The sequence below is a fragment of the Erigeron canadensis genome, chromosome 5 (genome assembly GCF_010389155.1).
Source record: "Erigeron canadensis isolate Cc75 chromosome 5, C_canadensis_v1, whole genome shotgun sequence".
NCBI lineage: Eukaryota > Viridiplantae > Streptophyta > Magnoliopsida > Asterales > Asteraceae > Erigeron > Erigeron canadensis.
In genome coordinates this window covers 8163346-8235434 of record NC_057765.1, presented here as the reverse complement: position 1 = coordinate 8235434, position 72089 = coordinate 8163346, and the positions used below count along the sequence as shown (strand labels likewise).

The 72089-nt window shown below is 33.1% G+C and overlaps 3 protein-coding genes and 1 pseudogene across 3 annotated transcripts; 1 reads left to right on the top strand and 3 right to left on the bottom strand.

Moving 5' to 3' along the window:
• Positions 1–32242: 32242 nt before the first annotated feature.
• LOC122599943 (sodium transporter HKT1-like) lies at positions 32243–36794 on the top strand. Its single transcript, XM_043772563.1, has 3 exons — positions 32243–33474; positions 35058–35270; positions 36444–36794. Exons 1-3 carry the CDS (start codon positions 32303–32305, stop codon positions 36640–36642), a joined length of 1584 nt encoding a protein of 527 aa, XP_043628498.1. The 5' UTR covers positions 32243–32302; the 3' UTR covers positions 36643–36794.
• A 669-nt stretch (positions 36795–37463) lies between these two features.
• LOC122600444 (phospholipase A2-alpha) lies at positions 37464–44948 on the bottom strand. The gene is made up of 4 exons (XM_043773155.1): positions 44754–44948; positions 44223–44265; positions 43991–44116; positions 37464–37777 (listed from the first exon to the last, which is right to left on the bottom strand). Exons 1-4 carry the CDS (start codon positions 44865–44867, stop codon positions 37602–37604), a joined length of 459 nt encoding a protein of 152 aa, XP_043629090.1. The 5' UTR covers positions 44868–44948; the 3' UTR covers positions 37464–37601.
• An 8096-nt stretch (positions 44949–53044) lies between these two features.
• On the bottom strand, positions 53045–59992 carry LOC122600019. Its single transcript, XM_043772647.1, has 2 exons — positions 59729–59992; positions 53045–53294 (listed from the first exon to the last, which is right to left on the bottom strand). Exons 1-2 carry the CDS (start codon positions 59894–59896, stop codon positions 53244–53246), a joined length of 219 nt encoding a protein of 72 aa, XP_043628582.1. The 5' UTR covers positions 59897–59992; the 3' UTR covers positions 53045–53243.
• A 3382-nt stretch (positions 59993–63374) lies between these two features.
• Positions 63375–68531, bottom strand: LOC122601120 (annotated as a pseudogene).
• Between the last annotated feature and the right edge of the window lie 3558 nt (positions 68532–72089).

Sequence of the window (72089 nt, the reverse complement as noted above, 5' to 3'; positions counted from 1 at the left end):
TCTATAAAATTGTATTGTATTGTATATATATACTAAACGAATCAATCTATTTATTTTTTTATTTTTGACGTTTTCGACTTTTCCGAACAAATTCCATAGATCCAAATGCAAACGGTAAGTTAAAATCAAACATAATTGCATAGAGCGTATCTATTATGAAGAGTTGATCAATAATTTTGTTTTCAAAAATGCTAGGAGAATGACACTATTCAAAACATAATTTTTAATGCATTTATCGATTAAGTTATAGAACTTTGTTAAATTATTTTTTTTTAAGATATTATCGTTATAGTTGTTTTAAACGTTTATAAATATCTACTATCTCTTTCGTTTTTAGTTTTTTTTTAGCGTTTAGTGGGCACCTTTTATACCATCAAGCAGGATACCTAAAATCCATGGAACGGGCCTGAGTGTTTTGATCATAGTGTTGGCTATACTAAGTTAAGTTTGAAATACTGGAAGCAGTATATATATATATATAAAAAAAAAAAAACAATTTAAGATGAGCAAAATACTAGGTTACTTTTGACTAATTTGTGTGCGTGTGGTTGTATCTACAGATAATGTGTCACAAACCTTTTAGTGTTCATGCCTTCTTTACCCATGCGTTTGGCTATTTTATTTTCAGATTTTATATTAAATAAGTTAAAACATTAAGAGTGCGTTTGGTTATAAAAAACATTATAAGTACAACTGGCTTAAAAAAATTCTATAATAAGTAATTTATTGGTAACATATGAATTGTGGAATGACTACGACAAACAGTTCTATCAATATGTCTCGGATAATAATAACAGTGACGAACCTGTAATTATTGTATTTCAACCTGAAAAGTAAAACATTTGGAATCGTAAATCTTCAAAATTATAAGTTTTTTCAAATTAAAAGTATAAATATTTAATATTAATAATTTCGTAAACCTTTGTATTTAATATCTTAGGTGAAAGGGTCTCACAACTTAACATGCATGCCTTTTTGTGTAGCAAATTAAAGTGATTATTTTTTGAATCAATATATATACTAACGTTTCTATTTTTACTTCTAAACTACACGAATATTATTAAATACAACTATATATGTTAGAAATTGAACCATTCGACTACTTCTCAAGAAACATATGTATTTCCCAATATATCTATATCTTTTATATATATATTAAAAAAAAAACCTTTAAATCTAAATTGAAAAAATCAATACCCTCTATAATTTTCCAACATTTAATACTCATCATTAGATCAACCTTGATGACATCATCTTTGACTAAATATTTAGTTTTATACATTTTCAGTCCCTCAACTTTAATTAGTATGAAATTTTTGATAGAATAAATTATTAGGAATAACAAATGCAACATCCAAATAGGCAATTTCATACTTACTCAACGTCACAACTCTTTAGTTTCATGTTTTCTCCTTGAATCTGTTAGGCCAATTAATAGAGGTGCTTATTTTATTTTACAATTCATATATTAATATCATATAATAAGATATACGAGTTGATTTAAAAAAAAAAAAACTAAACTTTTGACACAATAAATATTGAAAGGGAAAAGTGAATATAAGGTTGTCCGACACCTAAGCTTAGCATATAAAAGTTTTAATATTTTTTGATTAATGACTAATGTTTGGGCCCCCATGAATTTTATGGATTAAAAAAATAATTTATGAGTGTTCAACACCTAAGCTTAGGTACCTATCAGTCCTATATTCTCATCCCCCATATTGAAATGATATTTATGTTAGGAGATATGCTGCTTTAAAAAAAATAACATCACGTGTCGGTCAAAGGATGTCTCAATCCTGTTTTATTTTATTGGTATATTATATGAAACCAATATATATATAACAAGGTCCTAAATTCTTTTATGGAAAAGTAAAGACCGTTAGATGAGTTCAAACTTTTAATCACAACCCTTAGATCAGATTAATAATAATGTTACTAAATCTATTGTGAAGTATACACAACATTAGTCCCTTTACTTTATGTATTTAGACAAAGAGTGTATTTAATAAATAAAATTCTAAATCAATTAAATAAGAAATTGTAAAATAATATATCATCATATTTAGACTTATTATTTTTGAATGATCGTGCCATATTTCTTTACTTTACATAAGTAAATTTATTATTGATACAAAGTATTGATATTTAAGGTTATACGTAAATTAGAGATTCTCTTTTATCTGTATTTACAATTTATATCAATAAAATAATAACTAATAAAACAAACTTAAAATAAATAATATCTCTAAAAGCAATATAATCTTTTATCTCTCAATAATTATAAACCAGCTACCTAAATTCTTTTTTATTAAGATACAACCGTCAGATAATAAAGATGAATGGGTTCTGACTATTAGATTAGTTTCCTAACTTACCTTTAATGCAAGTTGAATATGACTTATTTTCTTCCAATCAGTTAATTATAATTATTATTTCGTATCCTACAAAATCTCATTCAATGTTCTTTATATATGACTTTTGAATATATTACAATTCCATAACAATTTTGCTATTACGTTACAAATCATCATTATAATGAACGATCATAGTGCCCGCGCGTTGCGGCGGTTAGAAGGCGAGGGCAACATAAAAGGGAGACGGTGGAGAAATAGGGCGGTGCCGAGGATGATAGAAGGTTGATAAGAGCGTGTAATGATTAGAAAGAATGGGGAAAAGAGAGTATATAAGAGTTTTATGTATAAGTAAGGGTGTAAGGTATTATGGGAATACTGAAAAAATGCTTAATTTCCTAAAATAGATATTCAATATGTTTTATAAGGGAGTATAGATATGGATAAAAAAAAAATTTGTATGTTTTAATTTTGAACAAGAAAATATGATTTAAATATGCATACTCGATTAGTTTTTTAATAATATTTCATACATCTTATATTTCAACTTTACCTTATTAATTTTATACTAATAACAGCGGTTATATATATTCACAAAATATATTTATTCGAATGATATAGGATATATGATCAATTAACTATCTTGCATCTGTTGTATATATTCGATGTTAAAAACGTTAGATAAGAATAATAATTAATGGTGTATGAATTAATTGATTTATATTAATTAGATTATATATTATGATCAAATACTAATTTTTTACTTAACTTTATATTTCAGATCATTAGATCTTTCTTTGGATTTTCAAAACGAGCATAGTACCCGCGCGTTGCGGCGAAATTTTGTTTTAGGAGTGACTATTTGTTAATAGGGTAGATATGGTAATTTAGTGTTGTAGTATGTGGAGAGACATTTTGGGAACCATAAATATGGTGAAAGAAACTTTTGAAAAAAAATATGCTTAATTTCTTAAGACATACTATAAATAAAAATCTAAAATGCTTTATAAAAGAGTAAATAAAAATTAATAATTAGGAAAAAAGGGATAAAGGAGGACATATTGTTCCTGAATTCACATTGGATTATTATTATCTCAACCTGTAAGGGTTATGATATTGATAAAATTCTTTTACTGAATACTCACGTGATCTAGATAGCCTTAAGGATTGAATCCGTGTCTCTCAACTTCATATAAATATATGCAAAAATATCATGTGACTTTAAAAAATAAAAATAAAATGACTTAGTTGAATAATATATAAGTACATCATCAAAATATAATAAAATTTTAAAAAAGTACAATACAATTATTGACTTTAAGCCTTTATAAATTACATGAGTAAAAACTAAGTTGTTACTGCTATCTATTAATAATACAAATATATTATTGTTTTTAAATTTAAATAAAATATTATCTTATCTATTCCAAGATAAGTGTAAGATTCAGATCTTAGTTTGCTCTAAATAAAAGTCACTTTTGATAATAAACGTATTAAATTAACTATACAACCACATTTTCATTTTTTATTTTAACTATAATATACCATAATACTTTTTCACACAATTACATATTAAATGTCTATCATAAAAATAATGGTAAAATTGACATCGAACAAATGTTTATATAATGATGAGATTAACTATTGTAATAGCATTATTAAGGTAAAATAGATAAAATAAGATTTTGACCATTGAATCACGATAATATTGATGCACAACAATTCATAAAAATGGATTGAATTATTAGAAAAGGATTGTTTTATCGGTATTAGTATACCTATTTTAAACGAACCAGAACCATATAATTATTATATATTTTTATAATTGTGTGTCAATTTTATTATGAACATTTTTTTTAGTATTTAATGATTTTGGCATTTTAAACCTTATTGTGAAATTTATGTTGCTTTATTATTGAGTAGATACATATTGTAGTTTGAATTTGGTAACTTGATTTTTGATTTTATATAAAGAATAAAATAATATGTTTTTTGAAAACTTTATTATTACACTAAATAGACATGCTTAATTTATATTTAATTCTATATCATCATTATACAAACATATCCTATGAACTATAGAAAACAAAAGCCATTTTTAAATAATAATAATAACATCATTTTTCAGCAGGTAGTATATATGTGTTTAACTTTAGAACGTAATTATACAAATATATAACGTACATATCCTAATAATCATCTTTGATACAAATATACTATGAATGATGGTAACGTTATAGTTTAAATTTCTGATCTATAACTATTGATTATCTTATTTTGATAAATTAATACATTTATCCCGCGTATTACGCGGAAAAATAACCTAGTTATATTATCAAAAGAATATCAAATATTGAAAATTAAATGGAGAAAAATGTATTTTATATTACACTATCTGTTACCACTAAACTTCGTCTCCACCACCACACCGTCGCCGCCAAGAACACTAGCGCATTGCGCCGATACGCTGCTAGTATGACATGAGCTAAACATGAAACCTACTGTGAAGTCCCTCACTCGATGGTTTAACCCACAAGTGGAGAATAACAAGTCAAGTAATCACTAGAGATGACTAGTATTAAATGTCAAGTAAGCACTAGATTGGACTAGTATTACCATTAATATAAATGCAAGAATATGTATAACGTAATACGTACTTAAGCAATATAAAGATAAACAAATAAGTAAATGGTGAGACACAATGTAATTTTCAAGTGTATTTTATTTATTGATGTTAAATAAAATACAAGGTTGTTGCGGAACAAGATATTACAAAGTAAGTATCTAAACAACCTATGAAATACAAGTGATCTAATCTTTGCTAAATAAACTCTTTGATCGAAATACTTAAAGTTGTGAAGTCTGACTGTTTAGATCGAGAGTATTTGAGCAAAGGCACCAAATTGCAAAAGTATGTCATTTGGACGAGGAAGTGAATTGGTATTTATAGGCAAAAAGAATAAATATAATATTCTTTTTGCCGTACAAATATGGTTACATGCATTTAAGGAAATTACATTAATTCCTTAAAAGCATTGATTAAAGTACAAGAATAAAGTCACATGACAGTGACTTGTCTTCTAATTAACCAACCACCTTTACATGCATGTAAGGCTTTTAACAAAAGACAAATGGATTGTCCGGTTAAAGGCATGTAAAGGCATAAAGTCAATTCCTCGTAATCAGTGTTCAGACTTGTAAGGTCTAGAACACTGACAAGGACTCCAGTCAGGAGATCTGGTAAGTCTTCCAGTGAGCTTCGCTATTTGTCAGACTTAATCTGGAGAGCCACTTTATAGATCATCAGTGTTCCCAGTTTGTACATTTTAATTTCTAGACTTAATCTGGATATGTACTTGTAAAAAAAATAGGAATTGCAACTTATATTTATAGACATCAACTGGAGGAAAGTTACAATTTTATCAACATAAAAATAAATACAAGTACAATATCAGAGTCAGGCCTATTTCTTTTCAGCATGCCCAGCTGGCTCTTCAGTGGCCTTCCTCTTTACACCTGGAGATGAAGACGAAGTAAGAGAAGTCCTTAAGCCCCATCTCCATCAACTCCTTCCTCATCCATTCCTTGCCAATCCTCTTCATAAAGTATTTCACATCCTGGGAGACATCTTTACCCCTGAATGAAAGCCCAATCTCTCTTAACTCTGACCACCCAAAAGCCCTGATTGAGGTGTCCTTTCTTTCATCAGTAAAGTTCCCTTCTCTGAAGAGTTTGACATGGAACTTAGAGAAGTTATCATGATTTTCTGCCAGATAGATCTCAGCACCCATTATTGGTCGGACATCAGCTCTAAATTGTGACAAATGTTCATACTTTTCCTTTGTCTGAGCCCTTTTCACCATTTCATCCACTTCCCTTGACACCTTTCTCTGTTCAGCAACTTGTTGAAATTTTTCTTTATTAACTCTTTCAGTTGTGTTCAAGGGAATGAAGGTACTGAGATCTGCATCTCTGGCAACTTTGGTTTTCTTGACTGGTGCCTTGGGTAAACCTTTGACTTTCTTCCTATATTCATGCTCCAGAGCAGTTGCATTACTCCTTACTTGTTGCTGGAGATTTTTTAGTTCTTCTCTTCTCTGGGCAATAAGATCTAGTATGCTCACCCCATAAATTTCAGAATCATATACTTGTTCATCCTGAGCATACATGGATCGAATATAGACTTCATCCAAGGCATCCAGACACTTCTTCAGTCTGGGATCATCCTTCATCTTCTTGTAAACTTCAATTTGTACACCCAACCTACCAGCGTTGTAAGAACCCAGAGTCCCATGCCTGACCACATCTAACTGGTGAGCAATCAAGTCATCTTTTAAATTTTTCTTGAAGATTTCGATTAAGATGCACACTTGCTCCAGTCTCTTTGCCTTGGCCTCATCAGCAGATACATACTCGTCTGCCTCATTTGTTGGTTCCCCAGATACCACTTTCTTGCTTTTGAGACTTTTCATTATTGTAGTGATATCTTGGAACTCTTCAAAAACTGGCTCACTGGCATCAGGACCAGCAGCCTCTTCCTCAACTTGTCCACTGGCTTTAGTACCAGTGACATCTTCACCAATCACCTTCTTCCAAACCTCTATCTTCTTCCTGAGATCAACCTTCTCAGTTCCAGAACCAGAACCTTCCCCCTTGGAAGCATCTCCAGACTGAAGATGATTCCATACCTGATCCAGTGTATGTCTGTCAGAAGAGTCAAATGTACGACCAAAAACTGGAGCAATGTTGTTTACATTTTTTCTCAACTGCATCACTTCCTTTTCTGATTATCTCAAGATCCTGAGGAAAGTGGCGAGGCAACTGGGCGTCAATCATCTTCATAACTTCAGGCAATAACCCATCTCGGAGATTTCTAAGGAGAGTTTCAGACACCTCCTCAGTGATTTCTTTCAACATGTTTCCCCTGAACTTCCTAACAACTTCATCACTGAGGGTGCTGACCACTGAGTTTTTCTCCAGGGTTGGCCTGCTCTCCAGAGAGCTTATTCTGGTGGTCAGATTCTGAACATCACCAGTCAGACTTGCAAGAGGTTGAGCAACTTCAGTTTGAATGGCAGTCTGAACACTTATTACCACATCCTCCTTGATACCCTGGACTGCAACTTGTACTGATTCAGAATTTCTATTGGTAGCCATGACAAGTTCATCCAGCTTCTTGAAGACTATCTTCTCATTACCAGCAAAAATGTTCATTTCTGACTTAAGATTATTGGAAATGATAGATTTGAAGTCAGAATTAACTTTAGAAGAAGCCTGAAGTGATCTCTCCAGGTCCGCCACCTTATCAAAAAGGCCTTGGACCTCGGTTGAAGAAGAGGAGGAGAGAACACTGGAAGGATTGGTAATTCTGGTGATAGTTGATACTGGCAGCACCCTTGTGATATTTTCAGTTGGTTGGGTGACTGCCAGTGGTTCAGAATGTTGAATTTCTGGAGCAGAGGGTGATTCAAGAATTGTTGTTGTTTGTTCTAGAAGGGGTGTTGGTGTATTCACTGGGGGTGGAGGAGGCATATCAGATAGAATTGACTGGGAGACAGAGTGGATGGTGCGATCAATTTCTTCTTCTCCCAGAAAACTCATGTTCACATCAAAATCATTGTCCTCAGACAGTGGAGAATCAACCATATCCCAATTTGGGTCGGTTCCACCCGCCTGGTCCTCTACTTGTACATTCTCCACCCCAACATTCAAATCAATCTGAGCCACCTGCTCCAGATTCTCTCCTTCAACCTGCCTAGCTTGTTCCCCTTCAACTCCTTCAACAATCAGGGACCCATCAGCAGCCATGATGTCCCCACTTTCAGCAATTGCCACTAGAATGACAAGAGGTGATCCAGATCCTCTTTCTTGTTCACCACTTCCTTCTACTTGGAATGGGGAAGTGGTTACTGGGGCAGTCTCCTGACCCATTTCTCCAGAATCTTGATGAGTAGATTCTGGAAGGGCTGACACAAGAACTCCGTCTCTCCTTAGACGACGAGTTTTATTTCTTGGCCTGGTGGGGTTAGGTAGAATTTCAACAATATTCACACCAGGTTGCTGAAGATCTGGGGCGATCTGGGAAATAGGTTGTACCCTTTCAGCATTAACTTCATCAACAATTTCCTCATCATTATGAGGCTCACCAGCAACCTCCTCATCCGGCGATGATGCAATTGCATCTTCTTGAATTCTGAACTGATAGAGCATCACCGATGGGATGTCGACCTCAGTAGGAGATAAGGTCAACTGGTTGAGGTCCCTCAGGTATTCACATATTGAAAAATGAGTTGTATTTTCATTGTACTCATTCTTCAGGGCCTTTCTGAATATGATGGACAGAAAGCGAATATAAGGAATGAAGGCCTTTCTGCTCTTGACCCTCAGTCTGTCCACCAGATCATTAAAAAAGATCTGGGCAAAGTCCACCCTGTATCCATTCCATAGGCAGTAAGCAATCTGGTGCTGTGTCTGGTTAATCTGATCCAGACCTCCGAACTGCCACCCAAACACTCAACAAGATGAGTGAAGAAATACCTCCATGAGTCTGTCAGCCTGCTCATATATACAGTGCCCTTCCTGAGCAGCTGATCATTCTCGTCCACTATCTCTGTGTGCCCCATCAGCCTGCACACCTCCCTGGTATTGATTCCAGATGGAATCTCTATGGGCATTTCATTCTCATCAAAATAATTCATCCTCAGGGCATCTCTGAGGGAATCAACAGTAATGGTGAAGTGTTTGGTGCCTTGCTTTAAGGTGTAGTGGATGGATTCATCACTTTCCACATACACAACAGCATACCAGAATTCACAAAGGTATTCATAGTATATTTTGCCCGGATTTAGAGTTAGGTTACCATAGAGTGGACTACTTAAGAAGAAGGTGTTCAACCTTCCAATGATAGAAGTGGCGGTGTGATTTGTTGAGAGTTTTGCCATCCAGTGATTCATATTTATGCGGATGGCATCAGCAGAAAGAGATATATGTGATGCCTTCTTGACATTATCGACAGGATTATAGTTTGCAGCAAAAAGATTTTTAGGAGATGGTTTAGGAGCCATTTTAGATATTATGAAAATGAAAGTGAAAGCAGAAATTTGATAAGAGAGATGATGATGATTAGAGAGTAAATGAGAAAGGAAATAAATGAAGGAATTTGAAGATTTGGGAGTAAATGATTTTTCGAGATGAATCTGAAAGTGAAGGTAAATGCGAGTATTTATAGAGGAAAGAGAAAATGGAATTCAAAACGGTAAGTTTGAAAAAGTTCAAAACAGTTTTGATCGGTTTTGACATCCGCATTTAATGTTTCCCATCACACATAAATGTATGACGGTTGACAGCCCACAAAAAATACCCACTAACACTTTTTGTCTTCCCAAGGTAACAAAAACCATCATTTAAATTGAAAGTGTCATGCTACGTAAGCTGAATAGTAACTGTCCAGATGAAAAATTTGTAAGGTTGGCATGCATTATCCTTAAATATTAAAAAGAAATGATTTGACACACAGACTCATTTTAATGCATCTGGAGGTTGACTGGACACTCCAGTTTCACTGGTGGATTAGGCCAGTAGAACATGCATTAATGGTACACTGGAGGGACACTCCAGTAAGTACCCAGATTGACCATTCTGGTAATCCTCAAACACGCATGTCAACTAATATAAACAAATGAGAGGGACACATTTACAAAGCAACAAAAGTTACTTCAAACATGCACATCAACTTATCCAGTATTAATGAGAGGGACACATTTACAAGGTACTAGAAACATTTTTCAAAAAAATTTGTCCAGTGAGAAAATAAATTAATAAATTCCCTCTAAAACTTAGATATATATAAACAAAATGTGGTATGAGTCTTTCCCCCTGGAATTGTGATCCATAAATCTATCAGTGCAAAGATAGTATCACAAAGGCGTTCGATAGCTTTACTGGTATAGATTTATAGATCTGGAGTCAAAGGACCTTCCCAGTGTCACAAAGGCGTTCATAACAAGGTTCCAGATTAAGGGTTCAACATTCCCAACTCACTAACAAGATTTTGAAAAGTTTTCTCATCCAAAGGTTTTGTAAAAATGTCAGCAAGTTATTTATCAGTGGGAATAAAGTGGATCTCAACATCATTCTTCATTACATGATCGCGAATAAAATGATACCTGACATCAATGTGTTTCGTCTTGGAATGCATGACTGGATTGTTTGAGATAGCAATGGCACTGGTATTGTCACAAAAGATAGGAGTCTTTGAATACTTAATACCATAATTAAGCAACTGGTGCTTCATCCAGAGTATCTGAGCACAACAACTGGCTGCAGACACGTATTCTGCTTCAGCAGTGGATAAAGAGACTGAAGTTTGCTTCTTACTGGTCCAGCTCACCAGTTTGCCACCAAGGAAATGACATCCACCAGTAGTGGATTTCCTGTCTATCTTACAACCTGCATGATCTGAATCTGAATAACCCATTAGATCTAAGCCTGAGCCTTTGGGATACCAAAGACCCAAACTGGGAGTACCCTTAAGGTACTTCAAAATGCGCTTTACAACCGCCAGATGAGATTCTTTTGGATTAGACTGATATCTGGCACAAAGACATGTTGCAAACATTATATCTGGTCTACTGGCAGTTAAATACATTAGTGAACCAATCATGCCTCTATAGGCAGTGGTGTTCACTGGCTTCCTATCAGGGTCTGAATCTATTGTTAAAGGTGCAAAAATAGGAGTTGATTTTGAGGGTGAAGAATTCATATCGAATTTTCTTAAAATATCTCTAACATATTTTTCTTGATTAATAAAAATACCATCACTGGTTTGTTTAATCTGGAGTCCAAGAAAAAATGTTAATTCACCCATTAAACTCATTTCAAATTTTGAAGACATGATTTTTGAAAATTTCTTGCACAAAGATTCATCAGTAGAACCAAAAATAATATCATCAACATAAACTTGTACCAACAGAAGATTACCTCTTTCACGAAGAATAAATAAGGTATTGTCAATTGCACCTCTTTTGAAACCATTTTCTGATAAGTGTTTGGTCAGAGTATCATACCAGGCTCGAGGGGCTTGTCTGAGGCCATACAGTGCCTTGTCCAGACGATATACCCAATGTGGATGCTTTTCATCAATGAAGCCTGGAGGTTGCTTGACAAAAACTTCTTCTTCTAATTCTCCATTCAAAAATGCACTTTTTACGTCCATCTGGTAGACCTTGAACTTATGATGAGCAGCAAAGGCTAAAAACATTCTGATGGCTTCTAACCTTGCTACTGGTGCAAATGATTCTTCAAAGTCAAGGTCTGTCTGGACGTACCCTTGTGCCACCAATCTGGCCTTATTTCTGACCACATGACCATCTTCGTCAACTTTATTCCTGAAGACCCATCTGGTTCCAATTGGTTCTTTCTTGCCAACTGGAGGAGGAACCAGATTCCAAACTTTATTTCGTTCGAACTGGTGAAGCTCTTCTTGCATAGCTATCACCCAGCTTGGGTCATTCATTGCCTCGTCAATCTTCTTCGGTTCCATCAGTGATAAGAAGCTGACATATAAACATTGTTCACTAGAGGCACTTCTGGTCTGAACCCCTCTACTGGAGTCACCGATAATCTGGTTGATTGGGTGAGCTTTTGTCCACTTAGAGTATTGACCAGGATTGTTTCTTACAACAATATCAGTGCAAGAATTCAATTGATTTTCTGGAGTAGGATCTTGCCAGACAACTTCAGCATCTTCATCAGAATCTGTAAGATCACGATTTGCATCATGAAATTCTTCATTTAAAGGCATTTCTTGGATTACTGGCTCAAAATCAATTGAATCTGATACTGGAGGAGTAGTACGAACATCTGATCCAATAACAAGTTCAGAGGGTAGTTTGAAACTTATTGAAGGATAAATGAAGTATTACTGGAAGGTTTTTCAAATTGCACTGGTTTCAAGTCAGGATGATTGGAAGCATCTTCAGATGAATCTTTATTGAAGTTGATAGGATCAGATTCACCAAAGATAATTGGACTTTCTGAGGGAGAATTAAGGGTTGGCCTTTTATTGATTGCTTCATTTGACTCATCAAATGTGACATGTATTGACTCCTGGACCTTTTCCAGTCTCTTGTTGTAGACTCTGAAGGCTTTGCGAATGGCTGAATATCCTAAGAAATATCCCTCATCAGCTTTGGCATCAAATTTGCCTAACTGACTGGAGTCGTTCAGGATGTATACTGGACATCCAAAAACGTGAAAATAACCAATATTTGGTTTTCTATTTCTCAATATTTCATAGGATGTCTTCTTGTGTCTCTTCACGTATACTGAGCGATTTTGAGTATGACAAGCGGTTGCAATTGCTTCAGCCCAGTACATTTTAGGAAGACCAGATTCAGCAAGCATACTCCTGGCAGCTTCTATCAGCGTTCTGTTCTTTCTTTCTACAACTCCATTCTGTTCTGGTGTATGTGCTGATGAGAAATTCTGGGAGATGCCAGTGTCAGTGCAGAATTTCTCCAGAGTTGCATTCTGGAATTCTGTTCCATTATCACTTCTTAACTGACACACTTTTCGCTTGTATTTGAGTTCAATTTGCTTGATAAGAGCGATGATTTCAGCAGCAGTTTCATTCTTTGATCTAAGAAATATTACCCAACAATATCTGGAGTATTCATCAACAACTACCAGGGTATATTTCTTACCAGCACGAGTCTGAACATTCACTGGACCAAAGAGGTCCATATGAAGCATATGAAGAGGTTCAGATATGCTAAAATTCTGTTTTGTCTTGAAACTGGTGCGTTTCTGCTTCCCCATCTCACATCCTGGACATGGCCTTTCCTTTTTGAAGGAGACAGAAGGTATCCCATCTGCAAGTTGTTTTCTGGACAACTTGTTGATATTTTTGAAATTTAAATGGGACAACCTTTTATGCCATAGCCAGTTTGTGTCTTCATCAGCCTTGGTATAGAAACACTGCTCTGAAGGAGAGCTTTCCATATCCATTATGTACACATTCCCTTTTCTGGGAGCAATCAATACTACCTTCCAATCCTTATTAAATACGATGCCTTGAGAGATGTTGAATAACACCTGGTAGCCATCATCACACAACTGGCTCACACTTATGAGATTATACTTCAACCCATTTACATAAGCCACTCGTCTGAATTTGACTTGACCATTGTTCAAACAGCATATCCCTCAGTCTTTCCAGAACCATCATTTCCAAAAGTAATGGAGGGTCCGTCTGAAACTTCGAACTCCTCCAGCAGGGTCTTACATCCGGTCATTGTCCTGCCAGCAGCGCTGTCAAGATACCAAATATATTTCTTTCGATCGCCCTGCACATCCACCAGATTATTAGTTTAAAGGTTTGCGAACCCATCGACTGATGGGTTCTCTGGATCCACAAGGATGGATCCCAGCAGGTATCTGGTTGATTTCACTTTCAAAAATAGTGGGTTTCTCAGTAAACACCACTGGAGCTGACAGTTTTGAAACCTTTTTCTTTTGCTTATCAATAGGTGTGCTCGATTTTCTTTCTTGGAAAAAGGTTTTGTATTTTGTTTAGGGCCAGATGAAGGACCCTCAAAATTGTTAATTCTTGCATTACAACTTTGAACTTGACGAGCCAGTAGTTGAAACTGACTCTCCAACCTTAACAAAATATTTTCTTCAGATGACACCATAGCCTTTCCAGTTGACTGTACTTTTGGCTTAGGTGGAGGAACAACATTCTTCTTTTTCTGAACCTGTGGTTCTTTAGAAGATGATTGAGGCAAAGGTTTATTCTGCTTAACCTTCTTGACTGGAGCATTCATCTGTGGAGCTCCAGTCTTAACCTCAGACAATTGAACAGGAGGAATAATACAAGTTTTGGGTGTTGTTGGTTCATCATAGATAGTGCTAGGTTTTAACACTTCAGGCAGTCGGTCAACAACAGGTATTAATGCAGCAGCATTAACATCACCCCCTAGATATGCACGTTTTTGGGAGGGGTACTGGTTACGTGCAGCATCATATGGTTTCTTGGTCTCAAGCCATGACTGGATAACAAGTTTTTCTTTTGATAAAAGATTTTCCAGTTCTTCCTTTTCTTGGACCAGTTGTTCAGTAACCAAAACTTGTGCTTTGAAAGCTAGTTCAATATCTTGCAATTCTTTTAACTTAGATTGTAAGTTTGTCATTTCAGAAAAATCTGTTTCAAAATTATTTGACATTTCTGAACGAACAGTTTCCACAAACATTAAATCAGAGTTTAAAGCTTCAGCAATGTCCAATTTTAACTCAGGATCAGTTTCTTTGTCATAATCTATTACCTTTTTAATGACAATGTCCACCCATCTTCCAGATGTGACATCTTCTTTCACCAGATGCTCTTCATCAGCTAGAGCCATGTAACAACAATCTATTTCCTCTTCATCATCGACTGATGAGTCATCAGAGGGAACCCATTCTTCTTTTGCCACCATGCATTTATTATTATCTTTTCTGCAGACATGAGAGCAATTTGAGCCTTAAGCTTTTTGTATTTTAATCTGTAGCTATCATCAGGCTTGTTATAAGAAGGTGATGGACCAGATTGTGAGACAAACTGATTGGACTTGCACTCTTTCATGAAATGACCTTTTCTGCCACACTTAAAGCATGTCAAATTGGTCTTATCAGTGGAAGAACTGGGTGCATTGTGTCCAGTGGGTCTGTTAGCTCTGGCTTTGAAACGGTTAAACGTTTTAGCCATCATAGCCATTAGATCATCACTGTCAGTTTCATCATATTCTGGAGAGATATTATTCATGACTCCAGAATCCATTAATTCAGACATCATCTTCTTCATAGAAAATACGTTCTCGGAAGACATTAATGTTGCACATGGTGGTTCAGTATGACTAACCACTGGGGAACTACTGGAAGCATGATTAATAGCATCTTTTTCTGCCTCAATTCTCTGGGCTTGATTCTCTTCAGTGAATCTGAAGGCTCCATACAAAGATGACAGAGTATGGGAATGCAAGGTTTTACCTTGTCTCAAGACCACGATCATATGAGACCATTTTGAAGGAAGAATATCACAAAATTTTTCAAGAAGTATGTCCTTGTCCTTCTCTACCCCAAGCCCTCTTAACTGGTTTATGATAGATATAAATCTGGTGTAGGTACCAGTTAATGATTCATTGGGTAGGGCAAAAAATGACTCACACTTCTTATTTAAAGTCACTTTCCTGGTAACAATAGTATCATCACCACCTTCATACTGGTTCACTAGTTCATCCCACATGCTTTTGGCACTTGGATAAAGCACTAGTGTAGGAATTAGAGCTTCAGGAACGGCCCCGAGGATCATGACTTTTAAAGTAGTGTCAATATTGACAAGTCTCCTTTCCTCTTCAGACCAATGTTCCTCTCCCTTTTCCCTCCCAGATCTTGCTCCAGTTGGATCAAGAAGTGGATTGAGAGGACTTCTAGGAATATAGAGTCCTTCATTTAAAATTTTAAGCATATTCCTCTCAATACCAGTAACATGTAATAACATCCTAGCCTTCCACATGCCAAATTCATCACCATTCCCACTGAATTTGGGAACAGGAGTATTCGAGTAGTGCATATGCACGTGTGGAGAAGCAGGAATAGAGGGTGTGGGTGGTGGTGGTGGTGGATTATTGTTAGCATGGTCATTGGTTTGTTCAAATTCATTTATGGGTGTAGGTCCAGCATTGAAAGGGTTTCCTTGTGTATTCTCTGGGTTGGCCATCGAGAGAATGCAGATCTAGGCAAGTATGTTAGCCTTCTGCTCTGATACCAATTGTGAAGTCCCTCACTCGATGGTTTAACCCACAAGTGTAGAATAACAAGTCAAGTAATCACTAGAGATGACTAGTATTAAATGTCAAGTAAGCACTAGATTGGACTAGTATTACGATTAATATAAATGCAAGAATATATATAACGTAATACGTACTTAAGCAATATAAAGATAAACAAATAAGTAAATGGTGAGACACAATGTAATTTTCAAGTGTATTTTATTTATTGATGTTAAATAAAATACAAGGTTGTTGCGGAACAAGATATTACAAAGTAAGTATCTAAACAACCTATGAAATACAAGTGATCTAATCTTTGCTAAATAAACTCTTTGATCGAAATACTTAAAGTTGTGAAGTATGACTGTTTAGATCGAGAGTATTTGAGCAAAGACACCAAATTGAAAAAGTATGTCATTTGGACGAGGAAGTGACTTGGTATTTATAGGCAAAAAGAATAAATATAATATTCTTTTTGCCGTACAAATATGGTTACATGCATTTAAGGAAATTACATTAATTCCTTAAAAGCATTGATTAAAGTACAAGAATAAAGTCACATGACAGTGACTTGTCTTCTAATTAACCAACCACCTTTACATGCGTGTAAGGCTTTTAACAAAAGACAAATGGATTGTCCGGTTAAAGGCATGTAAAGGCATAAAGTCAATTTCTCGTAATCAGTGTTCAGGCTTGTACGATCTAGAACACTGACAAGGACTCCAGACAGAAGATCTGGTAAGTCTTCCAGTGAGCTCCGCTATTTGTCCGACTTCTTTCTTTAGACTTCAGTCTTTTACTTCAGTGAGAATGTTCTTCAGTGGAGAGATCTTGACTGGAGTGAAGTCCAGTGAACAAATCTGGTGGAATCCAGATTTCTATACAAGTAAGTTGTTCACTGGTCTTCACATAATTTCTGGACAAATCTTCAGAGGGCTCCAGTAGTTATGTCTGTAGCGAGTCCAGTAAATCTGGACCTAACACCTACAAGTTAACAAGATATTGTTCTAGTTAATCATGCGAGTATGGTACCCGCGCAATGTTACATGCGAGCATGGTGTAGGTTGATTTAAAGTGATAGTGGAATATTTAAAAAGATAAGTTTTTAAAGTGTTAATTATTAAATAAGGGTTTATTGTGTAAATTAATACATTAAGTGAAAATTTAGTAATTTATAAAAACTCTTTCTATAGTGAGTGTTTATTAAGGGCAATTTAGTACTTTCGTATGTAACATTTGATTAACACTTTCTATTTGCAGGGAGATAAATTTTTTATAAAGGAGTATAGATATAACGTATCATAACTATTTTAATATATATATATATCCATTTCCATGTAATTTGGTTCTTGATTCTGAATGCCAAGTATAGCATAAATCTATTTGGTGCATGCCCATACGATTCCATATCATATTTTAAACACGTTAACATGAAGCTAGAAATTGTTACATGTAGAATTGTAGATAAGATTATTAATTGATAGATTAGATTCATTAATCTTCACACTAATTAATTAATATCAAGTTCAACCATATCTTATAATCGAAAAGGTCACATACAATCATGAGATATGATAGATCCTCATATATACAACTATACATTCAAATCAAAATTCGAATTCAAGATGCAACTACGATTTGACATCAACATAGATAGCTACTTCAGAACATGTTAGAGAAAGACTATTCAAGAAAACTCAATTTACCAAACCTTGCAATCGTTGAAGTTTTGATTTAACAAACCTTGCTTTGATTTGAAATTTCGAGTTGGAGAATCATTAGAAATCAAGAACTCTTTGATATATCATAGAATCGAGTACTATTTAACTTAGTGGAACAGCTTTAGTATTATTCCTAAGAAAGTATGTATTCACATCAGGAGAAACGTTGTTTCATAACATTAAAAGGGCGTTTTTAAATATCTATGTTTCTTTTATATATATATATATATAAATTTCATTACATCACCATGTGGTTTGTTACTTTATCAATTTTTACTCCTCTACTTTTTTTTTATTATTATTACATTGTCCTGTGGTGACATTCTGTATCATTAGAACCCCCTCCCTCTAACTGAAGTTAGTGTGGCTCCGTTAACTGTCTTATGTGCAATGCACATGAGGGTACTTTCGTGTTTACACATCACATCCTCCCTTTATCACTTGTATTCTTCTTCTCCCTACCTCCTCAGGGGGTGTTTGGGTTAGCTTTTATTTTGTTACTTATGCTTATGTTTTATAAGTAGCTTATGGCTTTTTTTAATAAGTTTATAAGCATGTTTGGATTAGCTTTTGGCTTATGAAAAAAAAAGGAAGGAAACTTTAGGCTTTTTTTATAAAAGCTTTGTTTTTTGGCTTCTCAAAAATGGCTTTTATAAGCTAAAAAGCCTAAGCTAAAAAGCTAAAACAATACTTAAAATGGCTTATGTTATGGATTATAAGCAAAAAAGCCATAAGCCTTCTAAAATAAGCAGGCCAAACACCCCCTCAACCTACCCATCTTCTTCATTTGTTTCTTTTTCCATAATCTACCCATCACATAATCAAGCCTATGAAAACAAATCATCATGATTATAAATTAAACAAGCCATTGAATAAAATACTTAAAAAATTAAATCTTTTTTTAACAAATTATATAAAAAAAAAAAACATAACTCTCATATTTGAGTGAAAAATTAGATGACGTCGGGTTAGAAAGTGTGATAATACCCACTTCCATCGTGCATACATAGGCAGAGGTATATGTTTTTCCTCAGATCTAAATCTAATCCATATTCAGAAACACGTGATGGTACTTGTTTAGAGTAACTGTTGCAAGCCTGCGACGGTGGTGGTACCGTGGTTATGTTTTGCCAGCGATGGTGAAGGACCGACGTCTATATAGCTGTCTAGTATTTATTTTGTGAATTATGATAAACTTTTTGTTTTACATTAATATTTTTATTTTCATTTTTATACAGAAGTTAATTTTTATTTAGGGATTCTTTTAACTTTTATGATTTGGATTGATTGATTTTGATAGCGATAAGTGGGTTTTACTGTTGTTGTTGATGTTAATGAATAATGATGATGATTATTAAGACTAAGATGAGAAAGTTTTGTTGAAAATGTGAAAGTTAGATATAGATATAGATGTATGTATATATCAGTATATCGATTAGAGAAATAGAGAATTAGATATGTGGACATAGAAAAAGAAGCAGGTAAAAGAGAAGGAAGAAGAAAGAAGACGAAGGATATGGTGTTTTGGGGGTAAAAGGCCAAAAATAACCTCATGTGATTTGCACATGAGGCAGTTAACAGAGCCACATTAACGTCCGTTAGAGGGAGGGATTTCTAATGAAGCAAAAAGTCACCACATGATGATTTAATAAAAAAAAAAAGTAGAGGGCCAAAAATTGATAAAGTGACAAACAACATGGTGATGTAATGAAATTTTATCTGTATATATTTATACTAGTCCTAATACTCGTACGATGTACAATAGCTATATAAATTGTATCATAAAGAAATTTGAATATGTCTCATACATAATTCTTGAGTATGAAACAAATTACAGTTAAAGTAAATCGATGATCGAAGATAGATTATAATAGACAATAATGATAAATATAATATATGTTTGGGTAAATTGCACAGATAGTACCTGAATGTGTAAATGACTATTTTACCCTAGCCCTTATCTTCTTCGAACATTTTTTTACAGATTCAGTTGCTAAAAACCAAATGCAAAATATAAACTTATCAAAAAAAAACAAATGAAATCGGTGGAGCCATCAGATTTCAAAAAAACAAATTGGTTTTCTTGTGTGGCAGCCGAGTCTTTCTCTTCTAAAACTTCAATCTGATTGGAATTAATCACATGGACCCCCACCCCATCAGATTTCGCTGCCATGGCCACCCCCGATGGCCAGCAGCTCATCTTGAAACGGCGACCGGTGGTGGTGGTTGAGTCGTGGCAGGGGGCGGTTGTATGAAGGAATTTGGGTTTTCAACCGATTTTAATGAAGAAACCGGTGCATGATGCTCATAATTGAACGAATCACCCACAAAAGAAGATGAAGAATAAGATCTAAGATTGTAATTAGATAGATTAATGTAAAAAACATTCGAATCAAGCCCTAGGGTTTTTGGGGCAACACCATCGAAAACCACCTCCACTTTTTTTAGATTTTTTGAAGCTTTAGATCGATTAGAAGGTGACTTTCTAGGCATGATTAGGAACGATTTTTGATGTAGAACATGGATAGATTAACATATTTCCAAAACTGTTATGATTATATATATATAGTGTTATATATTGATGAATATTTGTGATGATTTAAATTTTTGGATAAATCTTTTGTTTGTTTCAAAAGATTTTAAGGCATTAAAAGGGGAAAAATATGAAGAAGAAGGGTAGATGGAGGAAAATACGTTTATACCCTCACATGTAGGTGACACATGACCAGTTTTAACGATCCGTTAGTGTTCGTTAGGCGGAGGTATAATGAGCGTGCAAATTTGACAACTCTAGTATGATTCGCGTAATTAAATTCTTTGAGATACGAAAAGTGAAATTTCGACACCTACTCAGGTATCATCTATGTAATCCCTATATGTTTAGTTTTAGTTTAGATTTACCTTAAATATTTAGAATCACATCAAAGTTGAAACTTGTAAGCATAGTAGATGACGGCAAATAGCCTTGTGATTTAGGATCGTAAACTCAAAATTTTAAATTTTTCATGTTAATAACTTATTATAAGTGATATAAGTACTAAGATTTGAAGAATTAAGAAAGAACTGAGACAATTTATTAATGAGAAACGATTAATCAAATAAGGTTATAATGTATTTTGTATTAATAAGCCAAGAGTTAGAGTTTAATTATAAGTATAATAAAAAAAATTGAATCTATATACAACTTAAAAAAATAATTTAATAAAACAAATAAATTAAAAAAAACACATGTTGATCAAGGATTACGCCACGTGTCGTTCAAGAATTACGCCACGTGTCGTTTTAAAAACATCTTAATCCTGTTTTAATTTATTGGTCGATAGGGACATGTGAGATCCATTCACAAATGAACACATGTAATTTCAAGTATAACTTAATATGTTCATATGTGAACGAATTTGTCCACATATACTATTCACATATGAAAACCAAAATATAATGTAAAGATTCTCATGATACTTCCATTATAAATGGTTCTCACATAAACTTTTTTCCTAAATATCTATATATTTATTAAAAGAGTAGTAATCTAAGCCTTTTCAAGACATCTTCTAAGCTAAACTTATGTTAAAATGTCGCCACATAGGATTTTATCTACACGATATCTCAATTTTTTTAACATTATTTATCTATTAAATATTAAATAAAAAACCCCTCTATCTAGCAATATCTTGTTTAGAAGCCTGGTATTTAAGTTGAAAGGCAACAGGGGTCCTTGTGTCCCATTCTCTAGATTTCTGTCCCTTTGTTTCATCCATATTCTGGGCAGAGAAGAGTACAATAATACACAATCCGATCAGAACTTGCTACATCTGACCAGTCACAGCCTGTGATTGTGGTCTCTTAAGCAGCAGCCAGTGATACTGCAACTGAGAAAAGAGCAGTTGTAGTTGAGGCTCCAGTTACCTCTTTCCAGGGAGAAGATGCCTTGGCAACGGATCCTATAACTGATGAAACCATTGAGGATACTCAAACTGGTCATCAGGAGTCTGAACAACCTGTTCAGCCACCCCCAACATCTATGGATCTTGGCATAAATGAGGGTGAGTTTCAGCTTGAGTCTTCGGATTCATCTGAGACTGAATCTAACCAGGAGATGGCTGATGCAACTGTACTTGATCAGCTCCCTTCTCTCCTTGGTCAACCCCAAGAACCCCAAGTTTCAGTTTCCCCAACTAACTTACAAAGCTCAGATATATCTCCAGTATTCGCCTCTCGCCAACTACTTTCTTCTATGGGTGTGCCTAGAAATAGACACATCCTAACACCACCGTCGCCGTCGTTCACACCTGAGCATTCTCAGCATGAACGACAATTTGAATCTCTTCCCTTCATTTCTACAACCCCTCCTCTTCTATCAAATGATGCTACTGCAACTGGAGAACCAAATATTGTCATACCTCGTCCAGTTGCACCTGTAGCTTTTAGGGCTGGTCCAGTGACTCCTTCTCCTCAGTCACTGGAAAGCCAATTTGTGTCTTTCCAAGCCGATCTCTCGAACCTTCTCACGAGGGTTAAGGAGATTCAAAAGACACTGGACAAAAACACCAAGTCCCTCTCCAGGTACCAAAAGGATCATATGCAGAATGTCAAAGTGGTTGACCTAGGGATAAACAAATTCTCAGCTAATGAGGACTTGGTGTTTGGCAAGCTCAATGAGTTAGTGGAATCCTCCAACCAACTGGCAACATCTTTAAGGGAGGCATTCGTACTGACTCAATCTGGAGTCACATCCTCAATAACCAACCTGCTGAACAATACTGTCAGATCATCAGAGGTTGATATTAAGAATTTGGAAAGGCAGGTGCAAGAGTTATGTAACAAACCTGGCCTAGATGTGACTGAGCTTGGCAGTCAGTTGGCCTCTTTAGTGGGTCTCAAGATTGAAGAAACTTTGGCTGCCAGTGAGAGAAGTTTGATTGAAAAGGTGATGTCTGAGATCACCAAGATTGCAGCGCCCCAGGTTGATCTCACTCCCATAACATCTGAGATCGATCGGTTGAGGTGCAGTCTTGATACATTGGCCAGCAAAGTGTTCGATCACTCAATGGCGATATCAAATCTGACCACTGAAGTTGGTAAAGGTAAAGAGGTTGTGCAGGAAGTGGTTAAGGAAGTCCCTGCAACTGGGCTTTCTCTAGATGATCTCTCCATACTTAAACAAATTTTAAAGAGTCAAGAACAAACAAGTGGAAATGTAATGACTCAGTCACAAGAGATCAATCATCTGTGGAGGACAGTTCGCATGATATGTGGAGTCTTCAAAGAGTGCAAGACAATGCAATCATGGCAGCCTCTAGATCGCTTGCCCTCCAGTCATGCCAATTTTGAAGCTATAAGGCAAGGACTAGATGCTGCCAAGGGGGAAAGGTCTGTTCATGCCCCTCGCACTCTTGTTGAAACTTCAGGTTCAGGGAAGGAGATGGTTGTTGCTACCAGTACTGAGGCTGGTGAGCAGGTGATTGAATCGTTTGATGATGTGGTGAAGGGGAATGTGGATAAGGGAAAGGCCATTGCTACTGATGACTCTATGGAACCTGCCACCGATGCACCCATGTTGGAAACTGGCAATGTTGATCAATTGCCTCCAGTTACTGAAAGCGAGAGTCAGAAACTAGCAAGAGTGGGATATCTGGTCAAAGAAAGGAAGAAACAAATGTAGGCGAATCAATTCGAATCAAGGAAAAATCTTCCAACCCCTCTTGTTGATGTAACTGATGCTCAACTCCTTGGCTTGACACTTGTGGAATACAAGAAAATCAAAGAAGATCCAAGGATTGTCAATGCACTGAAGGAGTTGCTTGAAGTTGAACTGGACAAACACTATCAAGATGATGAGGCTGGACTTGATGCCAAGTGTTTGAATGTATCGGTGGAGAAGGCCAAAGAGATAAGGTCAGAAGGGATTCTCAAAAGAATTGAACAAGTAAAGAAGGTGGTCAGCAAAGTATTGACTCCACTCAAGTCCAAAGGAAGAAAACAAAAAGCTTTATCAAGAGATGCAAATCTGAGGACTTGGGTAGAACCATCTGAACCCACAAATGATGATATTCGAGCTGCTACTCAAAAACTGAACACGAGCAAGATTAAACTGACAAATGAATCAGAGGCTCGCACATATTTGTCTGATGTACAGCGTCTAAGGTACAATAGAGGTAAGATCACTGATGTTAAAGTTTCGATCAAGCCTGGTGCTAAACATTTTGTTGTTGAGGTACAATACTTTGGTGGACCTAAGAGAACAACTGAGAACCCTGATGTCCATCAGTATGGTCATTCAGAGCATGTGGAGATGTTGGGATTGCTGGAAGGGAGGCAGAGGAAGAACAAGGTTGAAAAAGGCAGGGAATATGTATTGCAAAATCTGATCATGTTCAAGGAAAACATTGAAGAGAGATTAGGCCTTGATCTTGAGGACAAACAGCCAATTTCATCAGTTGCCAAAAGAAGGAAAACTGGCAAAGTGCCATCTGTTTAAGTTTTCCTTCTATCTATCTGCTTGTAATTTTATTTACTTTCTTGTAACTTCTTTGTAAAAGTTGTGTATATACAAGTTGCCAGATTGTAACTCACAAGTTAGATATCTGATAAGATCTACAAACAATTAAAACTAAACCCAAGACATTTGATGATCTATAAAAATGTCTTGGAAACTTAATAGGTTTTATCAAACTCGAGTATTTCAAACTTAAACTTGTATAGAAACAAGTTTGAAAATACTTGGCAATATTTCAGGACAATTAGGGGGAATTTGTTAGGTCCAGTTTAAGCTATAAACTGGAGCTCTCCAGCGACATCTGGAGAGCATGAAGAATTGTCCGAAATATTAGAAGTCCAGTTGCATTGTACAGTTAAGTAACTGATGACTTCCTCCAGTTGAGATCTGAAGACTAGAATCTGAAGACCTTCCAGTTGAAGTCGAAGATAACAAATGGAAGACAGAGATTGGCAATGGCGTCGAAGCCCAGTTGACAATCTACCAGATCAATCAACTGGAGAATCCTCCAGTGTAAATGCTCTTACAAAGCTTTACACTGATTACGAGGAGGACCTTTTACACTACATCCTTTTAACCGGACAATAATCTTGTCTATGGATAAAAGTGCAAAGATGTAGAGTGGTTGAATAAAGTAACCTTTTGTCTTACTTTATTTAGCACACACAAAGGATTATTTAACAATACTTTTGTGTGCTGTCAACCATATTTGTACGTCGAAGTTGAGATCCCAATGCTCAATCTTCGACTATAAATAGAGGTCCTTGCACAAGCAGTTTCACAACTTTGCAAATACATACATCCTGCAATATTGGTGAACTTGTGCAATATTCTCTCAATCACAAAAAGGAACATTTCACAACTTTAAGTGTTTCAATTGTTTAGGAGAATTTCCAAGTTTAGATCAATTGTATTTCATGGGTTGTTAGGATATTTACATTCTTGTATTATCTTGGTTCCGCAACAACCTTGTATTTTATTTAAACAATCAATAAATAAAATACACTTGAAAATTACATATTGTCTCACCAATTTATATACTTGTCACTTATATTATTGCATTGTATTTACTTATTTACATTGTCACCTTAATAAGTTAACATCCAGAATACCTGGTACACAACCACTCTAAACTGGTCATATCCAGATTAATTGATTGTGTTGCAAAGTTCACTCACCATTGACATAGAGGTGTCTTCAGCACCCATCTAGCAATAGTTGGGACTTATAGCATCCAATTATTTTCTATTAAATTTCATATCCCGTATAAAAATAATAATATTAGATTCACACTTTGTAGGCAAAGATAGTTACAAATATTATAAATCTTGACTGTATATATATATACTAGCATGGTGTCCGCGCAATGCGGCGGTGCCGACGGCAATGCGGTGATCACGGGTGGCAGCAACAAATGGTGGTGGTGACGACTAATAGTGTAAGTTATTGATGTAAATCTAACTGATTATAATTAGTGTATATATTTCAAGAGTTAAGGTACGTGTATTTATTTCATTAAAAGTATTTTTAGTATATTAGTAAAGGTAATTAAATTAGTAACTAAAGAATAAGGTGATTTAGAAAATAAGTAAGGGGTATTTCTGTCATATCGCATAGAGTAACTTTCAACATTTCCAAAAACAAAAAAAGGCTATTTTCTTATAATATAGTATAGATATATATTAGTGCTCAAGCCCGTTCGTTGGACGGGTACTCTAAAAATATATAAATCTTATAATAATTGTGAAATAAAAAGTGTATGACCAATATCACAACTTAATGGATACGAAAGCTAAAGAATAAACATATGAAAATTAATTCCATGTAAATATTGATTTCAGATTACCTTTTTTTTTCAACTTTAGTTAAATAAAAAGAGAAACAAAAAGTGTATGACCAATATCACAACTTAATCAATACGAAAGGTACAGAAGAAATATATGAAGAATTAACTCTAGATAAATATTGATTCCAGTTTACCTTTTTGTTTTCCAACTTTATTTAATTAAAAAGAGAAACAAAAAATGTAGAGTATATAATTTGAAAAATACATATCAATTCATCAACAAAGACCACCTCGAACGTTTTGGTTTTCTTCGGTTTTTTTCACTCCGAAACACGGAGTTGTAGATGATGGTTAACATGTGTTGGCTTAAGATCTTCAAGATGAACTCTTTGCATGATCGGATGATGGTGTGTGGTTGCTGCTGTCCGGTTCGTCTTTTCCTTTTTTCTTTCGCAGCCCCCATAATGTGTATGTCCACCCCCTATTCGAATGATATTGAATAATGATAAAAGGGTTCTTGACTTCTGACCCTTATCACGTATGAAGTCCAGTTACCAAAAACAAAATAGGCCAAGAATAGGATTGGACCTTCCTTTCCTTTTATTTTGTATGTTGTAATCCGTAAAGAGAGGATTTTTTATAAGATTTTGCCATTCAAGGTCGACCATTTTTTGTTAAATAAATATTAAAAAATAGATGATTAGTAAGGAGGGAGTATTAGGCTAAAGTAGGGGCGTTAGGGTGCTAAATGTACCCTCAACTTTCTCTTTTAGCTATATTATAGGTTTTGCAATAAACCTAAACCTTAGAAAATATATATCAAATCTTTTTAGTTTAACAATTTCATTCAATTTCTTTCTGTCCATTATGAGAAAATTCGTCCAACACCAATGAGTTCTAATCCATCCAACACAATGTTATTTCTTTCCATCGTTTAAATTCAATGACTTAGTTTTATAAAAATAGAAATACTATATACATATACAGATTATTTTTCCCCCCTCATATTTTTTCATTGCTATGATAGAATTAAATTTGTAAGTTTTATTAATGAATCTGAAAAAGATTTATCATTTTTTGGGTTTTTATTTCTTAGTATTAATTGATTCATAATGTGTCTATTTGTGTTTTGAACTCTTGATAATGAAAATGGCTCTTGATTATGAAGATTGAGTTACTATCTTTATGTGAATTGGTTTCTAACTCTTTTGCTTTTTTTTTTCTTTATTTATGATAAAGTTTGAGCTTTTTATGGATGTTCTAGTCATTGATGTTACGGTTATACATGTCCGCTTTTTTTCACGGGTAGTAATTCTTTTAATAAAGACATCCGTTGTGATAATGGTTACTCCTTATTTAAAATGCTGGTCGGAGCAAATATGCAGCCACAAGAGACCGTCTATCTCACTCAAACTAATTCTCATGATCCAGGTAAGAAATCAACATCATTAGGTTTCTAAATAAGTTCAATTAAGTTTATAATCTTTTGTCAACATTAAATGTTTTGAAAAATCCATTCAACATCCACACATCGTGCGGGTAAAAAGCCTAGTATATATATATATATATATATAGGATAGTGGTTGAAAAACGACTTTTATTATGGTGGACTTAATTATTTAAGTCTTGTTGTTAAAAGTTTAGGGACTAATGTGTAAATGGTTCAATTGAGTCTAAAAGGAAAAGAGTCAGTGACTTACAAACAGATGGATTACGATTGAAAAGGAGGCAACGGTTTAGTGTTCTCATAGCAAAGGTTACGATGGTTTGAAGCAACACAACAGTTTAGGAATAATTGTCATTAGAGCATTATAAATAGAAGTTTGTATTTCAGTTTTTAGTGTGTCTTTTCAATGTAACCAACGGTTTATTGGGTTCTAATAGAATCATAATTCTTGTTCAATCTTGTTGTTTTGATCATGTGGATATGGAATATCAACTCTTAACAGTGGTATCAGAGCCTAGGGTTCCAAGATTACAAGAATTTGATTCAATTTCAATCATACTGTTCAAGAAGAAGACACTGTGGTTTTTTCGATCCAGGGAAGAGAGAAAAATCGACCAGACTGGAGAAAGAGCAGTATTCGGGTTGTTCTTATTTGCATATAAGAACACATAAAAGATATGGGAGAAGAATTCGATTTGAACGACAAATTGTTCAACCAGGAGAAAGCAAAGTAAAAACCAGAGGGAAGAAAAAAGAAGCAAAGAGATACGTATTTGTTCTTTTATTTTTTATTTCTTTTACTGCAATAAAAGGGAAACTGATTACTAAGGATAAAACTCAGAAAGACTTTTATTTGGAAAACCATGGGGTCGGTTCAACATAGAAATTAAACAAAAACCAAAGCATTTTTGGTAGTGTTTAACTAATAACGAGTCATAAGATCGAGGAAAAAAAATAATTTGTTTTGAACAACAAAAAATACATATTTGATAAACTTGATTGTGTTAAAGAATGGGTAATTTTTTTGTTGTTCTTGATAAAGGATACAAAGAATCAAATTTTTGTACAGTTTTTCCTGTCAAGTGGGTATACTTTAGAAAAACGGAAAATAAGACAAGGGAAAAGTTTGATTTTTGAAGAAGATCAGTGGTTTTAGAGATTGGGTTAGGATAATTTAAGATCAACAACGGATTAGTGGGATTGAAAAACAACAGCGAGGTAGCGGGTTTGGTTTTCAACAACAGAATTGCGGGATTGATCTAGATCAATAGTGGAGAAGCGGGTTTGATTGTCAATAGCAGAGAAGCATACATAGTTGTCATTAGCAAGAGGCAGATGTGACAATTGTTTGAAGGGAGGATTTAACTTTCAACAACGATGCGGGTTTTGATCAAGCACCCTAGAAATTAAAGAAACCAGAAGAGACGTTTTGAGATAGAATTGTTTACCGATGAACGGGTAACAATGGAGTATTGGAAGGGATTGATTCACAAAGATCAACCAAAAGACGGGATTTCAGGCGAGGAGAAAGCCAAGAGAAAATTGTCGAGTTGAAGAATCCAAAGCAGGGGCATGCAGACTTGCTGTTTAGGGACTTAATGTGTTGAACTTAAACAAGACTTAAACAATTAGGGGGAATATGTTGAACTTAATTGTTTAAGTCTTGCTGTTAAAAGTTTAGGGACTAATGTGTAAATGGGTCAATTGGGCCTAAAAGGAAAAGAGTCAGCGACTTACAAACAGATGGATGACGATTGAAAAGGAGGCAACGGTTTAGTGTTCTCATAGCAAAGGTCACGGTGGTTTGAAGCAACACAACAGTTCATGAATAACCATCATTAGAGAATTATAAATAGAAGTTTGTATTTTAGTTTTTCGTGTGTCTTATTCAATGTAAACAACAGGTTTGTTGTTTATAATATAATCAAATTTCTTGTTCAATCTTATGAGTTCGATCCTGTGAATATGGAATCATCGATTCTTAACATATTATATTAATGATTTTATCATCTCCCGATGTTTACATGAATATAAAATGCATGGCACAATTGGAAAGAGCCTCAAAAGACCGGTAGACTGAAAACGGGGTCATCAACAAAGTCTGATAAAAAAAAGTAAAAAACATTTAAAATCGAGTACCTCAAGTTATGACTACTTCAATGAATCACCTTTACTCTCACAGTTTTATGCCTCTAAAAATATAAGGATCTGCCCTTCTACACTTGAGTCCGTATCAAGAAGTTAATTTGTTGTCTTTGTGGTCAATAAGTAACGAATAAAGTAAGGGTGCACTCATCAACCTTCAACTCTTGACGCAATGATGTTGATTTGACATGTGTTAAGTCAAATGGCACAAAAGAATCTTAAGCCCCTCGTAATGGTGGTCTCGCCGCCTCATATCAGGGGGAAGACATTAGCACACCCTCAAGGTGAATGTGTGAGGATGAGCTGGTCGGGGCCTTGGACAGTGTGTGTATTATGTGCTTAATTAATTCGAGATAATACGATTGTAAGGATGAAACGATAAAGAGTTAGTATTGACAACAGTGTGTCATGAGGTGTGTTACTAGGGGAGGCCTAGAAGGTGTGCGAACCCGATTTCCGGCGGGACATAAATTTTGAGGGGCATAAACTTTTAAAATTATATATATATATATATATATATATTATATAAAATGTATAATATGTTATTCAAAGGAGATTGCTAGTGAATAAGGTATTGATCTGATATTTCCACAAAAGCGTTTGATTCAATGGAGAATACAGTTCGATGAGAGTTCAAGTAGCCAAGAAACTTCATTTACATCCGAAGAGAACTTTAGAGTCAATTATTTCTTATACATTGTTGATCAAGCTCGTTTTCACTTAAGACAATATTTGAGCAATTTAAAGAGTATGAGAAATTGTTTGTTTTTTGTTTCCACATAACTTGAGGGGAATTGAAGATAAAGAGCTTAAGTTGTCATGCCACCTTCTTGAAAATGCACTCAGGTTTGAAGAAAAATTGGATATTGATGCTGATGAACTTTATATGGAATTGAAGTTATTTGACAAGTCACAAATTGATGAACTTCATAACCTTATAGATATTTTAAAGCGTTTGAAAGAGCTTGGTATGTAATTCTAAAATTATGTTCTTATTATGCATATATAATTTTTTTGTTATAATGCTAGTTATCGTTTATAAAAAAAAGTTATTTATATATTTGAATTCGGTTAAAGTTAAGGGCATAATGTTCTTTGCTCGGCCAGGGTGTTAAAATTCTCAAGGCCGCTGTTGTGTGTTAGTAAGAAGATGTGATATAACGTTAACGTGGTGATGAAGAGGAAGTAAGGAATATGTCATATTTGGGAGAGGGTCTTAATGAATAACCATTACTTATACGAGAGAAAGTACCCGCATGTCGTGACGGTGATGGTGGAGGTGATAGGCCATAAAGTGTGATAGCCAAATGCCTTAGTTGTACGGGCTTCACTCTCGGATTTAAAAATTCATCGAAAATATATCGAATGACCTCTCTAAAATACCCATATAACTTTTTTAATTTATCGATGTACGCCGGTTTTTGAGATAAAATTTTTTGAATGAATTATTGGAACAAAATGATTTATGGAGGAGAGAAAAAAAAATGAGTGGTTGAGATTTAAGGAGAGGGAAGAAAATGAGTGATTGACATTTAAGGATATTATATGTATATTAGGTGATGATATTCAAACTAATGAATAAAAGATAGGGGTAATTTAGGCATATCAAGTTCTTAATTTTAAGGAGGTGACAACATGTTGTATAAGGAATATATATATATACTAGCATCGTACCGGCGCGATGCGGCGGTGGTTTGGTGGTGACGTCGGTCGTGGTGGTGACAAACTGTTATTGGTGGTGGATGTAAGTAATTGATTTAATGTAATTGATGTAAAGGGGTAGTGGATATATTTTAGAAAATAAGGGATTGATGATGTAAATTAATTTATCAATGGTAAAATGGTAATTTTACATTTAACACTTTTATGAGAGAGAAAGTGATAATTATTATAAGATAGTATAGATAGGAGGCAAATCAAATTAGAACACCCTTAAAATAAGAATACGGTGTGAACACTTAAAAACTTCATTTTGATGCATTAAAAGTCTATAAAACTAATATAATGTATAACTAATTATCATTATTTAAGTGTTTAACAACACATTGGTCTGTCAAAATCGAAAAAATTATGTTTTTTGTTTTGTGCATCCATCTTGGATGCATATTCATCAAAATGATGCATCTAACAAAAAACGTGATTTTTTTTATTTCGACGGATCAATGTGTTATAAAACACTTAAATAATGATAATAAGTTATGTACTATGTTAGTTTTATCGACTTTTAATGCATCAAAATGATGTTTTTAAATGTTCTCACCGTTATTATTTTAAAAGTGTTCTTACCGTCGTGTGGTTTTTATTACTACAATTATGCAAAATGATCAAGCTATCGTGGTTTTTATTAGTTCACGACAACATACAAGTATACAACTGTTACAGTATAAACTAGTTATATGTGTATATATAATGTATCAAACAGTGTATACATTAAGAGTATCACTTCTTTTGTGTATAAAGCTCCAAACTATGAATCAAATCACTCAGTCTTCCCTCTCAATTCCACATATACATTTTTTTTTGCAACTTCTACGTGCCAAAACTCATGCCACTATTTTCCTATATAGGCAAGAGACTAGAACAACTTTGTAGTTGTTCATGTTTTTGTCGATTCACATGGTTTCATCTTCGTGGAAATCGATTTTCATTAGAATTGTTCTATTTTCTCTTTATTTCGTCATTAGGATTTCTTGTCCTGCATTCATTAGATACAAATTCTAACACTTTCATCCCTAAGAACTTGGACCTATTCTTCATGTCAGTCTCAGCCGCTACCGTTTCTAGCATGTCAACTATAGAAATGGAGGTTTTCTCTAATTCACAACTTGTCATTTTGACAATTCTTATGTTTATTGGTGGTGAGGTTTTCCTTTCAATGATTGCACTCTACATTCGTAAGTTCTTTCTAAAGGTTTCTCCTAAAGATGGTAACAAACTTGATCCTTCTATAAGTTACATCAACAAACAATCTTGCTTTGAAGATAATATGGAGCTAAATTACATAACAATCAGTGACTTAAAAAGTTCAAAAGCTAATAGTTTTTGTTGTGAAACTGTCTCTACATCATCCGATGTCGATATGGAAGATTTGAAGTACAAATCCTTCAAGTTTTTGTGCCTTGTAGTATTCTTGTACCTAGTATTAGTCCAATTTTTGGGTGTGGTCTCAGTTTTGATATACTTAAATGTCATTTCTAGTGCCAAAAATGTACTCAAGCAAAAGGGTCTAAATGCACTCATTTTCTCCATCTTTACCATAGTTTCAACCTTTGCTAATTGTGGCTTTGTTCCAACTAAGGAAAACATGATTCCTTTCATCAAAAATTCTGGTTTGTTGTTAATTCTCATTCCTCAAGTCCTTTTAGGCAACACTTTGTACCCTCCTTTTTTAAGGTTTTCGATATGGGTCATTGGAAAATTCACTAACAAGGCCGAAACTAGCTACTTGTTAAAGAACTCTAAATTAGTTGGTTACCATCATCTTCTTTCTTACATACATTCGTCCCTTCTTGTGATCACGGTCTTAGCTATTATCTTGGTGCAATTTGTTCTGTTTTCGTCCATGGAGTGGAATTCTGTCTCTTTGGAAGGCCTAAATGTCTACCAAAAATTTGTTGGAAGTTTGTTTCAGACAGTGAACACACGACACACCGGTGAATCAATAGTTGACCTCTCCACGGTCAGCGCTGCTGTATTGGTTTTGTTCGTCGTAATGATGTTAGTCTCTCTTTCTCCATTGATAATATTATTAACAACTGCTTTTGATTACAATTGAGGTATCAACTAAACTTTGTTTTTGAGAAAAGGTACAATCATATTAAATTATAAGTACAGTACAACATCTCATAAATTAAAGGTATCATCAGAATCAGGATATAATGTGTTGAAATAACTTCCATTTAAGAATTGATGCACCAAAGCATTATGTAGAAGTTGGTCCCTAGATCTAATTTACACTTCAAAAGGAATACTGGTCAACATAAGCATCATTTTTCGACCAACTAACATGTTTAGATGGAAGTAAATAGTAAAGATCTATACATATATAATAAAGAACTTATTATTATTTTTTTTGTTTTGTTTTGCTAAACAAAGCCCTTAGCGCTTTCGTTAAGGTGCATTAAATAGTTGTACACTTACCATAAAAATCAGGGGCTGAACTTTTGATATAAAAACGTACAACCTTTTTATGCACGTTAAGTAAAGCCCTAAGGGTTTCATTTAGCATTTTCCTTTTTTTTGGAACGACATTTTTTTCTTATTAAATAAACTACAACCAACTAGCAATATGCTAGCGGTCAAAAAGTACAATACAAACAATCTAGAATACAACAATTACACATCTAGATCCTACTCGAGGCTTTAGCTGCGAAGTTTGCAAAAAAGTTGAAAAAACTTGTGCCAATTATAACACTAAAGACACAAGAAAAAACTTCATCAACGAAGGCCGAACCATCAGTTTTTACTTTGTGATGTTTGTTTTATATATTTACTGTAAATAATTTATTTGGCAACTCCCATAATGTGTCCATAAAGTAATACCCATGTAGGAATTGATAAATGTACCATATAAATAGATAAATCTACCACAATATATAACCTTCGCTGTATAATGTATAAATATGTGATGCAAAGTTGTGGTTAATTCATCTATTATTGTAGTACTAATATCACTTCCCTATTATTATTGATTGATTGATTAGTAAATAATCAAAGAAGTAACCGACTAGACAATCAGGCTTTGCCCAAAAGGTGAAGGTTTAATCTTTGTTAACCCCATTCGATGGGCTGGGCCTATTGGGTTTTTTCTAAAATGCATACTTATAATGCGGCCCGGTTAAAACAACTCAACTATCTTGGTTTGACTGGACCCTGAATGGTTAAGGACGTATTCTATTAGTTACCATTAAAAAAAGGGATTAATCACGGAAGAACAATGTATTTTCCCATTTGTACACGGTTGCCCATTATACTTTTTTTATTGATGAGGTTTACTCACGTACTTTTTTTTTTGTACACGGTTGACCAATATTACCGACTATCGCAGGTAAATCGGTCAACTTTGGGTCAACCGTGTACAAAAAAAAGAGTATGTGGGTAAACCTCATCATTAAAAAAGTATGATGAGTAACCGTGTACAAATGGAAAAGTATATTGATGTTCCCGTGATTAATCCCTTGAAAAGTTATTGATTGATTGATTATTGATGATCAATGCAACTAATGTTATTTGAATATAAAAATTTTAAAGACAGACTATAGATGGTTAAAACTAAGGCATTTTTATGATTAATTTTGTAGGTATCTTCCACCATATACCACTTTCCTACCAATAGCGGAAGAGAGTTGTGAACAAGGGAGTAAAATAAGCAGCAAAGTTAAAGAGAACTTAATCTTCTCACAACTCTCATATTTGACGATCTTCATCATACTTGTTTGCATAACAGAGAGGAAACACATGGTTAAAGATCCTCTCAACTTCAATGTTTTGAACATTGTGATTGAAGTCATAAGGTATCATTAATTAATCTCTATCTCTTTTATTGAAATGAACTTGAAATTATATATGGTGAGCCATATTAATTTCCTCCTGAAATGTTTCCCTATATTTTCTAACGATAAATTTGGGTTCACCGGTGTTGTCTTTTTATATAACCACCTTCATGTCCAAGGAAAACTTATTCTTAAAAAAAGACGTTATCTCTAGTCATGTCAGTATTTTGATAACACCAATATTTAAATTCAAGACTTTTAAGTTTTAAGCTTACCCAACTCATCGCTTAACTCCGGAAGACAACCCCAGTAATTATTTCAAAATTTCAGACTCTGCAATTGTTCCCTCAAATATCAATGATTTATTGATGGTTGGTTATCTATAAATCTCTTAATACCACAAGCTCACGATATGTGGAATCTATTGATTAATCTTATAATATTGTCTTTTGATTTATTATGAGGCTTTATTAGGACTTAGTAGAGAACATCATTACTATACCCAAATGGCCATATATGCTTTATTAGCTAAGTTAACCTAAAACCGTTGCATCAAATTTGGTTCATCTTAAACATTCGAAGTAGTTTAAAATTAAGTATGTTTTGGATAAAAAAAAATATATGCAAATGGAGCCGATCGACCCTCTCTGCGAATAATTACCCATTATTTGTTCCAACTTTTTTTGTAGATGATCTCTTTAATTATTAGTAATAATATTTAATTATATCTTGAAAATTCACTTTAGTCAAAAGGGTCTCCTCCTACCAATATTGTTTATTATCTTGAACATTCCGTTATTTCTAAAGGTTCAAAATGTCCCATTAGAGAGGGCGATGTGGTATGCGAATGTTTTTCTCAAGGAAAGATAATACTATAATAAGTAAGTGAAAGTTCATGAAAAGTTTGAAGGAATCAGAATTTTTCGATGCTTACTATACAGAAATTGTTGCTTACGCTTAATATTCTAATTGGACCTTATAATATATCGGACAAAATTTTATATTCACTTTTTATTCCAACTAATTATGTTACCCGGGTATTGTCCAACAAATTAACATAATATATAGCAATTATTTACACGATCAATTTCTTGAATAATTGAATCATTTACTTCGTATTAAGTTATCTTTATTGTTTTAGTTTAAAGTTCTAACTATCTACATGGAATAATGTTGGATTTTAATTTGTGGCAGTGCATATGGAAACGTCGGATTCTCAACAGGCTATAGCTGCGATCGCCGGCTATATCGAGATGGAAACTGTGAAAACAAGTGGTATGGTTTTTCAGGAAAATGGAGTGATCAAGGAAAGCTAGTGTTGATTGTCGTTATGATTTTTGGTAGGTTGAAAAAGTTTAACTTGAACGGAGGCAAGGCATGGAAACTCTTATGACAAGCAATTATGTAACTTTGTGTCCTCTAACTATATGATTGTGTACAAATAAAATGAATATGTTATGTGTGTGATACATTATTCATTGTTTAGGTTGGAATTATTGTTAATACTGAATAATGAATTGGCCTTTTTCTTGACTTCATTTTTCATGTTCTGTTTTATCAATTAGTTGAGTCATGTTATATTTCCTTCATTCTAAGAGTCGAAAAGTACATGTGACCTTTTCATATAGGTACAGAGGTAGACACATATAGTTTATAATAAAAATCAAGTTACTTTTTTTTTTGTTTTTCTCTTTTACTCTAATTTATATGGTAATGAATCAGGCCTCAAAAATTGATACCGTTTGAGGCCTCAAAAAACCTTAAGCCGTCACTGTATAGATAGCACATAATCTTGATAGAAATATGCAATAACACGTTTATATATTTTTTTTAAAATAAAGCAGTTCTGGAGGGAAATTAGCAAGTTAGAGGATAGTTGGCAACTTGCTTAGTGGCAGGAACAAAAATTGTTTAATGTGCTGTCATTTAAACCAAAGCAAGCACAAAAAACGAAAAAATAATAATAATTTACCAAAATTATAATCTATAAAAATATAGTAATAAACTAGTTTATAGTTCTGTCCAACAGTTTATTCATGTTTATATAACTTTTTAGTTCGAACATATTTTAATTTAGCTTTGGCTAAAATCTTTAGGCAAAAAGATAATAGGGCCCAAACCAGGCATTAGGGCCCATCGGCCCATTCACTGAAGTCTTGTGCGTTTCAATGCTACTCCAAATAAAATCTATCGTTGTAAAGTAGATTGATTATATAGTTATAAAAGAATTAAATATTAATGAACTTAGTTAAGTCTAGTCCATTCCAGGGTCATCACAACATGGGCCAATCGTTACAAGGCACTAGACCGATGGGCCTCATACTTGGATATATAGTGAGGTTTTGAAGCCAATTATGGTTTATGAATATATCTTCCCGCAAGAACTGCAGCATCCATAACAGCACTAATGGTGGTTGTGACATCATTAACATCACATGTGTTTCCTTTAAATGTTCTGCTTCCTGCTTTCTTGAATCTTTGTACACAATCCAACAATCCCTTGTTGCATACCTCACTCAAGTAGTTATCTGGAAAACATCAATATAGATATATTACATATTATAAGAACGCTAAGTTCGAAATGATTTTTGTTTGTATAAGGTTCACAAAGTACGGCCCCAAAAACTAGCTTAAGGAATTTATCTTTTATGGAGACAAGTTATTAGAAATGACGACAAATGTTATATCAATAACAATAACTACCTACAAATGTTAATGTTAAATAAAATTATAAAAAGATAAAAGTAATGGTTGGGTCGTTCGGAAAATTAGATTTTTGAAGGTCGCCCACTTTACTTAGATCTAGTCCAACCATTATGGCCTTATGGGCTTATTCTATGTAAAAAAATTCGTCTTACATATATAGGAGACCTTCACTTGGTAGTAGAGCTGTAAACGAACCAAACGAACACGAACGTGACCTTGTTCATGTTCGTTCGTTTAACTTAACGAACAGTTCACGAACAAATAAACGAACAAAATGACTTGTTCGTGTTCGTTCGTTTGTGTTCATGAACGACTGTTCACGAACACAAACGAATGAACACTAATGAAAGAACACAAATGAGCGAAATATTTATAATTCAAGTATTTTTATTTAAACTTTTTCTTAAATAGTTAGGTATTAATAATATATATATATATTATAAAGAAAATATTTATATTTGTAAATGAACATAACGAACAAATGTTCAAGAACATAAACAAGTTATTGTTCACGAACGACGGTTCATGAACATAAATGAACGAACGTTCACAAACAGATTATCGAATGTTCACGAACGAAAATGAACGAACGAGAGCTTTGTTCATGTTCGTTCATTTAACTAAACGAACGAACACGAACGAACTTCTCGGCGAACGATTCATGAACTGTTTGTGAACTGTTCAGTTCGTTTACAGCCTTACTTAGTAGCCAAGATCGACATTCGACAAGTGCGGGTTAACACACAATGACACAAGAGACTTTAATGACCTCGAAAGAATATGCATGTATACATGTAAAAAAAAAATTGAGAATTGATTAGGTAATTAAATCAATTAAAAAAAAAACATGAGACAAATACATACAAAATGAAAATCACTTTACATTCAAAACATGTATCACATATTTTTATCACACAACGATAATTATACACCTTACTCTAGAAGCTATTTATTAATCACTTAAAAATCGACACACTGCCCACCTTTCATAGCCAGGGAAAATTACAAGTTTTGTCCTTAAATTTTACACGATTCATATCTCGAAAAAATGGCAAAAAAATTCCTAAAGTTGACGATTTTTTCGATTTTCGTCATCACAACTAAGAACATTACTTTTCTACCGTTAAGTTGTTTCACGTGAGTAACACGTGAGAGCAATAAAATCTTTCTACATTGTTCGCAAGTTAAGTTGCATTTTTCATTCCTCAAGTTGTCAAAATTTGTATTTTCATTTCTTGGATAAATTATAATCATTTTATGACATTTTGAAAAAAACATATATTTTAAGAAGATTTTGTTTCCTTCTTTTTTGTTATATTATTTGTTTGAAATATTATTCATAATTTTATCATTTCAGAAATTAGTTTTATCATCTCACAACAAAAAAAAAACCTTATATGGTTTAATTATTTTATAGTTTATTATTGTTTTATATGTTCATTTTTTAATATTATTAACTAATGCAAATAACCATTTTTATAAGATTAATATTTTAAAAAATTATATTTGATATAGTCAGATAATTTCTTATTAATTTCTGATTATATTACATAAATTAGAAATAATAACAATATAATAAACGAAAATGGAGAAAAGATGTTGCCGAATTCTTATCCATATATTTATTTGGTAATAATTTTCATCAAACATAATATAACTAATAAAAATATATTTGAGGTCAAACTTAAAAAATAAAAACTTTGAAAATTTAAAACAAAAAAATCTTTCAATGAATATAAAACTAACTTTTGAAAAAGAAAATTCAAAGAAACCTTTTAAAAAAGGAAGAAAATCAAATTTTTTTGATAAGAAGGTTTTTTGAAAAAATCATACAAAGAATATTTTTTTATTCATTGGATGAAAACTTGCAAATTTTTACAAATTGAGAGGCAAAAACTGCAATTTACACTTACAAAAAATGTCAAAGACTTTCTTGCCCTGAAGTATCATACGCGAAGCAACTTAAAGTATAGTAACGTATTAAGTCGCGGGAACAAAAACTGCAAAAATTGTGAACATTAGATTTTCTTTGCTATTTTTTACTTCAAAGATGAAAGGTATAAATCGTGTCAAATTCAGTGACAGAAATCATAATTTTCCTAACATGTGTATATTTTAAGATGGTATTTATAATAATATAATTAAAAGAGGGAGTTGGGGGTACATTTGGCACCCTTAATCCCCCTCCTTGATGTTAAAGCTCCATCCACATTAATTCTCTAATTTTTTTAATAATTATTAAATCTAAATGCCGACCTTATTATTAATAGAATAATTTTTTTATACTTAAAAGTCTTCCAAAAATTATATATATTATATATTATATATATATAACCTAGGAAATAACCCTCACATATTGTCAGAAAAAAAAAAAAACCTACAACCAAACCAAAAAAAAAAAGTCTGACTACCAAAAGGTTCGACCTTCTCCTATACCAGGTAACACGTTTTTTATTTTTAAAGATCATCACTTTTATGAAATTCAATATATTATGAACTTAAATTATTGTTATCATTATCATCATCATCATCATCATCATCATCATCATCATTATTATTATTATTATTATTATTATTATTATATGTCTTTTAATTTAGTTTGTTGTTCATTATGGCTTCTTCTTCAACAACAAAAAATAAGACCACATTAGTTCATCTTGAAGATCTTAAGCCAACACATGTTAACCATCATCTACGACTCCGTGTTGTGTATGTATGGACTGTTTCGGATTGGAACAACCCGGAAAAAAAATCAAAACATTCGAGATGGTCTTTGTTGATAAATTGATATGTATTTTTCAAATTATATATTGTACACATTTTGTTTCCCTTTTTTGTTAAGTTTAACTCTAAATCGTTTAGTCTAAAATTATTGTTTGTGTTTATAGTAAGTTTAGATATAACAAAATGCAAATTTTTTATTTAACTAAAGTTGGAAAAAAAAAAAGATAATCTGGAATCAATAATTATATGGAGTTAATTTTCATATGTTTCCTTCTTTAGTTTTCGTATTAATTAAATCATGATATTGGTCATAGGTATTTAATATACTTGAATTCTAATTTTATAGCTTTGATTAATATATATTGAGGCTACACATCCATTAAACAGACCTGAGCACTAATATTCAATAAATAAATGCCTAAATGGAGAAAAGTGAGCAGAGACATTAATATCTGAACCACCAGCCCTCAATAAAAACGAGTCTGGTAGATTTATTTATTGTATATTTGGTAAGTCTTCATTGTCAAAATAATGGAATTGTCTTGCATATATAGGTCTCAATTGATTAAAAATACATTGTTAATACCAATTTTTTCTATCGATCCACTATATAAAAATGGGTACATGGATACTTGTAGGATAAACTTATACATCAGGACAGAGATGTTTCATTTCGCTAACAACTTGAAGTAAATTATTTGTTTTGGAATTATTGGAAGTTGTAGAAAAACGGATCGAGCAAAGAAAATTCAAATCAATTTTAACTTTATCTTTTATTATTATTTTTTTAACTTGACGATATTTAAATTCAAGTTGTTGATGGTTGCGCAAGTTAACTCTATAAAGAAATCTTGCATTGAGGCTATATTTTCTTGTTCGATTTGGGTAATTTAGAAACATCGAAACAAAGATCTTTTCTAATGGTAATAAGAATTTCGAACTTACTGTTTGATCTCGTGGTAACTCAATCATATATGTGGATTTCCAGTAGATGTCGCAAGATTCATGCTTTGAGCAACAAATAGTTTCAAAATCCTCTTTTTTTTGTGTGATTCGTGTTCATCTCTTGGGTGGTGACTCGGTCTTTGTGGGCGGGGTTTTTCTCATGTCTTGCTTTCATATATGGCGTGAGTTTTCCACTCAGTTTACATTTCCCGTAGTTCAAGCTCAAAGTTACCAAGATTTTGTAGTCCTAATTTTTCCTAGTTAATGTAATTGTATTTGTTTTGTACTCTTTTCTTTTGGTTGTCAAGTACTTGTTTGATACCAAGATTTTTAATTTAAAAATAGTTTGCTTTTTTAAAAATAGAAATACAAAAAATAGACCATGGATATTGTATCTCATATATTAAATGCACACCATAGATATTTTAGGATAATTACTTACTTTTCAAGAAAAATAATAATAATAATAATTTAGCATAAACACAATAAGCAATTATTGCATGAGTTGATGTCTACACAGTACATGTAACAAACTTTATATCATGTAAATTGGCGTGCTAAAAAACGTATACGTTTTGATTCTTCTTTATCATGTGGTACGTAAAACTACGAATTAAACTTTCCCTTAAAAAAAAAAAGTAAAACTACGAATTACATGTCCAATCAATCCATATATTGCAAAAACAAAATTTTATAAAATGAGGTATTCTTTATTGATGTTATAAGTTAAAAGTATAAGATATTGAGATACTGATCAATATGACTAACTTTAACTTTTTGAAAAATATAATTAAAAAAAAAACTTATAAATACATACTCTGCATGCAGCTGAATTGAAAATAAAAGTTGCTAAAATAATCAGAAATCCTTAAAAAAAATTGACTTTTACAAAACTCATGCACCAAGTGCAAAAACCAAAACCAAATGTTAAAATGACATGCCAGTTTCAGTTTTTGTTCAGCTACTATTTTTCGGTATAATAATATTCCCACTACATACATAGTATTATGAGTTTTTTTTTTTACCTTTCTAAGACAGCAAGCATTTGTACACAGTTGCATGTATTTTTTAAAGAATATAAATCAGTCGGGCACTTAATTCTACACAATAGTTACTAGTTAGGTTCAATTCAATAATAAAACGTATGATGAACTTTATAGTTTCCTTTATGGTAAGAAGTGCACAAATTAACAATTTGTGACAAAAGTGACAAAATGTTTCATATTTTATAAAACGGTGTTTTTCAATATTGTACAACTTGCGAATCTAGATAATTGAATGACTAGACATATGTGACTTTATGAAAACGAAAATTCTTACAGTGGATGAATATTTAAGGGTAAATGTCAAACTCTTATATGGGGAACATTTATGGTTGACTACTTTAAACATCTATAACTAATTAGTATTCTTTTGGATATCTTTTCCTTCTTTTTTTTTTTTTTTTAATCTTTAATTTCATATTCTTTTAAATACAACTTTTATAACTGTACGACTTTTAATTTACAATCCGAAAAAATTTGGTCCGTTAAATAAAATTCAAGTTTTAATTGAAGTTATTAAATCAAAATGATAATATCATATACTTTTTTTTATTTTTTATATTTAATTTTAATTTAATAAATTTACATATGGTCATTAGTTATGAAAGTAATTCTTACACTTTATAATTATAGAAAAGAATTATTTCAATAATATGATTATGTAAAAAAAATAAACTTTTTAATTTTCCAAAAATTACTTTTTTTCAACCTTTTATATTATAACTTTTTATAGTTTTTTTTTATCATATAATATAATAAATAATGGTTACAATTATTTAGTTTTATATCGTTAATATTCTATGATATATAAATAAAGATATTACCAAATGCATATGATGTCTATAATAATAAAAAAAAAATTAAAAATTAAAACATCACAATTTTTTAACATCTTTTATTTATTTTTGTTATGATAAAATATGATAATAAGTATCTTTTATAAAATAGTTATCATTCAATTAGAACCTGTAACTTATAAATTGGTATTTAATTTATCATTAATTTCTTTATTGTATGAGTTTTTAATTAGTCAAAACTGGTAATCTAAAAAAATTAATAATATAAGTATAACTATCATTTAAATAAATAGGTATCAAATATATTCTACCATGTTTGATATAAGATGCTACACATTGAAGACTTTTTAGCCGCCAAAAGAAAATCTAGTCAATTTGTAAATTTTATTCACCATTTAAAGGAATGTTGTTTTGCATAATAATATGAAATATGTTTGACGGTTTAAAATAAAGAATTTTTGATATTCCTTTAAAAATAAAATAATAACAAGAACGTGACAGTTTGGTAGAAAATAATACTACTCACTATTGTTGGCTGAAATGCAGGCATCATGCTTCATACAACATGCATCAAGTTCATCACATGGTTTCTCTCCTGGACATCCACTGTATAATATCCCACAATACTTTCCATACCTCAACAATGGTGGCACTGTCAATATATATAAATATATACATTTATATTTACTTCATGTTTTAACTAAAATTTGTTATTAAAGAAAATAAAGTCTATTGAAAAAAATCTCATCCGAGTATACCTTTGCAAAAGGAAGATTCACATGTTTTGCTGCATACTTTAGACTAAATATTCAAAATTGAAGAAACTATGTAAGTGTTAAAAAGTAAATATAATTGAACACACTCAATTAAAAGGTCTTTTGAGAAATGACAGTCTTTGGCTCAGATGTAGGAGGACAAAATACTGGTAACAATATATTCTAGATTTTTTTTTCCAAGTCAGCTCAAGATGTTTACAATGAGGTTCGAATTAAGTTCTCTTTTGAGACCTTTCATTTAAACATTAGAATTGTCTTATTTTATTTTAAAAAAAGTAGTAGATGTTAATTGTAAATAAATGAGTTAGTAATTCACCAAAGTTAATGCATACCATAAGCTTTGAAATCATGACCTCTAAATAATAAACTCTTAAAAAGGGACAGTACTTTTACTACTTTATGACCAATCCCCTAATTGAAATTGGCCCATTGGACTTGTCTTAACATTAGACCACCTTAGTGATGGTCAATTGAATAATAGAATGCTAGATAGTTAATAAAAATGAAACTTACCAAATTGAGGCCTGTATCACCACCAAGATGAACTTTAAGAGCAAAAAGGGAAATAGATGAATAATGAAAAGTGAGAATTGAAATGAAAAGAAAAAAGTATGAAGCCAAAGCCATTGAAAAAAGCAAAATAACAATCTGAAATGTGAAGCTTGGTTTTGCAAAAAAGCTCTAACTTATAGGAAGAGATGGTTGGAGGAAAGGCATGAGCTGGTGAGTAGGATAGGGTGGTAGAGTGGGGTATGGAAACTCATTAAAAGTGCTAGATGGATAGTGTGTATGGAGTCTCGTGACAAGAATTTGGATATCTAGTGTCAAGTGTAAAGTTCACATTTCTTATACCATACTGACAACTAACGTTTAAGGATTTGGAATTTGGACTTGCATGATTATATAATACGTTAAATTAATGTTATAGTTTAATTTAATGATTGGTGTGGTATCAATTATATAATAAGTGTGGCGGTTCTATACTTGTGTAATGAAATATCTATAACAGTACGTTATTTAGAATAAAAAAAAAAAAAAAAGTAAAAACCGTTTATACCTCAGATTTTTACGAAGTATATGGAGAGATGAGACATTGAGACGATACTGTGTGACCGTCGTTACATTAGATAAAGAAGTTAAATTTGAGCTCCCATGCCATTTAGTATAAACTGAAGATCGAATCTTAACCTCTCACTCTAAAGATAAAACAATTTTCAATTGCATGTGATAATATTTAAGTTATACTGGACATATTTGATTAGATAATGTTTGTGGGTTATTATTAGATTATAATTATAATTAGGAACCTCCTTAAAAATTATATTGGACCACTTTTGGATTTGAGTGTTATAAGAATCGATTTTAATTCTCATTGGCTTGTAATTACTCGGTGAGCATGGGATAATGTTAAATGTTTATATATATGTAATTAATTAGATCGTGTTTGTGGTTTAGAATTAGAATATGTTAGAGAGTACTTCTTACTATAGCTCAATGGTTGAGCACCAGCTTTACATGTTGGATGTCTCAAGTTCGAGACCTGGGAAGTACATTTAAAGGAATTTCACAAATAAAATCCTCCAGTGAAGCAGGTTTGAGTCCTGCAGAGGGACATGGTTTTATCTCAATTAAATGTTATGTCTTCGGACGGTTTAATTGGGAGTTTTCCCATCATACTAGGTATTGAGGATGAGGGGGCTCTCTAGCGCGGATCCGGTTAAGCCAATGTAAACTAAATCCCCTGTTGCAAGCAAATGATCTATACTTTTAAAAAAAGATATATGTTAGAGATGGTACATAGCTTGAAAGTTTTTATATAGTACTCGTATTAAATTCTTTGTTCTTGTAGTTAGGTATATCATTTCATTGTACGTATTGTAGTTTAAGATTGTATATCGGACTTAATTTAGGTCTACGTCCAGTAACTTCTTTGAATTGTTAATCCAAATAAATAAACCAAAACCAATTAGTTGATCTTTCGTTTGCAGTTTTGGTTACATTGATATTGTCTTGTAGTGTTTCTTTTGTTTTGTTTATAGTTTTAGAGTTCTAATAATGTACGTATATAGTTATTCCACAAACATTTTAATTTAGACGATCGACAAATAAAGTGTTTATGTAAGTAAATATAGTTACATGTTAAAGAAAACTATATATGTACGAGTAGTAGTACGAGTACTATTTAATGTTTGTATTTCACATCTCGATATAAGTATTATAAGTCAAGGTTTAAAGTCCCACATCCTAGCTAAATCCATGAGTATACATACAATAAGAGGATATACCGGAACAAAGATTATACAAGATAGAGTTTTGTCAATTTGTATATTACTATTATATCTTCCCTTAAATGATACATTTATTCAGATGTGAACTTATAACAAAATTACCATTTGGCATGAATCATTCATATAAATAAGGTTTCACCGACTCTTCCCACTACTAAATTCATGACAACTAAAGAGTACTCTTTGGTCAAGAGCAATGTGAATAATTAAAATTTTAAAATAAAAGAAAAAAATTTCATGACAAATGATGTCAACAGATAATTAATTAAACCTTTAACTTACAATGAAAAATATTGTTTGGTCTTTTTGAATGATCATAATAAGGTCTTTTAAACATTAGAATAGAAACAGAGTCAGGAATTTAAAATAAGGAGGCCTAATTACAACATATATGTTCAAAGGTCTTATCTCGGGTGATCTTACAAGGGAGAAATTGGACGATTAAGAGGGACCAAGCACCGGCCAGCATACCTTACAAATTATGCATGTCTAAAAAACGGTTGCTAAAATTTTATAAAATTAAAACTGGAAATTTGGCTTATAAATGAATACCATTGAATTACAGCTACAAGTTTAAGGGTCTATTTAAGATTTTAAGTTGCCATAAAACTTTCTTCTTTATGCACAAAGAGGTCGGGGGTTTGTAGTTTCATAATTGACGATATAGAAAAGCTATCATCTTTATATATTAAAGAAAGAAAAGTAAAAAAGACATTTGAGTGCATGTATGTTATAAAATTTCATATATGTGCTATGTAGATCAAAATATCTAGAATGATAAAAACGTTTAACTGAATTTGTTTGATAGTGATTAATTGTATTTTGATAGTGAAGGTTCAACAAATTGAAAACAAAAGGTGCATATAGAAAATGCAATAAAGTGAAGAACTTTAAAACAAAAAGAAAAGAAACAAATATAAAAAAGTCTACATTTCTTGAAAGTTAAAATAGCTTAAACGCCTGAAAACCATTAATAACATAGGATAATATATACCATGAGGATCAATTTAGCATATTGTGTTCGAACTTATTTCAAGCTCGAATTTTAAGTTTGACCTAGAGCTTCAACTCCAAAAAATCTCAACTCAATCAAAATTTCAATTCATATATAATCACCTTTTTTTTTCTCTATAGTAAAATTGGTTTATAGTCTAGCCACGATATATTTATGTCTCAACTTGCAAATTTAATTTCATTTAAGAACGAAGAGGCAGGCATCATATTCATTCGGTAACGATTATTGACATGCAATAAAACTGGCCATATCATTTGGCAAACAAAATCAGCATAGATATGCCGATGGCAAGTTAAAATCTGGCAAGTACAATTGGCATCTTTTGGCAAAACCATTTAATGCATATATGTTGTCTCATCTGAATTTCGATTTTTGGTGAGATTTTACAACTATCCCAATCATTTAGTATTTATCATTTGAACTCTTTAAAAATAATAACAATAAAAATAGAGGAGTGATATTCATATACAGAATAACAAGTTTTAGCCGTCTACAATAGTGTAAATGGTTAAAATTTTATTTTAAAAATATCGCTTCCCAAAAAATTAAACTCCTTTGACATCTTTTATCAAGTATTAGTGTGACATACTTTTATTTGGTTGAAAAGCATACCAGTACTTGGTGTGTGTATATACCAAGTTACCAACGTTCAAATCATACATAATATATATATATATATATATATATAGGTTACATTAAGTTTCATATATAAAAAACATAGATAAATGTTTTCTAAAAAATCAAAATAAACAATTTTTTTTTTCAAAAAATAAATAAATAAATAATACATTTTTGGTGATAAGATGATTGTAATTTGTGCTTTCACGGGATGACCATCACAATCAAGTATAGACGTGACAAAAACTATAAACATGTCTAGTTTTTTCTTAGCAAAACTGTTTTGTCTTGATAATAAATTTTTCCAGCTCCATTATCTATAGACTGTAGAGTTGTAGTCCTGTAGAACCACACTATTAGGTTTGAGAATTAACACATTCACCCCTTTACTTTCACAATACCATAGTACTCCTGGTTAAACAGTCTTTATTTTTGTAAAAAAAAAAAAAAGTATATAGGTGAAAACTCTCTAGTTTCATGTATCATTTTGGTACCTAAAATGTACACCTTATATGACTCATGTCTGGTAACCCACCATCTCATACATGGATCACATGATATAGTTTATCTTCTGGTAAAAATTTTTTGAAAAAGTGTGGATCATTTGCTCGCAACAGGAGATCTAGCTTACGTTGTCTTAACCGGGTCCGCGCTAGAGATCCCCTCGATCACCCTCAATACCTTCCAGGAGGAAAATCTCCCAATAAAATTGCCTAAAGTATGCCTTTCAACCACTACAAGAAAAATGTTGATTAGTGACGACTTTACTTAGTAACGACTAAAATTTGGTCACTAATATCTTCATTTAGTTACCATTAAGAAAAAGTGGTCACTAAATTTGGTCACTAAACAAATTTAGTGGCCAAAAAATAACATTTTTTGTCTCTAAACAAAATTAGTCACGGACCTTTAGTGACGAAAAGTGACGACTTAAAATTTGGTAACTAATTTATCATAATGACCAAAATTTGGTCACTAAACAAAATTAGTGACGAAAATTTGGTCATTATGATAAATTAGTGACCAAATTTTAAGTGGTCACTTTTTGTCACTCTTCGTCACTAAAGGTCCGTGACTAATTTTGTTTAGAGATGAAAAAATGTAATTTTTTGGCCATTAAGTTTGTTTAGTGGCCAAATTTAGTGACCACTTTTTCTTAATGGTAACTAATTGAGGTTATTAGTGACCAAATTTTAATCGTAACTAAGCAAAGTCGTCACTAATTAACATTTTTCTTGCAGTGAGCCTTTGGCAATTAAGTTTCAAACATGCACCCTTCATTTGTGGTTCATGTGGTTATATGATGATGATACCACTATGGTTCACCTGGTAATAGGCTTTATTCTTGTATCTAAAAGACCTTTCGGAAATATAACTCGATAGCTTCCTTAAGGTTCCATAAGACGTCAGATGTTAAAGTCCGTAATGTGTTATAGAGGCGATACACCATCGATACCCTGAATGTTCGGTATTTTTTCAAATGAAAATTGAATCCGTTCCAAATTATAATTGTGGTTATCTGCATGGTTAATTGGTTATGTCACATACACCATGTGTTAGGTACTAATTGCTATATTGGCCATAGGGAATTGGTTATTAAATAGGTTTTCATACACATGGTATGTCTTATGTATATGTACTTAGTATTCCTTAGCTAAAATTTTATGTCCTTGTAGTTGTAATGTTTTAATGTAAGATATAGAATTTATTGAGATAATTTTTCATGTTTATAAAATAAAAAGTTGCATAGCCTAAAATTACAAGGTGCACATTGGGTTGGATCAGTGGTTGGAGCTTATGTCTCTGGAAACAGAGGTCATGAGTTCGATCCTCATGCCCAGCAAGGCTGGAGGTCCTTTTCTACCTATGGTAGACCCTGGAAGTAACCTCTCTGCCTTTGGTAGGGGTAAGGCTGTCTACATATCAACCTCCTCCATACACTGTCGAAGACGGTATTGGGATCCAAAATCCGTGGAAGACGGCATTGAGAGTTACTTACTTATTTACATGGATAGTCCTAATAAACAGAAGCTAAAGTTATTGTAGTGTGTTTGGGGAATTATTAACTTGACAATTCTAATAATTGAAGCAAAATTGTTGTGTTCCATTACTAATTTGATGAAAAGAAACATGTCATTTCCAGCCAAGCAAACCACATGTATATGAATAGATGTATAATGAATCATCAGATTTTCGTATCCTAATGGTTGGTCATTTTGCCTATTTTTGAATAGCATAGGCTGGAATCAATATTATTTTCTTCAAACGTAAGCCTTTCATGCCTCATTTCAAATTTCGGAAACCCCTAACAAACAAGCGAAACCGAATCATACTTTTTTTCTACCGAGATCCTGCCGAATCAAATGGTCTAACCAATTTGATTTGTATTTTTTTTCATGCCAACACATACCAGTTTAGCCAGCAGTGTGGTCAAAACCAGCCAAAACTTAAACCATACACTCGTCTAGAGGCTTTGGCACTCTCAATCCTCCTAACCTTTTGTCAAGCTGTCTAAAAGTCCTTTTTGTTATGCAGAAAGTATGTGACAACTTAAGTGTTAACATTGGTTATAGAATGTAATCTAGTTTGTTTGTCATGCTGGTCCATGTAATATCTCAAGGTATACATATATGCCCCAGGCTTTAGTGGTTGTCCAAGTAGAATGTAATTTTGTTTAAATGATTAGTATTTATGTTTTTAAAAATAATTGATGATTTGATAAGCCAAACACAAAAGTTCATTTGGTGCAGTGGTATATAGAATGGGGCTAGTGAAATTGAGAAAACATGAATTAGATTACCTTATGACTTTGAATGTGTATAGGTGTTGTGAAAAAGAGATTGTATAGATATAGTATGGGACTATGGGTTATTGGCTTATTGCTTTCCAAATTGGAATATTTATTTGCTTTGCGTGCAATGATTTTCCTGTAGCCTATTGAATTGTCATTTGCCATAGTTTTGCCTAATTTTTGGGGCTATTGATTATGTTGAGAATGTCAATATGGTCGATGGACTAAAATGGTTGATGTCGTTATGAATTGCATATTGTTTTAATTGTTTCCTTTTAATAGGAAGTAAAAAGTGCAAGAAATAATGGAAAGAAAATATGTAGATATTACGGGAGGTATTTTGTATAATGGAATGGAAAGGGTGGAAAAGCAATGGAAAAGACTTCTCAGGTTTGGTTGCAATGAAGAATGAGAATGGGAATCGAGAAGTGGAAATCGATTTCATTACCACCATTCTCTATAAATTGTAGAGAATGGATGGGAATGAAAATTTTTTTTAATGATGTTATATGTATTAAATGTAATTATTATTTAATTTTTTGTATTTTTTCATATATTGATTTTCTGCTTGTACCAAATGAAAAAATCTATTCTCTTTTCAAATACTTATTTTCTTGAGTTAATTACTGAAATGGTACCTAACGTTTGCGTCATATTACTGGTTTCATACATTTCCTTTCGAAATTACACTGATCATACCCAACGTATGCAAATCTCCACTCGGACCATAGTGGAGGCTAACGTCGTCATGTGGCCGTTAAAAACCCCCTCACGTGACTTGCACGTGAGGGGTAAAGATGTAATATCGTGTTTCTAAATTACTTAAATGGTACCTAACGTTTGCACGATATTGCTGGTTTCATACCTAATCTTTCTTAATTACTTAAATGGTACCTAATGTTTAGTTATTAATTTATTTATTTTTTTATTTTGAAAGGTGAATTCCGCTTTAAGCCAATGTCTTAAAAACTGGTATTTTTAGTCATACTGGTGTGGAAAATTTTCTGGTAATACCGAAAATACCGGCCGGTACGACTATTTTTAATTTGTTTTATTTTTCTTTTATGAAAAATTTTCAAATTTTGTTACAATTTAATGAAAATAGTCAAAATGCACTTATAATCCACTAAAAAATAATACCAAATAGGTTTTTTTCATAACAAAATAAAAGTTTAAAGTTCACAAATAACCAAAAATAGCAATAAAATATCATAAAAGTAAATTTATAAAAATTCAAATTTTCTTTTTTGAAAATATTGGGCATACCGCAATGGTAATACCAGAAATATCCAGGATTACCAGAAATATCGGCCGGTATTTACTAGTATTTAAAATATTACTTTAAGTTTTGTGTCGCAATAAGTACAGACCGGTATTTTTGGTATTTCTAGAATATTCTGGCATTACCATTGCGGTATTTCCGGTATTATCGAGAAAAAAAATTTGAATTTTTTTTAAAATTGTTTTTATGATACTTTATTGTTAATTTTTGGTTATTTGTGAATTTTAAACTTATATTTTGTTATGAAAAACTTATTTGATATTATTTTTTATTGGATTATAAATTGATTTTGACTACGTTGGATATGATCAGTATGGTCCGAGTAAAAATTTGCATACGTTGGATATGATCAGCGTAATTTCAAAAGGAAAGGTATAAAACCAGTAATATGGCACAAACGTTAGGTACCATTTCACCCATATCAAACATCCCCTAAGCTTAGCCTGTTTTGAAAGGGAAAGACAAACAACCACTATGACTACATATTTGTAGCAATTTACAATTTTTTCAAATTATATCAGAACATTTTTCTGTTTTTATACATGCAATATAAAATTATATTACTTTTTATATAGAAACTTTCAATCCGAGTACTGAGTACTCTTACCTTGGACCCCAACAGAGGGGAGCCCGAGTTCAAATTTCCAAATTCCAACCATGTAGACAACATATTAAACCTAGGATACAAGAAAGTTGAGCAGTTACATGTAATCGTCCCAGCTTTGACCTGGTAAAACTGAACCTATCCTTTCAATATTATCAGAAAATACCAAAAAGTAACAATATTATCAGACAATACCAAAAAGTACATATCAGAATTTTTGTTTTATTTTAACCGCAAATTGTAGAAAGGAGGGAGTAACAATTCGAAAGTTTCATAATACAAGAATCAGAAATGCCCAACACATACAACAAAATAAGAGTACTCCGAACCCCAAAAGAGATGCATCTAGCTTGTGAAAAAAACCTGGATTCTTCCCACCGAGATTTTATTGATTTATGTGGCATCTTAGGGAAGAAACTTCCTGTAGGGTCTGTTGTTGTCTTCATCTTGCATATGCTGTTGAAAGGGTGCATAAATATTGAAGTTATTATATCTGGCTTTTGATGAGAACAGCTTATCGCCATTTCTTCACAAATAGATAGGGATATCCATTGAAGTAATGTAAAACATAACCATAAAAACAAATACAGTTAGTAGCCTAGGAACAGTTCTAACCAGAGGTGGCCATATGTTATGCAATTGTGTTATAAATGGGCCAATTCGGGTTATTTTTTACTATCTAAACCGGGTCAAATAGGTAAAAATCTACGAACTGGGCAAAGACACAAAAATGTTAAATGGGTCAAGCTGATCAAAGGTTTCCCATCAACCATACACCATTGTGTACTCTTATATTACAATCCCTATATCGATTTTCTTTAAGTGAAAGCTATTATTAGTCTAATACTATAATTTTTGTAATCATATACTTGTCCCCTCCTATCGACCAGGTGTTCTATAAAGCCAGGCCCAGTATGGTTCACACTTCAGCAACTTTTCATGCACTTTTTAGGCCCAGCAGACTAGTCTCGCTCTTATAGTCTTATTTGTCGCCAGGTCAGTCTTTTTATTTGCTAATAACATTTCCTTTTGTAACATAAAATTTTGCTAATTTCAATTCTTCCGGTTTAACTTGGCTAAATTCTTTGTTAGCCTACATCCACATGTAGTCAAGTAGATAATCAATCTTGTCATTGCAAAGCACAATTTTCGGCTCTTAGTTATAAAGTCTCGAATTAACGATTAAAATAAATGCATGAGGTACAACTTGCACCGCTAGAAGTAATTTTTTTTGTTTTTTTATATAATCAAGCAGCATGCCAAAAGATTTATTGATGCCATCTACAGCTGGATATCTTGATATAAAAAAAGGTTGAAACTGTACAGACAACGCTGACCATCAAACACTACATAATTTGTTACTCTTTCTAAGCATTCAATGCCTATATGATTACATAATGAAGTTGGTTACTGATGACTACAATCGTGATTACCCAATGCCATCTACAGTTGGTAATCATGACATAGAAAAAGATAGACCATCAAATGTGACGCAACCTAGTACTAGTTTTACGCATTCAATGCCAAACTGCTTGCCTAATGTAGTCAGTTGCTGATGACTACAATCACAATTACTTGATGTCATACGCCAATTAGTAACTAGTAGACCTTACATCAACTTAAGCCTGATAGACATAGCTATGCATAATTCTAAACACTTAGTGTAATAGTTCAATTTAGTAGTAAAACTATTCCAATAATGCCATATATAGACTATATTTAGCATCATACAGTACCATATTTAAGCTTTGCAACAGATAAGAAATGATTGGAAAACACAAATTTGCTCAAATAACTTAAAAACTTGTTTATAAACAATTAAGTTTGAAAAATTAAAAAAACACGGATTTTTTTTCTAGAAAACATGGGCTCTGACCAGGCTTTAGCCGGTCAGGCTATAAATAAGCCAAATCCAGCTTTAACTGGGACTGATTTTGTCCGGTCTTTGGGCTGCATGTGACCTAAAATAAGCTTGTTTGGGCCAGGTAGAAATGGGACTGGTATTGTTTGGGCTTTTTGAACCCAGTATCTTCCAAGTCAAGAACAAGTCACGGGCTCACGGCTTTGCCAGACTTGCCCATCTCTACTTCAAACTACCAACAAGGTCAATATTCAAAATATGTCTGTCACAAAAGCATGTTCTGAGATACTGGACAGTCAATCATATGAACACACACTGAATAGAAGATAACAGACATCTCAAACTATTGGCTCAATTGCTGTTAGAAAGTAGAAACATGCAGACAGGATATTGTAGTATCGCACACTGGACTAATTAGGAACACTTCTGAAACTTAGGATCTTTAACTTTAAGCACGATTCGCTACACTATTGCAACAACTGACCATTAGCTCTATGCCCTTCAAATGAGCTTGGATCTTCTTAATTTACCGTTACTCTAGCGGAGCAAGGAGTTCTTTCAAGTGCCAGTAAGTTCCATTACCATTACTCTTAATAAAAATAACTAATATGTCCTCAGATTTTCCCAAAATCAAATAGGTGGCACAATCTTACTAGTTAATTTCAAATTTTGATCATTATTTATTGATTATGTCATCATTTTAACTAACTATATATCCCTATATTAAATGAGTAATTAACAAAAAAAATTACACCCTAATCTATATTCATTTAACATTGAAGTGTCAATTAACTTTAAATATTATTTTATACTAATTCTTATAACGAATATAAACAATGAAAAGTATTTTCATTCTTTTAACAAATTGCATCATCAGATAGATCTCTTCAAGACCTCCAAAATGAACCCTATGATTGATTTTTTTTTAACTACTTTATTACAGTATAATATATAAATCGTACTGTTGTATAAACTAAACACGTAAAAACCATGTTCAGTTGGATAGACGTATAACTGAAACTACATTAAGAAGGTGCATGGACGTTCTCATCTGATAGTAATAGTTCAACTCAGGGGAGCTATTATTACGAAAGTAACCTGTAACTATTAAAATCACATAGTATTGAAAAATCTGCGTTCTTCAAGTTATTATATTCTATATGCTTAATAAGCCACTCAACTACCATTTAAGACTTTTCAGAACAGAGTTTTTTCCTAGGTCATAGTTGGAAGAGACGGCAGGGTTTGCCTTTGGTGTCTTTAAAATAGATGCATGTATTTTCACAGGTTCCATTCTTTTCAGGACTATATAGCGAACACGCATAGATACGCATTGGGTATGTTTGGCAATAGCTGTTAGCTACGAGTTGGTGGTTGGTAGCTGGTGGCTGGTAGCTAAAATTTTTTAGATAACTTAAGTGATTGGCAAAATAGCTGTAGCTTTTTTATAAATATTTAAAATGACAAAAATGGAAATACATAAAAAGTATATACTATATCATACTACTCGTATATACTAAACATACATTATAAGATTATTACGATCTACCTAAACTTTGATTACCATAAACCGTCAATGTCTATTCTTTGTATATATATCTGAAGGTCTGATCTCAAAAAAGGTGGCTAATTATATGCCAATTAGAAAACAATTGGTTCCTATGTCAGTTAAACAAGTATATATGTATATAATAAGGTTACTGCAATGCAGGCTTTTAACATGAGTCAACAAAACTTTTGTTCATATCTCAAGAGACTGCAAGTTGTCACCTCTTTTGTACCTACTATCCTCACATAATCATTAAAATAAGGCTATTTAAAAAATTTAGTGTACCAAAAGCTTCTAGCTTTTTCCAAACGCTGGAAAAGGTAGTGTTGAGATACAAAGCTTTTTCTTCCATCCTAACAGCTTCTAGCTCTTTCAACCAAACAAGCTTTTTATTAGATAGTAGCTTTTTCTTAAAAGCTACAAGCTTGAAGTTCCTAAAAGCTCTTAAAAGCTCCTTGCCAAACATACAACATCTTATATCATTCACAGCTTTACACTTACTTAGAATATGATCTGCTGAAACAAAGTACTATTGAACATTTAAGTAGTGACTAGTAAGGCACCTTTTTTTTATTTAAGATATTGATATATGTTTGAGTTCAAGGTACCCCTTTAAAATGGAGATTTGATAGAAAAGGAGACAGCGGTATAAGTTGTGGCCTTGGTTAGACTTGATATATACTTTGCAAAAACATAAACCACTTGAGACACAAGACCATGATATAGATCATAAGTTACAGCAGATTGAAATCAGAAAGAAAGTCGGGGGATTAAGTGTCGTTTTTAGTAATTAGTTAATGAATTATGGTAATGTCTTCCTGGACAAGTTAGGTTTTGTCTGGTAGTTCTTTAAATAAGGCTGATAGCCAATTGTTTAGGTCGTAGATAGATTATTATAATTGTTCTTAGGAACTCGGGCTACTGGGGCATTAATCAAGAATCAGGCTACTGGAGCCTATCCAGACTATCTATCAATTGTAACAGCCGTCTTCTGTTGGCAGTGTTCGTGTTTATTGCTCGTATTTGTCGTGTGTTCGCTGTTTGTCTATCTGATACATATCAGACCACAACAGGTCACCTGCTTTCATGTAACAACTGAAAATAGAGTTTTTTCAAAACAATTGCAAAACTAAGAACAGCTTATATGACTATATTTGTCAATTTTAAATAATACGACGTGAGATTTTCAATTCTCCCTTGGTCTTAGCTGTGTGATAATCAATAAAGCACCTCAAGGTCAACACTTCGGAGAATATACGTAAAGAATTCGGATTTTTATGAGCTAGACCATGTTAAATTTTGTTAGAAGTTCAGCAATAGTAAAGTTTTTATTGACTTCAAGATTTCAATCCTTAAATCTCGTAAACGGTGTTTCCTCCTTGGTTAAAATATTGTGAATAGATATATTTTTTTTATCACAATGAGGTTAAAATATCACTTTTAATTTCATATACGTTTTAGATGCTGCCCATAGCGAAAACATTTAAGTGGAAATCGATACACTTCCTTGAAACCGACACTCCTATTGAATATACGTTTTGATCATAGGAAATATCATTCTTTGAAATGCAAAAGCAAGTGGACTGAAGTCAACATTCTACTAGAGCCCATAAAGATGCTAAAAACTGATTACAATAAAGTAAAAAATTATGCATGTTGTTTTGGAAACTTACCTAAACTTCGGTTCAGTCATTTATTTCAAGAAAAAAGTACAAGTCATAAGGTCATCACATCTTGAAATAGAGGTTTTTGATGTTAAGAAAGAGTGGTAAATCTAATGCATTTAACGTACTTATAAAACTAAAAACAAAGCCTTGACAATGTAAACATTAGTTTTAAGTAGACATAAATACTGTAAAGCCAAGCCTACCGTGGAATACAAAAAAATATATATCCATTTGAAATAAAAGATTATGGTTACCAGAATACCAGGTACAGAAATGTGTAGAATGAGTTAATTTTTTTGATTACAAATTTAAAACCTTAAACCAAAAAAACTAAGAAAACATGATGCATTTGTTTCAATAAAATCCTTGATGAAAGTTGGGTTATATATATAATCAATATTCATGGAGCTAAAAGTACTTGAAACATTACCTTTAGGTAATTTGATATACTGCGTAGCAAAGATAAATAATACATGTATGAAGTCCTCGATAATACATTTTAAAGATATCTTTAGTATTATCTAAAGCAATTATCTTATGTGGCCCTTTAAAGAAGATGAATCCCTAGATACATTGGAAAATCTTAGGATGTATTTAGTTCTAGAAAAAACTAAGAGTATTTTTTTTAATAAATTCAAGAAAAGAACATGTGTTTAAATGTGATTTAGCCAAAATAATTTTCACTGAAAACAGAAAAATTTGTTTTCCAACCAATAATTGCCTATTGGAAAACTCATTCTAATAGTCTACAAAGGTATTCTAGAGATTAAAGAAAAACAACCCTAATTTACTCGCACAACGAAAACATGCACAGAAACCAAACATACTCTCGTTTCTGTCCACTTGACTTCCTTCAAACATATTTCCATTTTTACTTATCGACTTGCAAACAAGACAAGCTAAAACTAAAAGGGAAAAACTTTCGTCAGCAACATGCGAACATGGAATGCAAAAAGCGTGTTCAATTGTGATTTTTCCAATATAATTTTCATTGATAACAAAAAACTTTGTTTTCCAACTTACTTCCTCCCCTTGAAAAACTCATATTTATACTTTATAGTTTATAGTTTTCCAAATATTCTTCGACTTCAGAAGTGGAAAACAATGTGTTTTCCAAAGTTGCAACTAAATGTGTTTCAAAGTTTTCAAAGGTTTTCTAGAAATTAAAAAAAACCCTTTTCCTTTTAACAAAAAAGAAAAAGTGTTATGTAACTAAACACAACTTTAACCATCAGATCCCTTAAATCGATAACCTAAGAACAAACAACCCTAATACACTCACACCATGAAAAACGCACATACAAACCAAACCCACTTCCTTTTCTCTACACCTGGGTTACTCCGTACATCTTTCCGCTTCTAGTTGTCGCCGCATACAAGACTATTTGAAACTTAAAAGAAAAAAGTTTTTAGGAACGTATTCAAGTTTAGTCCAAGCTCTATTTTGTATATATATCCAACATAGAATCATTTTACCGTGTGTATCCAACTTTCACAAAATTATATCGCATTTTTACATTCGAAGCATAATCCCTACAATCGGATACATATAATAGAAATATTTATTTAAAAGTAGGATACGCAGATTCCGGGTTAGAGTTCGATACATTTCTAAGTCCTAAACCCTAATCTAAAATTAGCTTATAATTTCATTATAAACACCCAAAGTCATAAATCATCAAATATTATTCAACTAAATTGGATCAGATCTAAAACAAAATATCTCTCAAACATATATTATAAGATAAAAGTAAAGTGTGTGTGTGTGTGTAAACATAGATATAGATATAGATATAGATACAGATGTACTTACGAATTCACGAACGGTGCCTTTGTAAACAAAGTAAGGAACAGCGACGGCGAAGATACCGACAATAGCGAGGTTACGGCGAGTCCATCGGAAATTGTGCTCCAGATTCTCTCTGGCAGTTCCCCAATCTTCTATGAATTTGTTCTTGTTTGCTTCCATTCCTCCCCCCATTTTCTTTTATAAAAATTGGTTATTTCTTACACTACACACTAGTAATGGTCGTCGTAGGTGGTTGTTTGGTGGTTCTGCCGTCTAGTGATATGTTATTTGGTCGGGTGTAGCACAAAAGGTTAGTAGGATACTTACTTTTTGGTCCTTGGATAATTGATGTATTCTACATTTAATCCCTTTGACTTTTTATGACTCTTTCTTTTTCTGCTGCAAGATACAACTTGTTATGAGTGCGACCAACGGGGTTATACCAAAAAATGGTTTTCGTTTTTTAGAACTCCTGGCATGCCACCTGCTTCTTTTGGGTTCGTCTTATGGTTTTTTCAGACGAGTGAAGTAAGAAAAAAGGATGAGTATGCGTGTATGTATGTGTGTAATATAAAATGATGAAGGGGAAAAAAAATGATGAGAATGTGTGTATGTGTAAAATATAAAATGATGAAGGAAGTGAAGAGGTGTTGTTGATAAAGTTGTGTCAAGTTATAAGTTGACATATATGTGACAAAATATTAGACTTATTCTTTTTTACCTTATCGGTTAAATGTTTATATTATTTGTATATCAATTTGAAAGTTTACATAATCATTTCTATTTTTAAATATGTCATATACATGTGTGTTAGACAATCTATAACAGACAGTTGGTAAAGCTGGTCACCAAAACCTTTTGACACATATACTGAATGAAGTTTACGGATTTATATATATTACAATTTAAACTTTATGGAAAACCATAGGAATGGCAAAATGGGTGGGTCGGGCGGGTGCGGGTCAGAACGGATGCGGGTCAATGCAGGCCATTTCAAGAAAGCAGGTTAAGCGGGTGCGGGTCAAAGCGGGTTGGGTGCGGGTCAGACCTGTAATTTTTTTAATTTTGCGGGTTTGTGATGTTTTTATTTATTAAAAGCTATCAATTGAGCTATTTCATTCTGCTTTCTGTTAAACTACTGCAATATTATTAATATTATTATTATTATTAGGGATTATTTTATTATTATTCTTATTATTATTAGGGATATATACTCTCAAAATATGACATGCACATTTACCATTGTACTTTTTTGAGTTTTGAAAACCACACATTGAAAAGAGAGGTCAACTATCATACGTATACTTGATAGATATCACACAGTAATATTCCTTTTTTTAATGTATATCACAATGTAAATAATACTCTCTTTTACCAACCAAATAACTTCCCATTTCAGTGACTGTCAACAACCATAAATTATATAGATCTACTCTCTTTTCCGATGACAACCACCAAACTAAGACAGGTAGCCACGACACTATTCTTCGTTTTCCTCTCAGACTCTCGTCTTTTAACCCCCTCTGTATCTAGATTCTAACTTTCTCTATCATCCATCCAATCTTCACTTCACAAATAATCAATTCATTATCATTTTTACTTCAGAGGAATTTCTCATCGGAATCTGCGACGGGATCATTGTGTTAGGTGATGCTGGCAGGTATCAAGTTATCATCAGAATCTTCACCGGAGTTTCTAATATTTACTTCTGATCAGAAATTTTGCTCGAACAACATGTGTTAATACTTCAGACGATAGCGTGATTTTATAGCAATGGTTGAGTGCTTGATTACCCGTTCAACCCGCTCAAAAGATTAAAGACTTACTTGAAATACCCAATTAGACCCGCTATAGAATTTTAAGGGTGCCCATTTATACCCAGTTGACTGAAAAATTTACCCAAATATACCCAATTATTTTAGTTTGGGTAAGTTTTGCCCAGTCTAAAAAACCACTACACATTACAAAAGTATATTTCTAGTTTAATATCATTCATCCAGTAAAATCGTAAAGATAATGGTGGTTAAAAGTCACATAGAATACAATTCATGAGTCATAAAGAAAATAAAATATGCCTATGTAAAAGTGCTTCTCCATTGAACCATAATGAGAAGCATACTACCATAGTCAATGTACATTTAGATCCAACAAAAACATAAGAGGCATTGGTTAAAACTTAACTAATGAATGCTACATTGCTACCTAGTTGATAGGTTGGCTCTATTTTTCTAGTGACATACAACTTCTAACAAACTATATTGGTAAAGAACATAGTCAAATGCCAACTATGTTAGCAATTTATAGTTGGTTAGCCAATTAACTTACAAACTTTTTAACAAAGAGATTTACAACAATGGCGAGGATGTCGTACATCTCTTGTATTAGGAGACTATTATGTAGATGCAGCCAATAATTAATAAACATGTTGTTACTATTGCCAAAAGTAATTTTCAGTCTTGTGATTGTCATTTCTACAACAGCCGCCCCACAAGGCGTTTCTAATTGGCGGATCGCTAACCTCATTTCATGAAACAAACTCCATTAGGTCAAGAAAGGGTGATTTAAAGGTGTTTATGTGCATTATTTTGTCAATTAGTTCATCTAGACTTAAGGCAGTTATTCAATTCTTTACTATTATTACTGGATATGAATTCAAAGGTTGATTAGTAGCTAGCTAGGCTTGAGTTTAATAATGTAATCATCATTTGACCTTAATTAGTAGACTATTAAATTGGTCTGGAAAGAAAAGGTTGGCAATGTAGTTGAATTTGAACCAAAAATGAAAAAGTGTTTTGGACTTTTGGTCAGAGCCGAGGTGCTCCAAACCTATAAAGGATGTGTTGCGTCTACATTTGGTGTGCCTTGCATTTGGGCATTAAGAGAGGTCACAATTCCCCATTCATCATTAACACATAGCTAGTTTCTGTCAACGAAACATCAGATAATCTTCCCCACTACTAGTCAATTACTAATCTTTTACAATATTCACAATACAAAATTAACCCGTTACTAATTTAGGACCCACCAATTAACCCAATTACAAACAAACAAAAACTGATCAAGTGCAACTACCAGATTAGAATATATGTGCCACGATTCTTTTACAATGGCTATGATGTGACACATCTCAAGCCTTTTATTTGGTGGGATGGTGAGGAGTCAAAAAAGCTAGAGTTACTTATGCCGTTAAAAAAAAGAGCTAGAGTTGCATCGATGCAACTCGATTGATTGTCGCCGCAAACACTAGCCTAAAAACGCGGTGTTATTTGGTTTGTTAAATATAATGAAGTGTTTTTAACTGGTAATTAGTTTCCAAGAAAATCATGCGTGCACGGTAACTTATACTCCGTAATTAACTTATTATTGGCTACGAAAGGACCTCCCGTAATGCCAGATTAGATTGAGATACTAATATGTGTCGTCGACACGTATAAAAACAACTTTGACACTTAAAGAAAATGCAAGATTATCTCATAAAATACCATTAATACATGACATATATCAAGGAAAGTGGCATGATACAAAGAGTTAATAACCCAAATATGACATAGTATGGGTTTATACGAAGCTTATTGTAGTTCTAAATGATAGTAGATATGGAACATAGATATATAAGACAATATTATATATAACCGATCGATATCATCAAGTCCATTAATAGTTTGTGTTCAAGATCTTCAAATGCGAAGTATTCATGCTTTACGTGCCAGTGTATCTCCTATGGGATTGATTCGAACTAACAATCCATGATCAAATTTCGGCTTGGGGATTCTTTTGAAAGATTTTTCTTTATCCACAAGCTCCCAAGTAAACTTTGTCACGAAGTAATGTATCAAGGCCAAAGTTTCCATTTTCGCAAGCTCCATGCCTGGACACATCCTTAGACCGGCTCCAAATGGTACAAGACTGAAAGCCGGTGGTGATGGCGTGTCTTTCTCAAAACGGGATGGGTCAATCATAGTCGGGATTTTAAAAATCTGATTGTCCATGTGTGTATTGGCTGGACACACGAGCACCTAAAAACACATACACCGTTTAGAAGTAAGAGATACAGATTTTGGATATGAACTTGTTATTTGCAAATAGATTGAAATATGTAACATACTTGCCATCCTTTGGGAATTATGTATCCTTCATACTCAATGTCTTGTGCCGTTCTCTGGAAGTTCATAGGTAAAGGAGGGGTTATCCTCAACATCTGAGATGCTACTCTCCATGTATATTTCATCTTGCTAAGATCTTCCCAAGTCAAAGCTTCTACAAGTGATTTACATTTCAAGATTTCTTCTTGTTCTACAATAATAACAAATATGAACAAATAAGAAACTTAGATTGATACTCAAATTATGCTAGCGATCAATATATAAGACGCGCACATGTGCGCGCATATATCTTGTAATTCTTCGTATTTATAATAAAGTAAAAGTAAAGTAACTCCCAATACTGTTTTTCACGGATTATGGGATTTGATACCGTCTTTGACGGTATATGGGAAGTTCCGAGGTTGAGATGTAAACACCCTTAATCTGTCTTTATTTAAGGTAGAGAGGTTGTTTCCGGTTCTACCCTAGGACCTCCGACCTTAGAAGGAGTAATTAAAGATCGAACTCTTGATCTCTGTTTCTAGAGACGTAATCAGATGATTACAACAACGGACATACACTGAGAATACGTATTGAAAGATCCTGGTCTTACCTTGTAGTATAGTAGAATAGATAGATTTCTTGCTACTTAAAAGCTTGACCAAGGAAGTAATAAGGCTAGCAGTTGTGTCGTATCCTGCTAGCATCACGAGGACGGTCACGTCAATGATACCTCCTCAGACAATTCTAACAAGTTGTCATCGTCACCAATGCTAACCAACGAAGTGATTAGATCTTTTTGTCGATCAACTTGATTTTGTTTATCAATTATTAGTGCCTCCCTTTTCTCGTGTATAAGATCTACAATCATAGGTACTAGTTTCTTCCTTGCCATGATTCCCCGATTTAGTTGTGTGAAGGGTAAATTGACTGGAAATGAAATCGTAGCTTTAATCATATCTTCAAAAGGTGAGAGTAATTTCTCTCTTATGGGTCCTCTTTCAAGCCCGAAAAGTAGCGAACAAGTTACGTTGAAGGTTAATTAGGATTTTCATTAAGGGTTGCACCTACACCATTAGTAATAAAGAGATGAAAAGAATATAACTTGAATTATAGTATGAAATTTATAAGCCACTTTCATATAGTTTCATATGAAATCTAAAACCTGAATTTCATATTTTCCTTTCCAATGAGTCTCAAGGTGGTGTAGGATTTCTTCATCTAGTTTCCCAACATATTGCTTTAACATATCAAGCTTCATAAACGAAACCAAGGCTGATCTAACTCTTTTGTGATCATTGCCTGTCATTTCACTCAAAGTTTTCGAACCCACGATACTAGTAAATGATGGTGGTTGTGATGATGTGAGTATGGTCCCGTTGTAAGTGAAGAGAAACTTATTTGCAGATGGACCATGCAAAAGAACTGTTGGGTATCCATATAGACTGGCTTTCCATACCGGACCATATTTCGTCATCCCTTTTTGAAACCATTCCTCAATCTTATTAGATTTCAAAGCCTTGCCAAAGTAGAGAGTGCTTCCTATCAAAGGCAATCCTAAAGAACCCGGAGGGGGAGTCTGAGTTTTTTGTAAAAATAGGTTCTTTTCATAAATGCTTTGTAAAACTAGGATACTTCTTTTTACTTTTGTAAAAATAGGTTTGTCTGACAATACCACATGTTTCATATATACCCTTTTTTTTTTCCAGGAAACGTTTCTATTTAACAAGTTTTTCATGTACACCCCTTGACTAATTAAGTATTTACATTTTCAAGTCATCCACCAACCATCTTTACTACAATTAAATTTTATCACCAACTCATTTTAGACTGATTCAAGTGCTATCAATATCACATTTCTTAATAAGCAAATTTCCAATACTCTTTTTCTTGAATCTGCTTTTACATTTCACGGAAAAAAAATTCCATGATTATCATATCCAAACTTAAAATGTCTTTCAACTTTCATGATTTTTAACCTTTTAGTTTTTTTTCTTATTTATTTTGATGATAGTGAATTTTTTTTTAAAAAAAAATGCATTCATCAAATACTAACTTTGTTGATCTCCTTTGTAGTTTCAAACCCCACACCTTAAATGACCCATCTTTTTTACCTCACAATCATATATTTGATGAAAAAAATGATGTTGGTTTGATGAAAACGCCTCACAACAAAGTGAAAATAGTAGTCAGTCAGGGAGGGATATCGAGGCTGACTCTGATGATGCCAGTGAAGTCCCGATTCAACCGTACTCTCAAGGAGTAACGGATTTCATGAATGATGTTGGCAATGTAAGAGACGATAACACTGAAGTATTTGAAGATAATGTTCGTGTTGATATTTGGAGCGAATCTAGAAATGAAATTCGACAAGGGATGCAATTTGAAAGCAAAAAACAAGTCAAAAGGGCAGTTACACTTTGGTCGATAGCTAAGAATAGAGAATATAGAGTTCTTGAAAGTAAAGATAGGTTATGGGTAGCACAATGTAAGAGTGTCAAAAGAGATATACCAGAAAGTTCTGATAACGTTCACTATGCGCCAATATGTGAATGGTATGTTCGTGCAATAAAAAGGAAGACTCACGAGATGTGGGAGATTACGTGTTGGGTAGATACGCACAACTGCTTTGGAGTGTGTATCGACAATAACAATAGAAACTTGAACTCTATAACTATTTCTTCATACATCCTTCACTCGATTGAAAAGGATGTCGATTACCCGGTAAAAAATATTCAAGCAGATATCAAAAATAGTTTGAATGTTGATGTTTCTTACTGGAAGGCATGGCACGGCAGACGCAAATCAATAGAGACTCTTTATGGAACTTGGGACAGTAATTTTTCCGAACTTCCTAAATATATAGCAGCTTTAGAGGCATCTAATCCTACAACAATTGTGAAGTGGTTTCATGATCAAAAGAGCTCTCCAGATGTTATAACGTTTAAATATGTGTTTTGGGCATTTGGACCTGCTATCAACGCGTTCCATTTATGCCCGCCTATCATTTCTATAGATGGTGCTCATTTGAAAGGTTCTTATATGGGGAAATTGCTTATTGCTGTTACAAAAGATGCTAACAACAATATACCGCCAATTGCTTATGCGATTGTTAACGAGGAAACTTCACACAGTTGGTGTTGGTTTCTCTATAATTTCAGACTTTTTGTTGCACGCGATAGACAACTATGTGTGATTTTTGACAGACACAAAGGAATAGCTCATGCAATGACGAATCTTGATGGGTGGAAAGAGCCTTTAGCATACCATCGTTTTTGTCTCAGGCATGTAAGAAGTAATTTTATGAAAAGGTACAAGAACTTGAGCCTCAAAAGGTTTTGTTGGGCTATTGGCAGCACCACCCAAGAAAGGAAGTTTCTTGGATACAAGAGACAAATAAAAGAAATCAATCTTGAAGCTTGGCATTACCTTGAACAGATTGATAAAAGCAAGTGGTGTCTTTTATTCGATGAAAATCGTCGATGGTGTTGCCTCACTACAAATATATCTGAGAGTATTAACAATGCATTACGAGGAGCCAGGCAGTTACCAATTAAGGCTTGTATCAACCTTACCTTCAACAGAACTGTGCAACTTTTTAGAAAACATAGTGAGATTGCAATGAACTGCAATACACTGTTACCATCTTGCATGTGGCGCGTTTTTAATAATCGTGACACCCGTGCACAAAGCCATCAATTTTCAGAGTTTAACTACACTGAAGGTGTGTACAGAATCATCACCAAGTTACGGACAAATGGTACAGGTGGAAATACACACACCGTCCATTATTTTCAACAAGCAGGTACATGTGGTAAGTGGCAAATGGAAAGGTTTCTGTGTTCACATGCTCTAGCTGTTTGTCGACACAGAGGAGATAACCCTTTCACCATCATCAATAGTGTGTATACTACTACAACCTACAGACAACAGTATCAATCAAATTTTATATCACTTCCTCATCCTGATTATTGGTTGCCTGCAACCTGGAAGATTAAAGGAGATAACTCAAAAGTTTCGGTTGGTCGAGGAAGGAAGCGTACAAACCGAATTCGTAATGAAATGGACGTTCGTCATCCTGATGAGCCTCGGGGGTGTGGATTGTGCCGACAACCTGGCCATAAAAGGAATGCTTGTTCGAACTCTCAACCAAGATTCAATGAGACGTAAAAGATGTAAGGTTTTTTTAACTAATCTATTATTTCAGGTAGAAGCTATTAATCCTATTTTATTTATTATGAAAGACATGACTTTTATATTTATGAACTTTTATTATAACTTGGTATGTTGCTACGCTGTATATATTATTTAGCTAATGTTTGAATGGGTTAAGATTATATTAATGTTTGGTTGGAGAGTAAGATTATTTGGAACTTGGTCAATTTTGATAGTTTTTCTCTCATACATTGGTATTACTCAGTGGCCATATAAGTATATAACCCATTTGTCATGAAACTTTCAGCTAATATAAAATGTAAAATAAAAACATATGTACTAAATAAAAAGGTGTAAATGAAAATTTTAATATTATAGGTGGGACACTCTTTGTCAGACAAACCCATATTTGCAAAAGAAAATAAAAGTAGCCTAATTTTACAAAACATTTGTTAAAGTACCCCATTTTTACAAAAAACTCGAGGGAGTCTTGGATTATTATTTCTTTCCTTGAAGAGAAAGAAATAAGATAGTAAAATTAATGACAATAAAATCAATAGCATATACATAATATTAATCGCACACTCCATGACTAAAAGAAACACAATGAATATATTTTTTTAATCGTGCATCACTAAATGTGTTTTAAAGTGTTATATTACAACAAATTATTAAATATGTTTGGGTGGTTACGGTTTAAAAAATTATGATATATAGACTACCTCTTCTTTCTTTGGGATTTTGAGAGAAAAAAAGCAACTCTTTTTTTTTACAAATAATGATGCAATTATTCACACTTTTAGTTGACATGAAACATTATAAAAGTTTGTTAGATTTTTCTATGTGTAAAGTTATATTGAATTAGAAATGTGTAGAAATTCATTCACACCAAAAGTGTAAAGCTCTAAAAATCCAAAATTTTAGGATGTGGATTTACCACGCGCGTTGCCACGAGAATTACTTTTTTCACGTATTATACGAATGAAAAAAAAATGTATCTTTGGAATTACATTAAATCTCTATCATCTCATCTTATAAGGTTTATGATACCGTAAATTGCTTTTATATAATACCAAATGATTTATAGAATCACATTGGATTCCTATAATCCCAAGTTGTAAGGGTTATAATACCGGTAAAATACCATTACTTGATACGCACGTAAGTTGGGTATCTCAAAAGTTGTTGGTAGTTTGTGGTCAAAATTATACCGCCCAGTTTGGTGTAAAAGTTGAAAAATCCAAAATGTAAATGAGATTAAAGTGGTAAAAAATTAAATAAATAAATAAAAAGAGTTGGGTGACAAAGTTTATAGCCATAAAAGAGTTGGGTGACTTAGTTTTTAGCCATAATAAAAGAAAACCCATAATTTAATGGCAAGACTAAAAATGTACGTTGATTAAGCCCTTTTTAAATGTATTACTCGTATATAATAACTTGTTCACACTTTTCTACACTCGTATATAATAACATTCTTCTTAGGAAAATGTCTTTCATTTCCCTTTACTCTTACAATATGGCAGTTTTGATGTCGGTGACGGATGGTGATGATAGTAGCGACGTCAAATGATGTAGGTAATTGATGTAAATGTGCTTGACTCAAAGAGAGTAATAATGATATTTGATAATATAAAGGATTTGATGGTGTAATTTCATATTAAGGGTTAGTAATGATTTAATTCATTAAGGATAATTTGGTCAATTTACATGTTTTTTTTTAAACTTATAACAAAGAGCTATAATTTTCATATAGTAGTATCTAAAAGTATAAATTTAATGCATTAATTACATTAAGCTCATTTTTTATAATCACTTTATTGTATAGGGGTGACAACTCTAATAACGAGGATTGGGATGGATTCATATTAGTTTGTATAGCTATACATTATCGGCTTATCTTATAAAGTCAATAAGTTTAATAACCTATACTAAAATATTATATAATTCCTTCATTGTATAGGGGGGGACAAATCTTAGTGATGAGAATGATCATTGATTCATATTAGTTTGCATTATTTATATCTTATTTATAAAGTCAAAAAACTTGTGTACCTATGCGAGTATATATATTATGCATTCAATAAAACAACTAGAAATTAGTGTGGTGGTAAAGAAACCATTTATGACCTTAGAGTCTTAAGTTCGATTCTCGCTTAATACAAACAGTAATCTTTTTAAGGAATCGGTTACTAATGAAGCCTAGATCCACATGTGAAGTTCTAAAGATGCGGGTTCGACCTTTCAAGGCGCTCAGATCATTTGAGGATCAATATGTGGAATTGGAGGGCAAGGATTTTCACCGGATGAAGTCAAGCACTTTGAAGGATAAAGCAAAGCAATGGTTTTTAGCATTGCCATCGGGAAGCATCTTTACATGGGCCGAAATGCAAAAGACTAGTGATGCAAGGACTTCCATTAGAACTTTTCAGCAACAATCGGGTGAAACATTCCATGAAGCTTTAAAGAGGTTTAATGAGTTGTTGAGAACTTGCCCACATCATGGGATTGCTAAATGGGAGTTAATCACGGCTTTTGATGATGGGTTGTTACCGGAAGAGAAAAGAGATGTGAATTTAATTAGCAATGGAAATTTCTTGACTAATCCCGAAGATGTTGATTGAGAATTCTTGGAGAAAATGAGTGTGAATTCGAAAAGGCAAGCACAATCGAATAAAAGAGCAAGGAATCCAATAGCTTCTTGATCATCAACAAGTGATCAAGCCACAAAAGATCGACTTGAAGCTTTGGAACGAAAATTTGCTAAGTTGGGGAAAGCTGAAAATCGGGGTGTTGCTTAAGTTTCTCAAGAATACCCGATTTGTGAAAGTTGTGATGAGCTTCGACACACGACTTTGCAATGTCCATTGATTCCTGAACAAGTTGAAGAGGTAAATCAAGTGTATGGAGAAAATATGATATTTGACATGAACTCCAACACTTATCATCCAGGAATGAGAACCATCTAAATCTTCGGTATGGAAATTCTTCAAGCCAACTCAACCCGAACTTTCAAGGCAATAACCAAACCGGTGGAGCTCCATAGCAACCATTCCAAGGCAGAAACTACAATCAAGGAAATTACCAAGGTGGCCAAAATCAGGGAGGATTTAATAGAGGCTACCCAAGGAACTATCAACAAGGTAGTAACCAAGGTGGACCTTCGAGAGGTAATGATGTGTCAACCCGAGAAATAATGGAATACTTGAAAGAGATGGATAGGAAAAATGAGATTCGAGACAAGGCGGTTGAATCTTTGCAAAAGCAAGTGGGTCAATTGGCAGAGGATGTATCGGAATTGAGGAAGAATCCGGGGAAGCTACCAAGTGATACAAAGATCAATCCACAACATCAAAGTGGCGGCTCAAAGAATGTCAAGAATATGAAGATAAACAATGTAAGTCTTCTTCGTAGTGGTAAAGTTTATGATAATAAAGTTGTGCCTCCATCATCACTTGTTGATGGTGTGGTGGAGGATGTTGATGAGAATGAAGATAGTGAGCATGAACCGGAATTTGTTTTGCCTAAACCAAATAAAAAAGTGTCTTTTAAAGAGATAGAAATCAATAGGTCTAGTGAAAAATTTTCTGAAAATCAAGGAAAGGATATGGAGGGTAATACCATTCCTTTTCCTTTGGCTTTAATTGATCCAGAACTTAGGCCTACACTTAAGAAAAGCGGTCCCCATGAGGAAGAAATGTGGGAAATTTTTAAGCAAGTGAAATTTAATATACCTCTTATTGACATAATCAAACAAGTTCCGGCTTTACTAAATATCTCAAGGAGTTGTGTACCCAAAAACGGCACCATAAACTTCCAAAGAAAATTGTTTTAAATGTAGAAGTTAGTGCCGTTGTGATGGGTATACTCCCACCTAAACTCCAAGATCCGGAAGCGCCTTTAATTACTATTCAAGTTGGTGATTTCAAGATGAACAAGACACTTTTGGATATATGAGCGGGTGTGAGTATTCTATCGGGTATTTTGTATGATCAATATGACTTTGGACCCTTGGGAAAAGTCGACAGCACCTTGGTGATGGCTGATTTGTCATTAAAACTTCCTAGAGGAAGTGTCCAAGATGTCATTTTGAAAGTGTAGGACTTTTATTACCCCGTAGACTTTTTAGTACTTGATTTTGCACCAAGCGG

Coding starts and splice junctions, on each gene's coding strand:
- LOC122600444 (XM_043773155.1), bottom strand. CDS start 44,867: ATGGCTTTGGCTTCATACTTTTTTCTTTTCATTTCAATTCTCACTTTT. Junction 44,266..44,753: donor GTGATACAGGCCTCAATTTG/GTAAGTTTCATT, acceptor TTGAATATTTAG/TCTAAAGTATGCAGCAAAAC. Junction 37,778..43,990: donor CTGCATTTCAGCCAACAATA/GTGAGTAGTATT, acceptor GATGTTTTCCAG/ATAACTACTTGAGTGAGGTA.
- LOC122599943 (XM_043772563.1), top strand. CDS start 32,303: ATGCCACTATTTTCCTATATAGGCAAGAGACTAGAACAACTTTGTAGT. Junction 33,475..35,057: donor GTTTTGTTCGTCGTAATGAT/GTTAGTCTCTCT, acceptor TTAATTTTGTAG/GTATCTTCCACCATATACCA. Junction 35,271..36,443: donor ATTGTGATTGAAGTCATAAG/GTATCATTAATT, acceptor AATTTGTGGCAG/TGCATATGGAAACGTCGGAT.
- LOC122600019 (XM_043772647.1), bottom strand. CDS start 59,896: ATGGGGGGAGGAATGGAAGCAAACAAGAACAAATTCATAGAAGATTGG. Junction 53,295..59,728: donor AAGGCACCGTTCGTGAATTC/GTAAGTACATCT, acceptor CCCTTTCAACAG/CATATGCAAGATGAAGACAA.